Source organism: Esox lucius, chromosome 3 (genome assembly GCF_011004845.1).
Source record: "Esox lucius isolate fEsoLuc1 chromosome 3, fEsoLuc1.pri, whole genome shotgun sequence".
NCBI classification, from domain to species: domain Eukaryota; kingdom Metazoa; phylum Chordata; class Actinopteri; order Esociformes; family Esocidae; genus Esox; species Esox lucius.
This window is the reverse complement of record NC_047571.1, coordinates 14,480,245-14,539,298: the sequence shown is the minus strand read 5'-3', so window position 1 is coordinate 14,539,298 and position 59,054 is coordinate 14,480,245. Positions and strand designations below refer to the sequence as shown.

Sequence of the window (59,054 nt, the reverse complement as noted above, 5' to 3'; positions counted from 1 at the left end):
GCCTTTTGTGTACATGGAGAAAGTTCAGTTCATGATAAATGGGGGCATTTATAATTTTGTTCAGTGTATAATGATTGTTCAATTTTATAACATATAATTGTTTAGAGAAAGTTATATAAAGGTTGAAAAAGGTAACCCAAAGGATTCATTGGTACCCCAAAGTATTCTTATAAACAAAATCAAACAAAACTGAATCTGCATTAAATGTGCCCTGAGTCAAATCCTGCCTCTAAAAAATAACTTGACTTGTCTCCTCCTCACCTTCCCTTATCAAACAAGACCGGTATACAGTAGTACTAGCATGTCCAGGGTGGTTTAGGGTGGAAAGCATAGTATTGCGAGTGTCTCAAGCGAGTATAAGGAGATTACAAGTCAATGCAAACTGATATACGGACCAGTAAGAACGTTGAAATGGGGAATATGTCAGTCACTGATTCATTTAGTAGAATAAAATTATTGAAACATGAGCAGTAAAAACATTAACAGCAGATGTCTACTAGTCATTTCTACTTGTTTTAACGCTAGTAGTACAGTAAATGTCTTACATATTGCCCCTTTAACATGTAATATTACCTCTCAGGCTTTAGGAATGGTAGTGTGGCCTTCCATGGCTTCCTGTTTCACTGGGGTATAAAAATTGAGTAAAATACCTATTGTCTTCAATCTTCATGGGGAAAGGCAAATAATTCATAAGAGACAAATGGTCCTTCACCTTTAAGAAAATCTGGAAATGTTGACCTTCATAATCAGATACCTGAAGATACCACTAAAGACTATTAGGGCAGTAGATGCAAAACCAGTTAGACAGAATACTTCCTGGCAGAAGAAGCAAAGTACATCTTGCCACAGTTACAGATTTACTTGTCAAAACCAAAAGTCTATTTGGATGTGTTGCCCGAAAAAAACTGAAAAAACTTAATTGAGTGTTATTGTCAGAAATATGGCCCCACATCAACAGCGAGTTTGGTTTCAAAAGAAGGATGCATATTCAGAAAATAATCTCATACCACCTGTAAAATATGGTAGTAAATCTATTTTGGGTGGCTGTTTTTGCAGTCTGTGTCCTCCTCTTTCCTGTCCTTATTTCAGGTTCGGAGTTTTCTTTTCCACTGATGCTTCTATCTGCCTTTCCCTCTGCAATTTTAAAAAGACCGATAATCAATGAATAGTCTTTTGAGAAGTACATAGGCCAACAATGCTATGGAGAAGAATGCTCTGAGCCAATCACATTCGCTCAGGCACGATGTCATGGTTCATGATAAAACCTCCCACCTTCTCTGCATTGTCTGTAGTGGCAGTAAGACGATATTGCTTAGTATGGTGGAACAACATGTCAAGGCACTCAGATCCTAACACACGCACAAATGTGACTCCACTATCATAGACATGCAGTTTATTTCCATTAACTAATGTTCGGTTGAATCTTCAGTGTTGTGCAGTCAAAGTTTTTCTGTGTGATATAACATTGTATAATTGGGGACAGGACGGTCCACGCAGGTCAAGTGACTATGAATCTGAAACATCTCCTCGAGCTACAGTATTAGGAGCAAAAACAGCTCTAGTCTCTTGATCCCACCAGTGAACCTGCTATAATGCCCCCCGATCCGACCCCTCAAAATGCCATGCAGTAAACCTACGTGAACTGCAGTCTGAAGTCGTCCTCAATAACCACTGCAGAATTGCTTTTAATCAACGTCTGAAATGAGGGTGACTGGAAGCATCCCCCCATGCTGATTAAATGTAATTGTTTAATTGCCAAGTGCTGGGAACTCATCCTAAGAGAATTCCAATGGAATTATTTAAGCTCCAGTCAGGAAATGCTCCAGTCAGGAAAGTGTCCCGGTAAAGCAGAGGGAGTGAACGAAAACGGAAAGAAGGATGAACTGCATACGGAAACATCAAAGATTTGCATCTATTTGTTTCTATGGTGTTTTCCACTGTGGACCTGTCGGGGTGTTCTCAGTTGGCTTCGGCCTTCATGTATTGCAAATAATCAACAACAATGACTTTGGGACAACGTTTATATATACTGAAATGTATATGTATATGTATACACTTCCTGAGAGTAAAGCACATGCAAGAATTCATGTTTTTTTCTGTCAGGAGTGAAGATGTTGTTCATAGAACATAAACAGAGTATTTCAGCATGAGGTCATTGTTTCTGCAGTCTAGATTAGATTAAAAGCACATCTGAGTGGTTGTCTCCAGAGAAGTTCTCTTCAAGGGATTTATATAGACCCTCCTTCTTCCTGCTTCGCCCCTCCAATAATGGGTTCTATAAAATTAAGGGGCACAGGTGCACTCCATTTGGGGTCCCAACTTTCAGACATTACTCAGGGTCATAGACGTAAAAAAACATGCACACACTCACGCACACACACAAACGTGTTCTCACACACAAACTTCTGCTGTAGGTAACATTCCAATGTGGTGATCAAGTTCATTTCTGGCAACTACTTTGAAATGGATAACTTGGGAATTACAAATAGGGCCAAAAGTAAAAACGCATTGGCAGAAGCCCCATTATATTGAAAACTTTCAGTCCCGCTATGTTTCCTAACATCACTGGCATAGTGCAGAACTGATATCCCTTAATGAAACCTGTTCAGTATTTAGAAACAGGCAGGACAAGCTGAGGTTTGGTATTTTGCTGATGTGTGCAGTAACCCATCTTTCCCCAAGGGAGACGGTCTGACTTCTACCAACGCTGTTGCATCCCTCCGGCCACGAAGCATTCGTTGAAATAGTATTCACTATCCTTCAATTGCTTCGAGCATTTGCTTAAACCCACCTGAAGTGTCATATAAGCAGGGTTTGGGGCGTTTGAACTAGTCCATCGGTTCCTCTGTTCTAATCAATCGAAATGTTACACAGCGAAAACATTTGAAGACGTCAAATTGTACCTGAACCCAGGTATGTTGTCTGTCCCCAGCATGTGGAGGAGGGAGATTGTCTGGGCAGTCGGCAGCTGTGGCCTTCTTCCCAGCCCCCCGGGCGGCACCTGATCACGCCTGGCCGGCAGGCCCAGATGTGCACACAGACAGTGGCAATACTTGAGCAATGTAGGTCCCCTCTGGGACCCCAGGCACCTGCACAGACCAAAGGTCCTTCTCACTATCCAGCATAACATTGTAATTACATAGCGAATAATTCCCTCACACTGAGAACCAGACAATGTCTTATCAGCTGGATTTGCTGGTGTGGCCAGTAGTACCATCTAACGCCGAAGTGCTCTCATAGCTTTTACAACATTTTGCTCATTTTTTATTTAGAGGTTTTGGACTGAAAAGTCCAATGTTTGGTCAATGTTGTTGAGTAATGTGTCTCTTTGAGGTGAGGTAAAGTAGCATCATCTCAGAGGGTTGTCCTTTCTGAGAGACCAATGTTGGCGATACCCCAATTAAAATAATGATATACAACTACACTACCACACTATTTATGCACTGGATATGCGACAACGCTTGTTTAAATGACTAAAGTCATGTTAATGGTAAGAAAGATTAAACAGCTTATTTCCTATCAGTCAATCGAGTCCTTGATGCAGTATCTTAGGATGCACAGAGGGTGTTCTGATAAAACACGCTAAGAAGCTAAGAAGATTAACAGTGACATCTAGTGGTGAATTTATACCTGTTTACCAACTTCATCGCACCAAATAAACAAATACAGGACTTGGAGTGACCACCTGTTATTCATACTATACAATGTCTTTCAATGCAATGCACCAGGATCCTACTCACTTGTCAGTTAGTGATAGTAAAACAGCCTGTCAACGTTTGATGAGCAAATAATGCCAACAGTGTTTGTTCCTCACAGGCCAGTAGTGGGTGGATCCTAACAGCAGAGGGAGATAGAGGCTTGTATTTCAGAGGCAAAATAAACATTAAACGTTTCCTTCTGCATTTCTCTTCTGAGTAAGACCAAAAGTAGGGCTGAGACAGCATGAACAATCTTACTTCCAGAGTAGTTTAAAAAGGTGCCCCAGCAAAAGCATTCAAGATAAAACTTTAATGTAGATATGATCTTTATTTATACACCAAAAACTGGTCTTATGAGAGTAATGACAATCATTAATTCACATGGGTAACAAACAAAACTCAGACCTCACAGAAAACAAATACACACCTGCTCATAATATATGTATAAATACATGTTCATAAACAACAGTCAACATAATATATTAATACATGTTCATAAACAACAGTCAACATTTTCATTATATCCACTATTTTCATAACTATCTGATTCGTCTATGTAAAGTGCTTCTCACAATGCATTTTTCCTTCGAAGATTCACCCCAATCCTGTGGCCACTGGCTATCACATGCATGACAATCTGATTTTGCTCCATCTGATATTAACTTCCCTTGAGTATCCATTCTCTCGTTCAATGGTCCATCGGTCACGTGTGGTCAACGTCTGCTATTGGCCGTGCTGAAGGTCAGTTTCGGGCCACCAGGGGTGACCTCTGCCTGGGACACAGGATCCGGCCGAACGCTCGGCGGAAGCTGGTGTGACAGAGCGGGTAGAGGAAAGGGTTAATGGCCGAGTTGAGCCAAAGCAGCCAGAAGGTGATTTCGTACCAGTGGTGCTGGACACAGAGACCCCGACAAGCCGCTCTGATGATCATGAGCAGGGTGTAGGGCGCCCAACACACAGCGAACACACAGACGATGACCGCCAGCGACTTGGCTACCTTCTTGTCTCTGGAGAGGCGGCTGCGCTGGGTTCCCCCGGTGGAGGACGTGTCCTGACGCTCCATGTGGGGAGGAGAAGTCTGGGAGTGGAAGGAGCCTATCCCAGAGCCCCTTTTCTTGACAGACACTTCACTAGCCAGCTTCTTAACCACCACTGAGTTTCGGGAGAAGAGCGCGGTGAGGCGGATGACAATCCTCCTCGTCAGTGGATAGGGAAGTCGGGCAGGCGCGTGGGACCGTTCCTGGGCCTCCTTTTGGTTCCGGAGCCACCTCCTACGGATGTTGAGGTAGATGCTGAGGTTGAAGAAGGTTACGGAGATGAAGGGGGAGAAGAACTCAAACATGGAAGCGCCGAGGAGGAAGTACCAGGTGTAGTAGAACTCGGCGTAGCACTCGTCCTCCGGGACGTGGCTCTTCCCCTCAACCAGCTCCCAGAAGATGATGGCAGGGCCATAGAGGACAAAGGCTAGAACCCAGACAGCTATCATCTTCATTATGGCTCCGTGGGTCATGCTCTGTCTGGCACGGTAGCTCACCTGGTGGGTGGAAACCACGGAAACAAGAGGCAAAGATGATGAACGTGATTGGTGCTTTGGGTCTTTTGATGTGCATGAATCATTGGGTCAATTGCAACCAACAGGCAGAAGTTAACAGCCAGCTGCTACTTAGCACTGACGTTTTTAATATTAACAGGTGATTTTGTGCACCTACGTACTAAAACAAACTTGCTTGTATTAATTTAACAACATTAAACAAGGGGTGTTTTAATTTTGCAGATGAAAACAGTCGCAAAGCAATTTTTACAAACATCCAAAATGTCAACATAATTATAATATAATAATGTCATTGAACATCATTTTGCATTTAACAAACAATGAAACAATAACATAAAGTAAATGATATTAATATATATATATATATATATATATATATATATATATATATATATATATATATATATATATATATAAATATATTCATATATACCAATCCTGATTGGTTAAAGATCTAGACAGTTCAGAGATGGGGTTTTTTAAAGCTCTGTGCACCCAAGAAATGACCACACAGTATTAAGACATGTTTTAGTTGATGGAGTATATTAATTAGAAATTCAGAGTAAACATAATAACAGCAGATTTAAAGACATTTAGAGTAAATTGAAGAAATTCATAATATCAGTACAGAATGACTGTGCAGTAGTTAAATATTTATAGTATAATTTATCAACGATGACACCCACCAGAGGGCAAAGCAGTCCTGAAAAACGGTGTCAGTAACCAGGACTAAAAGTGAATACCAACATCAGCTTTAGGGAGCAGTAATACTGTGGCTAATAGGAGATGTAAATGAGATTAGCTGGGTGGTAAGCTGAGCACATAGTCATGGTTTAACAAGAGATAGCCTTCTGTTGAGACGGTTGTTTTCAATTGATCCATTTTGTCTGCTTAGTTAATCTACCTCAGGAGGATATTAAAAGTTCAAAAAAGGGATTTAAGTTTACTGTAATTGGTAGCTGGTGGCTTTACTCTGAATCACAGACTCCCTTGGCCTATTAGTTGTGTACCTTTGCTAAAGCATTAATTTGAACAAAGGGTTCCCAGCCTAGTTGTCAATATTTCGTGAGGTCACACATAGTGACTTAAATTAACGGCCCATTGTTTCAGGATTTCTATGAAATACGACATTTAAAGGAGATTTCCCTAATTTAGCCCCACCTCATGGACGATAATGGAACAATATACAATTGTCCTCTGACTCAAATATGATTTACTTTCCCTTTTGCCAATGCCTTTTTTCAAAAGTGAGGTTTTCACTTAGCAGTTACATTAAAAGAAACACCCAACAAGTGAGTGCAAATCCACTGTATGATATGGGTGTTGCGATATACTGGTATTGACGATAACCGTGATATTAAAAAAATTCAATGGTGATATCATGTTAATAATACACATGAAAATCTTGTATTAACTAGGCGGAAATTATGTATTTCTCCAAAATCTCCTCTCTGTTTTTCTATAGCTTATTCATGTCACCAATGGACAATCGATGCCTGTGCTTAAAGTACCGGTCTGGATCTACACACTGGCGTTTGAATTAATGCAAAGACGCACCGTTTCAATAGCCTCTTCACTAGGCAAACATTATTTGTATTTTTCCAAAAACTCCTCTGGGTACCTTGTCGATCTTTTATTCATCTGTTCATTTGGTTGCCTTTTCACTATCCATTAAGTGTAATTGGTCTTTTTAAACACATTTATTTTTTGAATTTGTGCAGTTATGTTTACAGATTCTCTCTCTACCACCCTACGCTCATATTCTGAGTGTAAGTAATTTGCCAAAAAAGACACAAAACACAGTAAACAAAGTTGAAGATGAATTTGACTGATAAATATTATTTTCTTCACATTTTCTACAGGTTTTGCAATGATATCATTACTGTGAATCCTTTTGGTCATGATAATCGTGTAGTGAAAAGCTGATATTGTGACAGCCCTAGTGTGTAACTATTAATTAGCTATTAATTTACAACAGGGTAGGCTGTCTCTTTGGCTATCTCTTTGGATTTTACCCACAGGGATAACACTGCTTTCATTGTAGAGTTTATCCTAACCATGACTGACCAAGAAAAACTTGGAACTCAACTTTACACAAATCAGACATAATCAGATTGTACATCTGTTCAATATCTGGTCAAAGAAGTTCTTATCTTCACCATGCAGTCTTAAAAGCAATCTCATTTCATGACATTATTTAATTTGCACCTTCCATCTTAATGTCAATATTTCCTTTTACCTTTGGCAGCTTCAAAACACATGACTGAATCCTTCTATTCAGGTTAGGAAAGAAATGCTTTTCGGCATAATGCCGTGCTGCCGTCTCTCTGCTGATTGATGTGTCAATACTGGAGGGAACCAGCACAGACTGGAGAAAGAATGAAGCATCTAAATAAAATAGAGGATTTCTATGATCAAAGCATAATGTTGTGTGGATTTAAGGAGAGCCTCAGCCTCTCTAGTGTCATCTGCATTCATGCCTCTGATGTTAAGTGTTGTGCTGGTAAAACAAAACCGTACATTGTGCACAGAATCTCTCTCTCTCTTGTGAACTGTGCCTTGTGTACTCAGCCTCATAAAAAGTTTCACGGTAAGACACTATTGAAGACACTATCAGACACATGGCAGTGGTGCCATCACTGGTGGTGCAAATGATTTAAATTGGCACATTGAAAGCCTATTCCTGAAAAGCCGGAATGAATAGATTGTGTTTTGTTATCAGAGTTAATTAAATTATATACAGATGAAGTACATAGAAAGATATATTAGATAGAAAGATAGACAGATATGCTCTCTGAGACAATGCATTTCTAGAAGTATGTTTTAATAAAAAATATGTGTTATTTGTGTGCTGTAACTGATAGGGTTAAACACCTCTCATATTATCTTTGTATCTTTTGTTTTGGGCAATGCCCAGCTAAGCTTGTGAGGGTTTGAACTGGTGTGTGGGCTTGAGAAAATAAGATCTGAACTTGAAAAGTGAAGAAAATGTCTGCCTACTACACTGGGCAGCGAAAGCTATGTAATTAGTGTTGGCATCAGGACTAGGGTAGTGGGGGAAGGTCATGAATGATTAACCTGTCCAGATGGGCACTTTCAGAAAGCTAGCAAAGTGGCACAACCCTGGCTGATGACCCAGTAGAGTCACCTAAAAAGGGACAGATGGCGTAGTGGACCAGTAGTAGGACCTGATAGGTGGAGGTACTCTTGAACCTTTCCCAAGTAATTCAGCCCTTACGGTACATTCCCAGACACTCCTGCCCAAATGCACAGTTCTGGCGGAAACAATGTTTGGCCTTCACTTGCTAATAAGAACTTGGCTTTCACTAGCCAATAAGAATGTTTTGAGAAACTCCTGGACCGCTCAGTCTACCTACCTAACATCTCCCACGACATCTTCTTCCCAAATGTCTTGTGCACCCAGACACCAGTTACTAAGTCGTAATATTGTCTTAGGACGTGAGAGTGTACAGTGCAGCTGAGCTGACTCGACTACTACACTGACTCCAGACACAGCAAGCCACTGACTACTTCATTAAAACGTGTTAACTCTGATGAAATAATGTGACTGCAATAGCTGTCTAGCGAGCTGATTGAAGGAACAGTGCATGTTATGTTGTCGGATACCTGCTGGTTTGCTTTCCTTTTGTATTATAATGTGGTCGACTCAGGCTATACTGGTTGTAATAAGTGTTTCTTTATACATATTATGTGTGAAATAGTGTTCAGTGTGGAGCCATTCCTGGCTGTATTTTGATTTATTTACAAATTCTTTACTCAGTAAAATCAGTCCTGTAGAATGATGTCGTCAATCACACTAAAGGGAAAACTTCGATTGGTTGCTGTGCCAGACTTGTGTTTGCAATAGCCTGGGTAGATGTTTAATTTATGTAAAGTCAGTTTCTCCACCTCCCTCAGTTTTTCCTCTGCACTGTATGCTGCCAAGCAAAATTAAAGCAATAGAAACAAAAACGAGAGTAAAGAATTTATAATTGTACTTTGGACTATGACCTCAGTACCACCTCCTACCTACATTTCAACATCCTAATTTAAGGCCATGAGGTTCCTACTCACCGGTCTGGTGACAGAGAGGAAGCGGTCATAACTAATGAGAACAATGTTGAAGACAGAAGCAGTGCAGAGCAGGTAGTCCATAACCAGCCAGAGTTTACATAATCCTCGGCCAAGCATCCATTTCCCAGTCAGGATGTATGGGATGTATACTGGGATGCAAAACGCTCCTGAGAAAATCAAGTAGAGAGGGTTAGGGAAGATGACACTAATGCAGTAAGGCCTTATAACATTTTTTGTTTTGTTCTGACTTCCTGCCTGGGATTTGTCTGCTGTCCATTACAATGTTTTGAAGGCTCTATTGCCTGGCTACCTAGACTCCTTGCTACAGCCAAACGCTACACCACGCCCACAGGGTTTCTTTTCTGGAAAATATGACATCCTTGACCCTTCACAAAATGCAAACACATTCTGTCTCGACTGATTGGTCCCAACAAACAATGTGTTAGCACATTTAAGAAAAGGGTACCTTTGAAAATGTGTAATTTGCTTTGATGCGAATTGGCTACAGTATGTGTTTTGCACAACACCCCTCAGAACAATTTTTACGAAGGCATGCTTCAGATTTAAATATTTAGCGAACTACAGAGCTGAACATCCAAAATCAATTTCTGAGCTAAAATCCTGAAACACAATATATCCACAAATAAATCCTCATATTCTGCTTTTTAAATAATTCCCCAGTGACGTTAAAAATCGGGTTCATTTTCCCATCTGCAAGAAAGTTAAAAAGTTTCTAGATGTTAAAAATATGCTTTTCCAGCATAATGAAAATATCGATATTCCAAAGAAATTGTGATTTTTCTTGGTGTTAAAGATATGTATTTTGTGGAAGATGGAAAGGTGTATTTTACTATAACCTGACCTGCAAAACTGTCCTTCATCTCGAATCTCAGACATATTAGCCATGTACTGTATATTAAAATGTATATTATTCATGTTGACTTTTACTTTGACAGTATCAGTCAACGTGAAGGTTTAACTTTTTGATGAAAGGTTAACATTTATGGCATTGTGTTACTGTGCACGAGTCTACTGTAGGTTGTTGCATATACAGATATGATTAAATGCTGCTAGAACAGCTTTTTACTTTGGGGGCAAATCAAGGCCAAATCTGAATGAAACAGTTAAGTCTATGTTTGGGCCGAATAAAATATGTTTTGGAAAGGACTGAAACAAATACAAACGTCAATGTGTGAGCTAAATAAAATACTGGTGATTTTGAAATTCAGACAGACACACAAAATGTCAAGGTATTTTAACGTCCATAGACGTCAACAACGGACAATGCACACTGTCTCCCTGTTTCACACAAAGACACACGGAGACATACACATCAACACAATAAAAGCTCACATTCCAGTTTTAAAAAATAAAATAAATGCGCATGTCACATCATTAACATGCAATTATAATTAAGCGTACTTTAATTTAATGATCAAAACTTTTTTCTCACCAACAAGAAAATCCGATATTGCCAAATTCAAGAAGTAATAGTTGCTTTTCCTCCTTAGGCTCTTGTCCACCTTAAATGCAAAAATGACCAAAGCGTTTCCTAGAACTATCACTACCACCAAAGTTATCATAATCAAAAGAAGCATGGCGGTGACTGGCAACGTGAATCCTGAGTCGCTCCACATTTTCGTTGAGTTGTTGATGTAATTCCAGCTGTGGTTGGCATCGAGTTGATATGCGCCCATTGACTCAATTAGAAACTCCCCAGTAAATCCTTTCCTTAAATCATTATTCCAAGGAGTTCGATTAGTCAGTCAAAACTTGGAGCTTTATTTCGAACGGTCGTTACTCAAAACAATGCAACAGGTGCCATCCATGCGAATCTGCATCCAAGCTATTCAACTTGAGTCTATTTATCTATTGGTGCAGCCTATCGAAGTTATTGGATTTTACACACTCAGACCTAAAGATTCTGTGTAAATCCTATACGATTTTGCGCACCAATACACATCCCGCGGATGCCCTATACGTACGTTTTCGACAGCATGATTATCCTTAGGTCAGCGCCACCTTAAGTCTCGCGTAGCCAAGCGAAAACATCTCTACAGCGTACTGTTGTATTCCAAGATTGCATGGTCTGGGTCGAGAGCATTGCTTTGAGGTTTGTTCTGTGCGGTATCCTCAATGCAAGGGTTGAAACCTCCGCGAAAGTTTCCATGGAATTATTGCAATACACCTCCACAAGCCCATCAATTCATTCTCAGTGAATAGGCTACAGACCACAGATAGTAAATGGCTCTGATTGTGTGAACACAGGATTTGGGGGATTAAATTATGTCTTGACCTTTCAAGTTGCCCAAGATTTATTAGCCCAGTTGGGTCAGAATATTTGGTAATTTGCATTCAGATTGCGTCCTGTGAAGAGTTCACTCCACCAGTCTCAAACCAGTACCACAGCTGTGGTATTGGAGAGAAGCAATAGCCTTGAAGAGGTGAGTGAAGGAGGAGCAGATGGGGAATTGCTATTCTCACATAGATGGAAAATACACTACAGAGTGGCATGTTGAATGGATACCGGTCTCTGATCTTGTATATAGCCAATCAAGCCATACTGGGACCAAACACATACACAAGGTTTTATGACAGATGACATCTGAATGTAGACCTATCCCAACCCCTGGAACCTCTCGGGTCATGGATGTTGGAAGACATTGTGAGAGGATAATGTATGCCATTTTGCTGATTACATTTCCCACTTTGTAACTGCAGTCTATGATAATAGAGTATTATTTAAGGAAATAATTAAAGACAAAACCATCTCTCATGGTGTGGGATTCCTGTATTAAGATACTGTCAGACTGTCACTCTATATTACTATAGTGGTTAAACATTTAATATAAAGATAGAGTATATCATTTCTTTTATATTTTCATCTTTTTTATTCCACCTATACCTTCATTTAATCAGATAAGCAAGATATCAAGATACGCCAAAAGCAGCTGGACATACAGTATAATGCATTCAGAAAGTATTCAGACCTTTTCAATTCTTCTATTTTGTAATAAAGCATTATTCAAAATTAGATTACTGCCTCTCAAAATTGAGTTTAGGTGCATCCTGTTTCCGTTGATCATCCTTGAGATGTTTTTACAACTTGACGGAGTCCATCTGGGGCAAATTCAATTCATTTCAAATGATTAGGAAAGGCACACACCTGTCAATATAAGGTCTCACAGTGGGTGTCAGAGCATGAGGTTGAAGAAATTGTCAGTAAGCATTAGAGACAGGATTGTTTCAATACACAAATCTGGGGAAGGATACCAAACGATTTCTGTAGCAATGAAGATCCCGAAGAAAATAGTAGCTTCCATCAGTCTCAAACAGAAGAAGCTTGGAACCACCAACCCTATTCCTAGAGCTGGCCACCTGGCCAAACTGAAAACCTAGGGGAGGGCCTTAGTCAGGGAAGTGACCAAGAACCCGATGGTCACTGACAGATCTACAGAATTCCTGGGTGTAGATGGAAGAACCTTCCAGGACAACAATTTCTGCAGCACAATCAGCCCTTTATGGAAGTCTCCACTCAGTAAATGGTGCATGGCCATCGCTTGGGGTTCTCCATAAGTCCCCCTAAAGACTCTCAAATCTTGAGAAACAAAATTCTCTTGTCTGGTGAAATCAAGATTGACATTATGGCCTGAATGCCAAGCAATCTGCAGAGAAGAATGGGAGGAATTCCCAAAATACAGGAAGTCTATTTTAAAAGATGTCTGTAACTTAGTGCTCACCACTTGAGTTAATACATAGAGTACAGTACATTCAGATCAATAAGGAAAATGTGCTCACCACATCAGATAAAAGATAATGTGCTTAGGTTCTCATCAAATGAGGTAAAACAGACAGTACAGTACATACAGATCAATAAGGAAAATGTGCTCACCACATCAGATAAAAGATAATGTGCTTAGGTTCTCATCAAATTAGGTAAAACATACATTCCAGTATATACAGGTAACATGCTTAGGTTCTCATCAAATGAGGTAAAACAGACAGCACAGTATATACAGATAATGTGCTTAGGTTCTCATCAGATTAGGTAAAACATACAGTACAGTATATACAGATAATGTGCTTAGGTTCTCATCAGATGAGGTAAAACATACAGTACAGTATATACAGATAATGTGCTTAGGTTCTCATCAGATTAGGTAAAACATACAGTACAGTATATACAGATAATGTGCTTAGGTTCTCATCAGATGAGGTAAAACATACAGTACAGTATATACAGATAATGTGCTTAGGTTCTCATCAGATGAGGTAAAACATACAGCAAAGTATATACAGTTGCATTAGGTAAATAGGTGCTCACCATATCCGGTAATACATAGTACTGTACATGAATAAGTTGATGGATATGGTGCTTAGCAGGTGATCCGATTGCAGTTCAGATCCTTTATTTTTGAAAGATTATGGAGCGATGAAAGTTTGTTGCAATTCGTTCCAATCATTGGCAGCAAAGTATTGATTGCTTTGTCAACAATGATTTCTTTCATGGAAACAAAGGAAGTATGTTGAAATAATACAGAAAACCTGATAAAAATCAACCATTATGATTTGTCATGAAGCCGCAATCACCCGTGATCAATGCAGTTATACTTTATTCATGGTAAGAGACTAAGATTTACTTAAGTCACCCGGGACTGGCATTTGTATTGTATTTATAGAGGTCAAATATTTTTTCCCTTTTTTCTTTCCTTTTCTTCGGCCATGAACAAAACCCACCCCTCTAATCAAAACCTCCTCCATGTCCGTTCTCTCCCTGATTTCCCATCCTCCCTCCCAACTGAAAGTGAAAACCTCTCCACCCCATCCATCATTCACCGGTACAATGTCAGCAGTTTACCCAATCCATCTCAACTCCAAACCTAAACTGTCCACAGATCAGCCCATCTTTCCCAATGTTTTATCATTTTACTGTTCCTCTTGCAATACCCTCTTCTATTCTATGACAGTATATCTGGAGGGTCTTGAACCTTCCTATCTGTACATCTGCTGATACTGACCTGAAAATATAGCATTTTTTCCCGAGAGCACAGGATGTTTCCTCATCCGTCGCAATGGTCCCCTACGTCTCCTAACGGTACAGGTCCAACATCGCAGGATATTGCAGATATTACCGGATTGGATTCTGGAAATCAGCCACAGACAGACAGTAGAAGAGATGATCCAGACATGATTTGGTTGTGTCAATGTGCCTGCACAGTCTGTTCTTTTCTATTTCCCAAATGCCATTGAATTTCTTGCAGTTGATGTATCAATCGTTATTTTTTTAGATCCGATCATAGAGCCAATGTCATTGTACTGGTACGTTGGTGATCTGTTCCCAACTGGTATAGCTTCCAAATGTTTGGATTTTAAATGAAATTGGTATTGTTTATGGTTTCTACTATTTTGCCATGTCTCTTTCTTGCAGCAGCAGACCGACTGATTCAATCCACACTTTGAACTGCCTCGGTCACTATACTTTTGTTACATGGGTTATTTTCCAGACACACATTTAATTGCCTGTTTGACATTATTTTTACCATTAACAATTTAATTCATAATTAAATTTAATTCAACAATTTTTGTATCTGTACATTTGAGTTTTATCTATGTTATTGACTGTAGTATCTGTTCTGCCCCTTTGTTACTCATTTTAATATGTTTAATTTAGACAGAAGGATACTTCAAACTGGTATCCGTTTTAAATCCACTGCAAATGCTTGTCATCTTTTTTTTTTAACATTGGATGTTCCTCTTTGATCAATAATATATTACATTAAGTGTATCCACAATCCTTTTCTCTTTTTTTCCAGGCAAACCACTGTGAAATGTGGTAAAAGTCACTGAACTATCAAATGTACAAAGGTAATTTCTGTTTTTATATATTTTAGAGGTCTTGTGTCATCTGGGTGCAATTTGCAGTAATTCTTTTTCAAATAAATGAGGATATTTATTAGGAGCCCAGTCAAAATGAAAACTTAAAGACCAACTAGCCAAAATAATTTTAATGCCTGCTTTTATTATGCACATGCAATTCGACAGTTGTGAGTGTTACCATAGCAATAGAAAGTATTAGAACCACCTTACTATTTTTTAATATAATAACATGAGTGTGGCAACACTGGAGAATAATGCCAACCTTTTAATGTGTTGTAATTATCATCAACCCTATGTTTTGGCTTGCCATCTTTTTTTATCGTTGAAGCTCGTATGTCTGGGCCTCAAAACGCAATGGGCCAAAAAATGATAATCTCCCTCTTATCCACATATACAGCTCCAGAAAAAAATAAGAGACCACTGCACCAAAAAAGCTGAAAAGGAACATTTTGAGTGAGGAACAGAAGCATTCAATTTGCAGTGGTCTCTTAATTTTAACCCTTCTGTTCCTCACTCAAAACCTTCCTTTTTTGGAAAGCTCTATAGTAAAGTATGTTAACTATTCTCCCTCACTGGTGGTGGACAGTAGTGCCTCTTTCTCATGAAATATGTAATTTCCACAAATCAGTTAATAGTGGCTTCTTATTTCAGACCTCTTAGAATAGATCATTTTCAGCTATGTGAAATACTAAGAACTGTAGAGGAAGAGGATGTTTTCAAATAAGATAAGAAGGTTAGTTTGGGGCCAGTGTACAGATGCCAGATCATGTCAGAAAATAACAAATAGTTTCTAATAGTTTCTAGGAAGAGAAATCAGAGCAAGACAAGGCACGTGTGCACACATAATAATGTGGGAACGTCAGATTCATATTCACTACGCGTCTTTACACAAAATTCTATCATCTGGAATGAACTACTGAATATTAGGGAGACATAACCAGCTGTATTGTGTCCCAACATTCTATCACCCTACAGAATAGGACTCCCCCAGACCATAAGTAGAATGTTAAGCCCTTTCTATGGCACTGAGGAAGAGGCAGAGGGAGAGACACGTTCTGCTTTCTTAAATAATTGCTCAACAACCCCATCCTTGGCACTGTCGTGGAAGCTACTGGCTGGTCAGATCACTGAGATGGAAAAGATTCTACAATGGATACCATTGGGGATTTTAACCACACAAGCCTCACAAGGTCTTCCCAGATGCAAGCAAATGGTGAAATGTCCGATGAGACCTGGTTATGGACCAATTTACAGCGCTAGTAAAGGGGCATAGCACACTGCCATATACACAGACTTGGGGAATACAGCCAGAATTCATGTAATTTCTGCATTCAGGCAGACATATAACAGTGAAATCTGTCAAACATACAGTGTAGAAATGAACTGAGGAGGCCATTGAGGAGCTGATAGGCTGCCTTGACAACACAGACTGGCTCATATTCAAGGACGACAATGCCGAGATACACGGCTTGACTGACAGGGTCACATTCTACATCAATGAATGTGAGGAAATGTGCACCCCATCAAAACCCTTTGTAACATAGCAACGACAAGCCATGGTTCAGTAGTGAGTTGAAGGACTTTGCTACAGTTTCCATCTCTGACACAGAGGGGGAGCGGGTACATATTCATCTGTAGGGAGGCCAAGGGAAAAAAGTAAGTTCAGAAATGAGATAAACTAAACAGAGGTTTCAAGTTGAGCACGACTGGTTGTCTGTCCATGACAGGAATCGGACAGTCTCTCTATTAGCGGTGGACGTGTGCTACCAAATAAACTAAATCCGTTCAACCACCGTCACGGACCCCTCCCTCCACAGAGCCAACAGGTCTGTGCACAAAGCTACCTACATCCTCCAACACCTGCACAACCCAAAAGACATATTCAAGGACGACTGTAAACTTCAGGTTTTCATTCAAAATCTCTAAGTGATCCCTGTATCACTGACTTGCCTGATCAAGAAATTTAACTGTCAAATTTCAAGTCTGCAGACCACTGGTCGCTCTTCTCACAGTACCATTGAGAAGTCAACAATGGCTTGGTGCAGTTAAAACAATTGACATAAGAGTGATGAATAAAGTAATCAAATATTTGCAACCCACCTTCCTCTTGTTCGTTCGACTGAATCATTTAGATTTCTAGGGACCATCATCTCCCACAACAACAAGAGGTAGGACAACATCACCCAGAAGGCACACAAGAAGATGTATTACTCCAGTCACATTGAATCCTGGCTTTACACAACCATCAACAGTCAAACCTTACCTTCTCCATCACCATAAGGTTTGGATCTGCATCAATGCCTTGTACAATCTCAAGAAAAGGTCACTGACTGCCACCTGCTCTCCATCAAGCTCCTACATGTCTCCAGGGTGAAGAAGTGTTCAGAACAGATCATTGCTGATGGCACCCACCCCTGATCACCCACTGTTCATTTGGAGGGGAGATGGGAAGTGTAGGTCAATCAGGACTAAAAAGTTACAATTACCATACCCATGGCATGGGGGAGCTTGGGTTGTGTTTAAAAAAAATAATAGCAGACAACCCTAACCAATATTGCATCAAAACATCTCAGAACAGGGAACAGAATGAGATCAAATCTTGACCTCATTGATCTACAAGTTGTAAAGGCAGAGTACAATACATACTGTACCCAGTTTCCAACGTGGAATTCCGGACTACCATTAAAAACATGGTTTGCTAAGTTTCCGGTTCTTAAAATGACTGATGTCATAGGTTGGAGATTTCCAAGTTCCTACTCCAGAGGTGTTTTGAACGCAGCATCAGGCCTTTGTAGTTAAGACTGACAGTGTGCATCTGGCACTTAGAGGCACGGACCAGCTTCTGTACTGACGACCACAGACATGCTCCACATTGCCCTAACAGTTGAGGAGGTCCAACCTGAACACAGGTGCACCAGCAGAGAAAAAAAGAGGTTTTATCTGTGCAATTATAACATCTGTTCCAGCATGGGTGGCGCCTTTGAAGCCTTTTCTGTTTTCACCGTTGGCTGTGTAGAGTGAATATTACAATGGTGTGTGGGCTTCCAAGGCCTGATCGTTCGTCAACATATTCAACTGACAAAATGTCCATCATGTCAGAAATAACTACAATTCAGAAGTAAATGTGGACTTCGGCTGGCTTTCCTTAACAGAGTGATCAAAAAAATCATATTGCAAAAAGGGTGCAAAAAATTACATCCTCCAGAGAAAATGTAAATGCCAGCTGACTTGTCATAGGTGAGCGTTAAAAGACTGAGGCAAAAATAACAATGCGACCAGATGGTGGACAGCAGGTGATGTCAGGGAGAATCTGTGTCCAGCAACCCGACCAGGAGGACTTTGGACAGGGACAGATTGGAGTTGTCATGTCAGTTAGTCTTGAGGTGTGGTCCTAGAGCTTAGGTCCTCCTGGAGTGAGAGAAGAGCCAAACGTATAGGGTGAGATCTATTTTGAATAATCAGCATTTTGTTTCACAGCTATCTGTTAGCAGTCCATCCAGTGCTGGAATATTTAACAAGACAAATATATGTATTTTTTTTCTTAAGCCAGGTATTAGACAAAATGACATTAATCAAAAACCCAGAATGCTTATTCATTACACTACTGTGCCACTATGCTTTTTTTGTAATCTAATTCATCACGTTTTGCTGGAGGGTACATTCACAGGTCTGAGGTTTCCGACAGTATCAGCCCGACAGGCATATTGTTATCGTAAAATATATGAAAAACCTGTGTATACCCTACATGATCCATTTTGAACAAATACACATAAAAAATGATGACTGGTTGGAGTTGTGATAACTTGACCAACAGGAACTAAGGAAGTGGAAAGTCCCACAGGCTTCACTACATGAAAACGGTGGAGACCTTTAGTGACAAATGTCCATGTTATTTTGTCCCTTCTAGCCATCTCTATGGGTGAACTGGTGGTTATAATGGAGGCAGAGGGTGGAGATGCAAAATAATGTACAGCAGTTAGGAGATGCTCCAATCACAGGAAGGGAAACAAAGAGGGTGGTTGCAAAAGTTCATACAATTAAGCAGAGGAAATATCCAACTGACAGCAATCAAGGGCAATAAGTGATGAATTAAGGTAAATTATGGTAAAAGCATTAATAAAAGCATAGAACAATAAACACAGTTAAATCGGAGAGCTAAAGTTTACCTTATAGCTGAGGCAACACACTGTTGATGACGACTGTGGCATTGAATTGCCTTCAGTTCATCAGTTTATGTTTACTGATTGGAAAGCATTGACTTCCTTTGAACCATCCCGCCTCATGAGAAAAACCTATATAATTATAATTACATCAAATTATACACAAGGTAAACAACATAGAGAGTGCGTCGTTGCCATCCCCCCCGACCCGCCAGCCCGCTGTCACCTCATGACCACCTGGTGAGAGCACAGTGTTGACATTTCCCTGCAGGCACGTTAGAGCTCATTTAGATGGCAAAGGGCACGCCACGTCGTGACTACACTTTGAGCAGTGGTTAAATGTTTTATTTTGTAATGGCCTGAATGCCAGCAACGCCCGCTGACTGATCCCAAAGCCTTCAACAAGGTTACTTTAACATATTCCACGGAAAGAGAAACAAGTAATATAATATTAATGAAGTAAGAATGTTAGTGAGATAATTTGGTTAGTGGAATACATTGTCTCTTTCAAACATGTTAAAATAAAAGGCTAGTTATCCACAACGTTATACAACACAAAACAGGATTTTAAGGTACACTATCATCAAAATGAAGCTAGAATAAATGATAATAACACAATATAATAATAACAATAACATTACAACTTTAAATGTCTCTGTAAAACTGTTATGTGAAGAGTCAGAACAGGAACACATCAAATGCACACTATTTTTCCTCTTTTGGGCCATGAGTCATGAATAAAACATTCTGTCAGGTTGACATGTGAGGAGGAATGGAAAGACATTGGTGAGGGAGTAACATGCAGGAGAGAGTCATGGAGGAACCACAGCAGGAGTCTCTGGTGGGAAGAGGAGTCGGATGTCTTGACCAGGGCCGGTGGTGGAGTAAGAGCTGGGACCAGGAGTAGCGGAAAAGAGGAAAGCAAGGGAGAATAAAGGTGGGAGGCCAGGGAATTGACATTTACGCTGGCGATCTGAACATTTGAATATTTTAATTCCCAATTTGGCCTTAAAGGATTGTGGGCTCTTATGGCTTCATCTGGCACAGCTACCCCAAGGAGACCCACTCCTCTCTATGTTTCTTTCCTGACTATCTAGGGTGTTTTGGTCAACCATTTTAGCTTGGCAGTAAAATAAATTGTTGTTTTTTTCTAGAAGGTTATACTGTAGCTACTTGAGAAGTACCACTGCACAAGAGCACCTAAGAAGACAGACAAACCATCATGTGGTCTTTCCCAGTTGTACAAGCCTATAGAACGTTTACACTCTCCAGTTGTTTTCTTCATGTAAATTCTTCAATTTCATGCAATTAGGTTTTGTTTTCTCAATTTATCTACAGCCCACATTTTAAGGAGATTTCTTTCATTTACATGAAATTGTATATTAAAAAGGTTCCACACTAAAATGTATTAATTGCACAATTATTACATTTATCATTACCATTTGTATTGTTTTCCAGATGACCGTCATATTTAAGACCTGACGATACGATATACTGTATTTAGCACACCAATGAGTCAATAAACAAGATGATGTGAAGGTACAGTTTCCCTTATGTGTTCATGTTGTCAGGAGATAGGGAGCCATGTAGAAAGATGATTCCCTGTTCAATAGTTCATTGAAAATATTGCCCATGACTTTGGCTTTGAAATAGTTGTCCTTGGAACTTGTCCAGTTATCCTCAAAAATAATTAAGCTGAGTTTTTATTTTTAGCAATAATACTGTGGTCAAAGGTTTTGTTTTGGTAAAACGAAGAGTGGGTCTCCAGAAATGTAAATACTCTCAAATTAAAAGACAGAGAGGACCATCTATGGTATAAACATTTTATATATTTTGCAGAAATGTATTTAAAAATATCGATAGAAAAGAGCATTTTGATGGGGAATGACAGTAGATTTAAGTTTATTAACCATTTATAAGTTATATTCTTCAATCAATGAGTTGTTGTGTACACCGGTGGCGTCGTTAGCCCTGGCCGTCCTGGGCTATAACCTCGGATCTTTTATGAATAGCCCCGGTTCCTCCTGCCTCGATGACATCACGCTGATTGGACAGCGATAAAATCATTTCGTGAACAATAAGGATGCACCATTAGTTTGAGGTACGCGCAGTTCCAGCATTGCTCAATTGGTATCAACGAACCTAATGTCAGACCAGGAACTCATATACACTCCTTAATTGTCCAGTGTTGGTGATAATACGCCCTTGGAAGACATCTGTTCTTGTTACCGATCAGACTGGAACCTCGTGTAATTATCTGGGGCAAAAGCACGTCAGTGAACAGGACCAAATAACTAGTTCAGATGACTCTATCGCCCTGCTGTTTGTCCGTATACGCTCCACCTTGCACGATTTACGCCATTATCATTATTTTCTACGTCCATACTTGAACATCGGATGTATGGATCCCGACTATTCCTTAATAAAATGTGCTTTAAATATATGTACATATCATACAGCATTTACTTCATATAGCATTTACTCTTGATTCCTATTGGTCCCTGTTGCCTATGGTCTCTGTTGAGGATTCTATCTGCAGGTTCCTTTAGAAGCGGTGGCCACTCTCTGCCTCCATTATCTTGTCATTTCAGGAGGATTATGTTCCGGAGCACACACAGTCGGACTGGCGCTAAAGAACTGTGACAGCTTACAATAATTGCAAAGCTAATTAGTGGGAACGAGCTCATCATCACCCTCCCTGACCAGGCCTGTACTGAGGAATATGGCTATATTAGAGAATGCATGCTGGGAAGTGGGTGTTTTGTTGTTGGTACCTTTCCATTATCTTTTCTTCAACCCTTTCTTTCTCTGAAACAAGTTCAAAGCCATCATCATGACCTATTAATGAATCTTTAGGTTTGTTTGAATGGAATAATTCTAATGGGGGAAAAAACCTGAGAATAGAAATCCAATAAAAGAAAAATAATTAATTTAAAGGACTGCATAAGGAGATGAGTCTGTGTAAGCAAATCCATAGGCCCGCTGTTCAATAGCACTTTAGCTCTTTATTCTATCTCTTTCAATTCCACTCTTTATGTCGTTCTCTCTCTCTCCCCACCCTCCCTCTCAGACTACACACATCTCTACCTCATTTCCTGCGTGACCTATGGTCACACCCTCAGTGCCAGCCTTAATGGTCTACCCAGCTCTGCAGTGTGCATGGCTTTCAAAGCCCTAGGAGCATACAGTAGTTTTGGCCTCCTGCAGCAGGCACAGAGATGACCCTCATTAGTCCCAATAGCTGTAGAAGGAGACTTCCGCAAGTCACAGCATCACTGTTAACAAGAGCACTCTTTGTGGAGTGGCCTGCCTGGTCTCTTTTGGCTCCACCCAAAAAACAGGGACATCCTAATGACATTCACTGACATTGCAAATAGGCCCCCTTAAGGGTTTCCCCTAGACTTCCCACTGACTCACAGAAAACGTTTTAGGGGCAATTAAAACGGGACGTAACCGTGGGACCATAAGAGCTCATTCTCTACAGGTCCCAGTTTGATCCCTGTTCATCTTTAATAAGCAATGTCCATTAGAAAGTAAGCAATGTCCCCTGGAGTATGTTATGAAACGTTGTCATTTGGTTCAGATGTTGGACAACCGTTGGCCACAAGCGGGTGTTCAACAATGATGGAGGGGAGGTGACATGATGGTCCCATTGCAACATTCTGGGAGGGACCATTGTGCAGATGGCTACTGAATGAAGCCCATGTCATCAGGCATTGTGCCTGTAGTGTAGAGTATTTCAAAGTGTGTCATGTAGTATGTACGTTTTAAACAAACTGGTAAAAGCTCTGTTTGCATGTGTATCCCGACTGCTGAATGAGCTGTGATTGAATCGATGGTTCACCAATCTGGCCTTTAATCCACTTCACAACAGTAAGGGGTGGTGTGTAATGAAACTAAGGTGTGGAGAATTCAAAACACAGGAGGGCCGTCTGACTATTTTCTTGCTTTGTGCAGGTTTTATTTGAATGTATTTATTTTTATTGGGCACAGAGGAGTATAATGCATTTTCTTCCCTTTGAACTTGTTTTAGTGAAATGGTTGGCCTGCTTTTAGCTGCATCCTGGGTTTCATTGTATAAAGGGCCACTGAGATCCTCCCAAACATTGAGTTGGCAGTCTTGTCTATGGAGTTGTTGTTTTTATTTGGAAGTATTGCTTGATGTGGTCCAGAAGACCGCTGAGGTGAGCTATCATTGTTTCCTTCATGGTATTGAAATTCAGTTAATTGTGCCTAAAAAAGTCCTCAAAGTTGAGAAATATTTGGACAATTAGTTGGCCTCCAAGGTTCTGAAAGGTGATGAGAAAGTTGAGACCTAGACTCTATCTAAACTAGCCACACATTGCTCATCTTGGGTTTCGGAAAACACAAACATGCTTGTTATATTGAGTCAGAACAGTTTAAGTGATAGCCAATACATGTGGGTAAATATAGGCCACAAATGATTGTCTTATTAATTGATAGACAATGGATAAAACTTTTATAGACTCTTATTAAAAAAAAAGATTTCACATTCCTTTTAAGCCTACTCTTTGTTACCAAATGTTAGCCACATCCACAACTAAATCAAAGGGTAATGACTTGATCTATGGTTAATGTTTCTCTTAAGCATGCATATATTCTTTACTCGGTTCACAAGCTTGTGTTTTTGTTTTAGTGTGGGGCTAAAAATATAGGTAAATATGAAGCACTAATGTTGTACACGTTATAACAGCCACAAAGGTCTAGATCAGTGGGGGCTGTTGACATTTCACTGACAAAAGAAAGATGCACGCTGGGTAGATGTCCTAATAGCCAAATTGACACTGCATCGCCACACATTTAATGTAGGGTTCATTACAACACTTCCATCTAGTGTATAATAGAAGAACTGCACATTAATAAATTTTATTGCCAAAATGAATTTATTCTCAGTGATTCAGAAATCAGATTTAAACATATTTCCAAGCAGATAATTTTTTTTTTGACGCTGAGATTTTAAGCGCTTTAAATTTGTCACGTGCGTCCACGAGTTCCACGTTCTAGTCTAGTTCTTGTCAGCTGACTTCCATATCCAATTTCAGCATTTTCGCTCAGTGTCAGAACACGACTTTCTTTGTGGACGTTGTTTTCCGCGAAACGAATGTGAGTTATCTAGAATGAAACAGTAGGGTATTTTATATTACAAACTCCTCCAAAAAAAACCTTTCTTAACTTTTCTGTACTCTTTCAAACACCAAATGTGGTCATTGAATGAATTTTAATATCAAGATAAGTGACATGGGTAAATACCGAATCAGAATGTTTCGTACCACTCGCCTTAAGCAACTGTGTTTAATCTAACAATAATACTGGTAAACGTCCTGACAGTGTTACTGCTACAGTAGGCCTAAAAGCAGCACATTATTTTAGATATTGTGTTATTTAGGAAGCAGTATTTTTGCAGCTGACTGCAGTCTTGTAAGGGAGTATGTATGATAGGATAGTCAGCACATATTCTGACATTGTTTAATCAGTGTCAGTCTGACCAGTGACATCAATTATTGAGCCATTCATTGATGTTTTATGCAGTGAGTATCAGGGATGGACTTGTCAGACCCTGAGGAGCAGTTACTTCACTATGCCAAGACAGGAAGCCTGTCTCTCATCCACTGTCTTCTGCAGCTAAGAATTGAACAAGGCCTTAGGATCAACGTAAATTGCAAAGGTAACCTTTACCTGAAGTGGGGTCAAGTCAAGCATCAGGAATATTACAAATACATTTAGCATAAAAGCCAAAGCATTAAAACAAAACTGCTCATTTAAACAAGAAAGCATACAATTAAACATCACATTTATGAGGGCTAAAAGACTTGTAGTAATGCAAAAAATGTTGTAATTTTATTTGTAATGTAGTCATTTTATATATTGATTAATGCCAGCACATTCGGATAATCAGACTGTCAGATTCTTTCTTTTTTGGACAGAATCCTGAGTAAAAAGGTTTTATTTTACAATAATAATTGTGTACCCTGCAGTGTTATGGCAAAACATGTAACCAGAATATCACTTTTGACTGCAGTTTAAAAAGTACAAAGTGCATAATGTTTTGGTATGGGTCTGATGTTATTTCTACCAGGTAAGACCAAGGCCAGTGCAGGCTGGACACCTATACATCTGGCCAGCTACTTTGGACACAAAGATGTTGTGGAGGAGTTACTTAAGGTACGTGTACATACTTGATCTTTACACAACAAAGACAAAGCAAGGCATTGTGCAAGACACTCAACATGGGAGGTTTTATCCGGAAAATATGGTTCAAGGCTAGAGGACAACTGTAACTGTTTCCTTATTCTAGCAATTGTTTTCATCTGTGTGAACTGGGAGATTCCACAGCACAGAAGTTCAACATATTTCTTTTTTTCCTTTACCTATAAATATTTCCTAACCGAAAACAAACAGAAATCCAAATATCAAACAGAATGAAATTAAAATAGCATAGAATTGATCAGAAATACAGTGTAGACATGGTTAATGTTAATGTTATAAATGACTATTGAGCTGGAAACGTTGGAAAGATTTTTTATGGAATATCTACATAGGCGTACAGAGGCACATTATCAGCAACCATCTGTGTTCCAATGGCACGTTGTGTTTGCTAATCCAAGTTCATCATTTTTAAAGTCTTATTGATTGTTAGAAAACCCTTTTGCACTTATGTTAGCACTGCTGAAAACCCCAAACTTTTGAACGGTAGTGTATTTCGATCTCAACTCCGTTCTAATCAAATGTGAAATTTATAACCAGTACAGTTCTTGATCTTCTTGAGGTACTTATGTGTTTTGTATTTGCATTTAGGCTGGTGCTAATGTCAATTTGCAAGATAACATGGGGGACACGCCTCTACACAAAGCTGCCTCCACTGGAAGAAAGGTTGGCATTTAATTACAACATTATGTAAAATGTATGGAGTGGTATGCAAAACTTCTTAATGGCAAAACATCTTAATGGTGAATTTCTATGGAATGTCAAAGATCCCTGATGAATTAGATATATCAATTAGGTCTTGCCTTCTTCGTCTCAGATCTTATTTCTCTTCCAGGAAGTGGTTCTATTACTGTTGCGATACAATGCAAGCCCCACCATCATCAACGGGACAGCCCAGATTCCTAAAGCGGTCACAGAGGATGATGAGGTCATCACTATGTTGGAGGGTGGGTTCTGGATGATCACAAAGGAATGATTGGTTGTCTGTCTTTGTCCCTGCGATAGGTTGTGTTCCGCAGCTCAAACATGTTTTGAAATGGAATGGTACTTCCTGATTTTAAATTTAGAAAACAACTTCACACATTTCAACCCTAGTTGTTAGATTGGAGAGATGTATAGACATTTGAATGCATCATTGCTCAATGATTGATTAGACGTTCTGAGTGTTTTTATTTTATTTATAGACACTGATGTTCTGGCACACTCAATGCCATCAACCAAAAATGCCATAATATCCAAACGGAATAAAACAAAGGCTAAACTCCAAATAGAATAGTTGAACAAGGCAGAAAATAGCCTCTCTCCCAAAATGTTTTTTTGTTTGTCAGAAACATGATGGCTTGGTTATGTGAGGCAGGTTGATTCTGGTGTTTCCTTAACCCCTTCTACATTAGGTTAGATTGAGAGTTACCTATTAAAACCTATTAGATTTTTTCTACTGTTTGGTGCTGTATGCCATTCTAAACATGGCCCTAGATTATTTAACCCACTTTTAAAAATTATATTTGTGTAGCTGCTGAAAGAAGAGAGGAGAGGAGACAGGAGGAGAAGCTTCTGGAAGCTGCCAGAGAGGGAGATGTCTTCAGCCTGTCTCATCTGGTTAGAATGAGGTCACCCCTGACCCTCCACAGAATTTGTCCATGTGGTGCTTTATTCTCAAGAGACTGATTTAGACCTGGAACTTAAAGGTCAAATGATAGGGCACTATTCCAGGTCGCCAGGCCCTGAGAACCCATTGCCTCAGAGTGCAGTACTTGTGACCAGATATCTGTGGGACAAATGTTGGTCAAAAGTAGTGCATTGTATTGAATGGGGTGCCATTTGAGGCAAATCCTCCAATCCTCAGAGTTGAGGTGAATATAAGTCTGACTTGAAAACTTAAGCATTGTACACAATAGATTTGTGTGTTACCATAGCTTGGTTACTGACTTTGTAATTGAAGACAAATTAATCTTTCCTTAAACCAAGTTTCTGCCACACTAACAAGTTGAGTTTTTTATATTATTTATCTGCCCATGTATGTACTTATATGAAGAGTTAGCTTACATGTCATATGTGTTAAGTGAATGGATAGACACCCTGTGCCTAATTTATTAACTTCAGACGTGTTACCTTTCCAAGCTCAGCAAGAAGAATCCCCCTGACATCCATTGTAGGGACCTGCAAGGAAACACGCCGTTACACTGTGCGGCCTACAGGGGGCAGAAGCAGTGTGTTGCAAAGCTGCTAAAGTGTGGAGCCAGCGTAAGCATCAAGAACAAGTGTGGTATGTCCTGATGCTGTATGTCCATTATTATGATATCTGGGTCAGTGTAAAATACTTTTAGTAGAATTTTGAGTGTATTTCCACAAGTTTTATGTACTAAGAATGTCAGTCATTGATTTTAATTATAAATCAAATTATTTCTCCAAATAGAAATGGCTTTTCAAAATATCAGATACATATAGTTTAATCTTAGCAAAAATCTGCACAATATTTTGTATTTATTAGTACCAGTGACCAAGAAGGTCAAAGTGTCATCATTTAAGGATACATTTAAAAACTTTGCTGTATGTGTTTCTTCCTGCTGCTGTATCCTTTCATATGATTATGTCCCAATGGATTAAGGTCAAAATGGCTCTTCAGTGTCTGTTACAGAATAGCTTTAGTACTGTAGGACATTAAATCAAGGCGACTCCACATGCAATTAAGGTACTGGTCTGCATTTCTGTGAGGCTTTTTTCTTACTTTGTAAGATTTTACATTTGTTATTGCCATCAGTTATTGTGAATGACAATGGCACTACTTCACTCAATAGCTCCACAAAATGACTATAATAAGACTCCAATATATACAGTAATATAACAGTAATATAATCCAATGTTGGTGAATTAAATGCAGAGGGATTTGCTCCATTTGGACCCTTGTAAATCAGCTGGGCTCGATTATCTGGACTCCTTTTTTCTGAGGCTCTCTATCTCTATTATGTCAACTCCTATCACTTGCCTGTTAAACCTTCCATTACAAACAGCTGTAATCCCTCAGGATTAGAAGGCTGCTTGCGTCATTCTTCTTCTCAAAGGGAGCAACAAGCTAGACCCTGAATATAATTGGCCTATCTCAATCCTGCTTTGTCTTTCTAAAGTTTTTTAATTCCTGGTCAACAAATGGTTAACTCCCCATTTTGAGTTTTTTGCGGTCCGGTCAGGTTTCAGATCTGTCTGTTTGTGTATTTCAGGATCTCTAAAGGTCCTAAATGACATCATGTCTGCTTTAGACAAAAAGTGGTATTGTGTTTTTATTGATTATAAAGCCTTTGAGTCTGTCAACGATTCATAGTGTTGCTCAGGAGACTTAATGCCAGACTGCCATCTGCATGTCATCAGTACCCCCTTTAACATTCATCATTGTGACACTGCTTTACTGGCCCTGGCTACATACACAACACCTGACTCACTGGTACAGACATATTTACAAGTCCCTTCAGCTTCTCTTACTGCTTAACATCTGCTACTCCACTAGTAAGCTGCACTCCGGTAGATATCTCACGTGGTCTCATATTAAAGCCTGCACTCCCTTAGGACATTATTGAGTTCAGTTCTCCACCAGCATGACTGGAACATATTTCCAAAGACCCTTACGTTAAATACCTTCATCAGACCTTATTTCTTCAAAAATAAATGAATATATAATAACAATCTGTTCACTATGCCCCCTGGTCAACCCTATTCACTATGCCCCCTGGTCAACCCTATTCACTATGCCCCCTGGTCAACCCTATTCACTATGCCCCTGGTCAACCCTATTCACTATGCCCCCTGGTCAACCCTATTCACTATGCCCCTGGTCAACCCTATTCACTATGCCCCTGGTCAACCCTATTCACTATGCCCCTGGTCAACCCTATTCACTATCCCCCCTGGTCAACCCTATTCACTATGCCCCCTGGTCAACCCTATTCACTATGCCCCCTGGTCAACCCTATTCACTATGCCCCCTGGTAAACCCTATTCACTATGCCCCCTGGTCAACCCTATTCACTATGCCCCCTGGTCAACCCTATTCACTATGCCCCCTGGTCAACCCTATTCACTATGCCCCCTGGTCAACCCTATTCACTATGCCCCCTGGTCAACCCTATTCACTATGTGACCTAGTTGATAGTTCATGCCAGGTACCATTTGGGACCAGATATGTGGTATATTTACTGGTTCCCTCTGTCCGCTAACTGGTTAATTATTAATAAATATGTGTTCTATTGCAGATCAGACAGTGTTGGACCTGGCCTGCAATAAGGACATTTTGCAGATTTTAAGGGTCTGTAATGAAAAGGTGACACTGTTGACAGCAGGCCTAATGCTGTATATTTGACATACAGTAAGGTAGTCATAAAACATCAAGGATTTTCTTCCCTTCAGGATACAACTAATGGAGTACAGAAGTTTGAGGGCGTCCTATGGAAGGTATTCTTAATATTTACTCAACAATCATCCTATATTCTGAAATACAGAGTACAGTCTGGTATGTACTGATTGTAATGCTTTTATACAGTCCCTACTGTTGAATCACTCTGGGATAGACAAACTAGTAATGAAGTCTTCTGCCCTGTCCCACTCAGAGTTCCAGTTTCCTGGGCTGGCGTTCCCATTGGGTGGTCATTCAAGATGGAACCCTGTCCTGGTACCCTACACAGTGAGTCCTCACAACAGCATCGCCCTGGAAAGCTCTAGAGAGAACTGGGAAACGCCTGTCATGTCCGTCTGTGTTTGTTTTCCTGTTTGTTTGTGTTTTTGTTTCCAGAGCTGATGCGGTGGCAGATGTCCATAAGCAAGGCTCTAAGGCTCTGATAAACGCTCACTGCAGGGTATGTGTGGGTACTGTGTGCTCCGTGGTTCACCAGACAGACCTTCCTTGGTGATTTATATCCAGCATGTGCCTCCCCAGGTTAAATCGTGGGACAAGTGTTTCTTCAGCCTCCAGTGCTTTGACCACAGTCTACATCACTTCAAGGTGTCATCCAAGACGGAGCCAGAGGCTATGAGAAAAGTGAGATTCTCCAAGTATAGATTGTTCCTAGCATAGGACCACGTACTTCACTGTGTACTTGGTAGATTACAACACATTGGGCCTAGTTCTTTAGTGTGGTTTATTCATGCGTATGTTTTCATCCATCCACAGAAATGGCTGGTTGCCCTGGGGGAGCATGCGGCCTATAGCAGCTGTCAGTCTACCCAGGAACAGACCGTTAATGATGAGGAGGATGATGAATATAGATCACTGGCCAACCTCACGGACTCACTTCAGGTCAGCTAAGTATTTTCCACTAACATCACCCCATGACAAATGCACACACTTCAACGCTGTTTTGCGGCTGGTGTTTACTTACACAATGTTTAGTGTCTTTCTCCGCCCCTTGCAGGTCGCTGAAGCATGCCAAAGGAAATTGGATACTGAAGTGTCCATTTTTCTATCAATGATAAAGAACGAGGACAACAGTAAGAGATTCACCATTCATTTACCTATAAGTGCTTATTACTCCTCCACAGCTTCTGCCAGCCTTTCTACTTCTGTTTTCTTCCTTTTAGTACTGACTGCTTCTTTGTAGTAAGATTTTCTAATACTGGGTTGTGTGGTTGTCCCTCATAGCACGTTAAGATGAATGCACTTTACAGTAAATCCATCTGAATAAGAGCATCTGCCAAATAACTCAAATGTAAATGTAAAATTCTGTTGAAGTATTTCGGTTGAAGTATCTTTCACAGTTAAAGGAGATATTCATAGTTTTAGTAGTAACAGGACTTCACAACTATAGATAGGGTTAGCCGCTAAGTAAATAACAGCTAGATTGCTTGGCATACTGTGCATTATACTGTGTATGGTTTTATGGCATATCTTGTCCATGGAATAACTATAACCAAGTGTACAACCACATTTTGGACAAAGAGATGTGTAGATGTAGCTTACAATACATTTAGCCTTTAGCCTCTTACAGTTTAGCCTGTGCAGCTAATTTGATTCGTAACAGTTTTAAGTAGCTTGGCAATCTAGGTAATGTTATACAACTTGTGGTTTGGATTTCCAATTTTATAGCCTGTACTGCTCATGGAATAAGCATAACAGAGTTAGGAGGTTTACTTACTCAAACGTTCTTTAGGCTAGTCTTCCCTGAAGGCAGAAATTAATGTGATTGGATCAGTCTATGGAGAGGGCAGTTCATAAGTTCCAACTCTGAAACCATAATTTCAATTTCTTTCTCAAACTGTAAGGGTAAAGGTGTGTGGTCATGGTATGGTTTTGATTGAACATATACAAACCTTGCTTAAATGTCTACTTTTAGCATTCAGCGTAATTTTAATGCAAGTTACACCCTTCCAATTAAATCAGTCAATCTCATTTATTTCTGCCTTGAGTGCAGATCTGCCTCCAAAGCATGTTTGAGTAAGTGAAACTCCGGAATGCGCTTTTCAAGTCTACAACAGCTTCTGTGCACCACTAATGTTTGAGAGCTCTGTCTACTGTATACAGTGTGTATTAGTGTTTTCTCTACTGCTTTATCACAATTTCTTTGGGATTGTTAATGCATTATTTATTTTTGCACAGTACTGCAATAACTTAAATTAACTTAACCTTGCGTAACAGTTGGCTGATGTGATTGTCCTAACCGCATGAGTTGACTGTTGACTGTATTTCTGGATGTCCCTCTGTGTTTGTAGCGGTGCCTGCTTCTCTCCTGTTGAAGGCCAGGGAGACCGGTGACCTCTCCAGGGAAACCTGCAGTGCTCTGGGACGCTGTCTCGCTCTGTTCTCCAAACAACAGGAGGTACATGACAACACAACACTACATAAGAGCGTTGATCTGGGTTCCGTCCCCACAATGACCGTGATCTATTCTTTCGAAAAAAAAGAATATATCGGGAATAACTGATACTAGATCAGCAACGAATGCTTTGACTTTTCTGCTATTTGAAACCCCTTTTAGGTCACATTAATTTATTACTCAAAGGACTGGTTCATGTATACCTCACAAACAAGACTAAATTCATTGATGGAGTGCAAGTATCCCATTCACTCTGTTGATGCTTACACAACTGCTTATGTGCTGTTTTCCCATTGGCTGATTCAGTCATGGTGAATGGGTTATAGAAATCACTAACCCATCCCCCTGTTGTGATTGGCTAGTCGTCGTGTGAAGTTGACTGTGACGGAGGTATGTAGTGAATTGGGAGGGGCTGATGAGCGTGTGTGTGTGTGTGTCTGGTGTGTGTGTGTACACACCTGTCCTACCCGCCGTATGTTGCCCTTGGGACTCCAGTACAAGAGGTTGGTAATCACTGGCAAGCTTGCAGGAAGGACACAGCCAAGCAAGATCTGCATTTTATGCTGAGCTCTGCACTCCGCTCACAGATCCGTGCACAGATACACACACACACACACACACACACACACACACACTCCTTCAGACACACACACACACTCCTCAAGGCACACGAGCACAGTCAGTTACGGTTTTGCTCAAGAGGAAACGCTGCACGTTTCGAGACGGAACTGAAGCGTGTGCATATTAACGCTCTCGCAGACACATTTGTTCCCACTGAAACTCACACGGGGAGGAACAGGCAGAGCATCCCGGACCGGAGGCTGGAGGACGGGACAACAGTTCCCTGCATACAGGTATCAGCTTTTTCTTTCTTTGTGATCTTGTAAACTAATGGCAATATATGCGTTAGGCTTGTTCTGCTACAGGTTTTCATACTTGGATGTCGTTCGGGCGTACAGGGATTTAGCGCATTTAGAACTTTTGTCTGTAAATCTGACTTCAGCTCTTTGAATTGCAGCGCTCTCTGTCATCCTGTCTGATCGTTAGGATGAATTAGGATCTAGTAGCTATAGTGAAGGATTTCGCAATACAGTCCGTACGGTTAATTTGGACAACATCTGGTGCTACAGGACATACTGAAAAGGAAGGCTGTGTAAAAAGTGAAAGCCTTCTGCAATAGACAAGGCACCTGATGTATAAATGTAGTACTATAAATCATTGACATAATGACTGTCAAACAGTATCTTTCAGCAGCTTCGCTGTAAGAAACATGTCTGGAAATACTTTTTATTTTCTTACCACCTTTTTTTGAGGTGAAAGAACCACTTAGAATGGCGTTTAACCAAACCCACAGTGGAGACATTGCCTTTTACTTGTTGGCCCTGGGCTTGTTCTGTCAACAACATCTCGGCTGTGACCAGAGCTTCCTGAAAGATTGTTTCCACAGTGAGAGAGGCAGGGAGTGTCATAAACAGTCTCACTGGTCTGACAGCAGTGGGGATAGGTTCCTCGGACAACCGATCACATGGTAAGACAGAGATGTCTGAACAAACACTGCAATGTGTCTGTCAGCTCCCTGTCTGCGCTGGAAGTGTTTGATTAGGCTAATGGGATTAAACGTCCTTAAAACTGTAGGGGATCCAGGAGGGAGACATGGAGAGTATTAGCCCTAATCTGTCCATCCCTTTTCCTGCCAGAGACAGCTGTCACTTCTACTGCTAGCTAGGGTTTGTTCTGAATATGTGTATGTGACAAAGGAAAAGTTATACATATTTTCAGTTTTATTGCATAAGTATTCAACCCCATAGACAATAATGTTTGATAGAGCCACCCTCTTCTTCAATAACAGCTTTAACTCTTCTGGGTTAAATCTGTAAAATTTTTGGATTGGAGTGATTTTGTCCCACTATTCTTGAGAAATTTGCACCTGGTTGTTCAGGTTGGTTGGACAGTGCATGTGGACTAGTTTCCCAATGGAATTTAGGTCAGGATTTAGACTGGGTCGCTGTAGGACTGGGTTGCATTCTCAAAGGTGAATTTCCTCCCGAGCTTCCATTTGTATTTTTTTTATTACAGACCCCCCCACCCCCCCGGGAAGAATGGAACCTCACAGCTGACATCTGACCGTGATAACCACGTAGAAAAACACTATCAAATAAAAATACCAAAAGCACAGGTCCCCCGCCGACCCCCAATAGCTACGCCGGTGGCTTGGTTGCTGTCTTCAGGCTATCAGATGATAAGTTTTGACTATCAGGTTTCATCTTGCCACCTTCAAATAAAGGCCAGTTCTGTCAAAAACACTTGGCTACTTAAAAGTGGTGGTTGGTCTCTTTGTTGCTCTCACAAGTTTCCTTCTTTGAGAACTGTATGTTGAGGGACAACCTTTGTTGTCTTAATGTGATGCCCATAGTCCTTTGTCCATAGGCTTTTGAGGTACAGAGGATCATTTCTGAAACAGGGTGACAGTGGTGAGAAGTGTCGGTGATGACCTTTCCTGCTTCCTTGTCCTGGAGTTTTGTAGGAGGGCAGGTGGCAGTTTTTGACACTTTCTGCAGGCTGTATAATGGGTCGGAGTTTGGGACAGATGTGACTCACGAGGGAAGTGTTTAGCTGATGTCCCAGTCAGGCCTACAGCTGATGTTTCCTCCCTGACCCAGATCATTCATTAATTAGATCCAGATTTGGCCTGTTAGCTAGTCAAGTCAATCTCTTAGGCAGAACAGAGACCGTGTGATTGGCATGTGAAGTGTAGCTGTCTTGTTTGTCCTTGTTTTGCTGGTTTGTTTTCTCAGAGACTTCACATCACCATAGTGATTGTAATGTATGTAGGCCAAGCAGCTCAGAAACCTCTCTCTGCCTCTCCCTCCCTTGCTCTTTCAGACACATGCGCGCACACAAACACACACACACACACACAATCTTCTTTGCACCTGCATCATGTGTGTCTTAGATCCATTACTTATCACTTCCTTCTGCTTCAGAAATGTCAACACGAAACACAGGCTTGTGTCATGTTAATCATCATCATCATTTTCTTCCGCTTATCCGGGGCCGGGTCGCGGGGGCAGCAGTCTAAGCAGAGATGCCCAGACTTCCCTTTCCCTAGACAATTCCTCCAGCTCTTCATGTTAATCATACCAGGAGAAATTAAAACAACCACTGTCGCTTGGAGTTTTTTTTCAGTGGTCTTCTGTGAGATGTCTCGAATCATTCATATATAGTATGTCCGCAAGACGGAATGTCAGCTGCCTCCTGTTCCACAGGGAACGGGCTCACACACTCAACAATCTGCTCCCGGCTGAAAGAGGCAGAAGTCCAGAAGATGAACCCTGAACACTTTCTTTCGGGTTCCTCTCCTAGTCTGACTTTCAACCCAGAAACTGTGATAGCAGCAGGTAGGACAAGGCTATATTCATTGAGGTCAACTGTGCTGAATGTTTGAGAGCGGAGTGTAATAAATAGAGAAAACATGATGGGAACGTTTTGTAGTGTTGCCTTCTCCTGAACAGACCCCAGGACCACGTTAACTTGACACTGCTTAATTATGTAGCTGTATTTAATCACATGTACAACTGGGAAAGGAGTGGAGAGTTATGTTTCATGTTTACAGACAACACTGTTCAGTAGCACAATTGTGGATGTGGGCAGTTTGCTACTGAATGTCCCTTCTAGCATGAAAACAACGTTAATGCTTGCAGCAGGGTCCTGGGCAAGGAGATGTGATTCTCCCAGGCTTTCAACACACAGTACAGAACTACCACAGAGCCTCAGCCTCAGCCGAGCTTAAAATAGCAGTGTATGTGCTGAGGCGAGAAGATGAAGGGATGGGGAGATGAGAGGAGAGAGGGAGGGAGGGAGGGAGAGAGAGAAGGCACCGGGGCACGTTACACAACAAAGTGTTCCCGGATGGTTCTCCAGAGCCAAACTTTCAGAAGGGCCTGAGAGCTTTGGCTCGTGCTCAAGGACCTGCTGCAACATGAACTTGATTGCCAGACCCGTAGGACAACCTCGTTCTGAGTGGACTGGTGTGTGGTGTGGTGAAAGATGCGTTTCACCAGCAGCTGATGTCCTAAATTAGATTAGTTTACTGGACAGTACTTCTGGAAATGCAGAGGTTCTAGAAAACTGGACTAACAGACCAGTAAAAGACAACCAGTGTGGGTCAGGAGAGAGGCTCGTTCCTCATCTTTTTATTTATTTATGATGATCTATCAAAGCAAATCCCACTCCTCTGACTCCTCCATAGACTGTGGGACTGACCCTAAGAGCTGAGAACATATGGTAATGTGCTCTTCCTGCCACTGTACCAGCTCTCCCTAACCTCCATTGAACTCTCTACAGGATGTCAACTTAGCTGATGTGAATGTGTTGACAGGCCTACTCCACTGTAACATGTATGAGGCAAGAGACTATATAAAATGTTTCTGACACTAAGTGCCAGACAGCTCAGCCCTGTGCCAAATGCATCTATTTATAGAATGTTAATAGGCATTTCACCAAGGAAATTGACATTCCCTCATTCAGAAAGTGAGGAAGATAAGGTGGTGTAAACTCAGAGGGTTTCAACCCGTCTTAAGTCAGTCTGACACATTTTACGCACATGTGCAGTGACTGTCGTTCCAGGTATATGCCCCACCGCCTGTTTGATGTGTTGTTTCATTAAATCCAAGTTGAGAAATATTCCAGGTCGTTTTAGTAGCTTCACCTTTCGGCTCCCCATCTGCCAACCGGAGAGCGTATTGATCAGAGAGGAGAGCTGTTTTTGAAGTATCTCGGCACAACCTGCATCAGCATATTTATTCACAGGAGTCATCCTTAGCTCTCTGGCCTCAGACACAGCAGTGGAACAGGCTGAGGTAATTCACAGTGGGTGAGACCCATAGAGGAAAGGTTTAGTGTATAGGTATGGTAATGTTGCACTTGGTTCTGATTTATTGTGAGATGGTGGAGTTTTTTTTTTTCTCAGTAGCCCATTGGGCCTCAGCGCCTGGTATTGCTGACACTGAACAAGGCAACTACAGTACTCTCAAGGCATCCCTCTGCAATTTAACTGCTGTTGTTTGTCTTCCTCTGTTTTGAAGGATTCCGTCTTTGGAGTTGTTGTTGCTTGTGTCTGATTTTGAAGCAGTTATTCTTTCGGTGTCAAAGTATGTTTATTGAGGGATATACTTACATTTTCTTTCCAAATTAGTTCCTAGGTGTTACTCCTAAAGAACAAATAACAGGTATATCTTTTCTACCCCTTTCAGATGACTAAGACCTAGTGGTTAAGCCTGATGCTACTTTATTAATTGTCTGCTTGCCATTTTGACTTGATGAGTACAGGCTCAAACATAAGTAAACCGTTACTACTATGAGTTCTACAGTGATGCCAGGTGGATGTAAGACAGCCACAAAAGGTTGTAGTGAGGTGAACGGGCTAGGTGCTCATGCATGTATTCATTCAGGACGTGGGTAGTGTGATATGAAAGAGTCCTTAATAATAGAGAATTGACAAAGCAGTTTTTTTGCTCCCAGAACTTTAATTGAGGACAGAGAGTCTTCTTCGCTATCTCAGATTTACAGCGCGATTTATGGGCTCCAGTTTCTGACTGAGTCTGTCGGCTCAGATTGACTGTCTTCTTTCCCCAAGGTGACTTTGGCATCTTTTCACTCTTCAGAGACTTGGCTCACATGGTTTTTTTTTTTGTCAGTCACTGAGCTTTCATTACTCTGCATTTAATAGATTTCTTCTCTTAGCAGATCAGTAGAGAATCTGAACTAAGTATTTAATCCGTTATTTATTCATCACCGTACTCATTTTCTATGTAAAACTCTTCAAAAGAGAAACTGTGTTTATATAGCTGAAAGTAGGTTGACTTTCATTGCAGCTGTCCCTTGAGTGTTAGAGGCCCTGGTATCTGACGTAGGCGGTTGCTTGGTTAGAGTGTTGTTTTGTCAGGACTGTTTATTACTGAGGTAAGTGGAGCATGCACAACAGCAACGTCAGACAATGAATGGAATAGATATCCAGTCTGTGGCCCAGCAGCTGAGCTCAGGTTGCCCAGTAGAGACACTTGATCCTGGGTCACAGTGCTCTCGGAGACTATGGTGTTAGATTCCAAGTGGAGGAAATTTTATCTGAAGGGCCTGAGATTGAACAGTGACCAGCCGGGCCATCTGTAGGAGCTGGTACTACAGGACTTTACAGTGAGAGATCAATACCACGCCACACATCATTCACTCAGTCTGTATCCAATAGATACAAATGTAAAATTGTGCATTGCGTGCAACAGTGTTTTTAATGCCATGTTTTACTATGTGTGTGTGTGTGTGTGTGTGTCATCCCAGGTGTGGAGCCTGAAGTTGGAGCAAGAAGTGGAGAAGAACAAGCTACTATCAGAGGCTGTCCAGGCATTAACTACAAAGCACCAGGACCTAGACCAAAAGTCTGTCTTTATTGGCCGGAGGTCCCCTACACTAAGCATAATAACACAGGAGGACTTCTATGATGCGCTGTCAGGTCCGTCAAACCCAACTCTGAACACAGTATAAAAAAAAAAGTGCTACACCTGTTCTAAATCTGTAAATATGGTCTGGCTGATCTAAAGTTGTGGCCAAAGTTATTGACACCATTGCAAATTAGTAAAATAATGCACCATGTATCCTAAAACATTTAGAAATTCCAAAATCTTTTGGTATTCCATTTGTATTCCTTTGGTTTCCAGGTGAAAATAAATACATCTGAATAATTTTCTGTTTGCTTATTCCACAAAGAAATCTGAACATTTCTAAGGTAGTTACAAATAATTTTACTTCAAGCAAGTGATTCTCCTTCACTTTGGAATTGACCTCACGTGGTGAGCAAGTTTGAATAGAGAAAAGGACTCGTTCTCCTGTTTTGTTTTGCTGTGTGTATCAGAATGAGCATGGAGAAAAGAAAGAAATCCAAAGAATAATCAGAGGTCAGATACAAGATTGAAACCAAGCATGGACAATCTGAACGCTACCTGTCCATCTCTAGAGACCATCTGTGTGTTTAAAGAAAACACAAAGAAGCCTTCAAAGAAAAGTACACCAGTCAAACATGGAGGTTCAGTTTGTTTTATGTTTTATGTTTTGCGGTTGCTTTGCTGCCTCTGGGACTGGCTGGCTTGAATGTCTGAAAGGCGTCTCTAAACCTTGGCTTCATGGAGTTCAATGTCAAACCCAGTGTTAGAAAGTAGATTCTCCTTCGAAGTTTATGGGTTTTCAAGCAGGACAATGACCCCAAACACACATCAAAACTCCCAGGAATGGTTCCAGACCAAATGCTGGCGAAAGTGACCAGCAATGAGTCCAGATCACAATCCTATTGCATACCGTTGAGATATCTGAAAATAACATTCAGGAGGCACCCTTCAAATCTGGGAGAGTCAGAGCAGTACATGAAGTGCTTGATTGCAGTTATTTTGGCCAAAGGCTGTGGGACCATATATTGCGTCTACAGTAGGAAGTCAACTTAGTCAATACTATTTCTGTACATTTTCTTATTTAAACGGTATGCAAGGTTCTGAATAAAAAAAACTTATAGTTTTTTTACTTATAGAGACAACAATTGTGTGTACAAGTCTGTCAATACTTTGAGCCACAACTATAGAATATTGACCTAAGTTGAGTCTGATTTCTTAATTGAGCTATAGGTCCTTCATACTGTTGCCCAAGAAAATATTTCCACTGTGTTGTTGTTGGTTGATTTGATTGAGTTTTTCTTTTAAGTACCGTTCACCAATGGCCAGCCTGCCATGGGTATTTAAGACAACTTCACAAAACCAAAAATGTGAAATGAACCAATGCATTTAGCACATCTATGCATAGTAACAGCAATCACAGCTCAGTCAAAATGTCACCTTGTCATATTACATAACACAAACAGTACACTTGGATCTCTTTCTCCTTCAGGGTTTGAAAATATATTGTTCAATGTCTTTCTGTGTTGAAGAATAGGTTGTTGTGTACAGTCCCCATGTTTATTTTTATCAGCAGCGTAGACCGCTCTAGGCTCCAGCAGTACACCAGCAGACAGTAGCCTTTAGGGCACCGTTGGATTTCACTCTTTTCCTTTGTCCTTAATACTTTAATTGGTTAGCATTATTCTTCGGCAGACGCTGAGCATGAATAGTGAGCCTGGATAATTGTGCAGTGTGACCTTCTGCTGACTGCCATAGTAATGGGTAGCTGACCTGTCCGCATGCATGCACACACACTCGCACGCACACACACTTACACACACCTACACACACTTACACACACTTTCATCATCCTTAATCATAGAATAGCAGGAAATCTCTATTGTATATGGGTTTCTCATGACCGTATGCTCATTACATAGAGACCAATTTGTGTGTGTGTGTGTGTGGAACATGATTCACTACTAAAGCACCCACAGCTCGGTCCGTTGCCCCAGAAGGCCCCCAGGGCACCACAGCCGCCCTCCTGTCTAATGACCAATCCGGCGCTGAGCTACACGGCTGGTTACCCAACCATCAGCTGCTGCACTGGCTAATTGTCTCCATGTTTGGCTCGAACAATGTCCCTTAGAAGTAATGTCACAGAGATGTACTGTAATAACAACCTCAAAATGGCCACTACTGATGAAGACCAAGGCTAATGAGCCAGCTAGCCAGAGCTTCTTTAGGCTGAAATCTTCTTTCGCGTTACTGGCAGAGAAATTCCAGCTCACCTTTTGCTGGTTCAGTCAAATCTCTTTAATGGAAATAATATGGCCCGTGGAAATATTGTTTTTGGATGTAGGTATTATTCAATGATTGCCCTTAATCATACCAATGCTGCAGAAGCTAGTAGCACTGAGGAGTAATTTGCTCCAGTACTCTAATGGTGGTCTGGTACAGTACAGTGTAGTGGTCTGCTCTAATGGTGGTCTGGTACAGTGTAGTGGTCTACTCTAATGCTCTAATGGTGGTCTGGTACAGTACAGTGTAGTGGTCTGCTCTAATAGTGGTCTGGTACAGTACAGTGTAGTGGTCTACTCTAATGCTCTAATGGTGGTCTGGTACAGTACAGTGTAGTGGTCTACTCTAATGCTCTAATGGTGGTCTGGTACAGTACAGTGTAGTGGTCTACTCTAATGCTCTAATGGTGGTCTGGTACAGTACAGTGTAGTGGTCTACTCTAATGCTCTAATGGTGGTCTGGTACAGTACAGTGTAGTGGTCTGCTCTAATGGTGGTCTGGTACAGTACAGTGTAGTGGTCTGTATATGGAGCCATGTGTGTGGCGGTGGCGACAGCATCGGTGGGGGTGGTATTTTTAAGCTATTATAGGAGTGTGCTGCTGTACTGTTTGTCTGTGTGTTTTAGAGTGAGGTCTGCTGGTAGGCTGATGATTATATAATTCAGCCATTCATTCACATCTATACACTGACCATAGCTTGCTTGCTCTCTACTGTTCTCTCTGTATCTCTCTGTCTCTCTTTCTAAATGTTCCCATGTCTGATTATGCCAACTACATCGTATAGTTATAATTCTTTATGACATCTCAACAAAATGCCATTGTATTGCTTCATTAATTGACTTAGAACAACTTATTGTTGCGTAATTGCAGCTCATGAACATTATACAGTGGGGCAAAAAAGTATTTAGTCAGCCACCAAAAGTTCTCCCACTTCAAAAGATGAGAGGCCTGTCATTTTCAATCATAGGTACACTTCAACTATGAGAGACAAAATGAGAAAAGAAAATCCAGAAAATCACATTGTAGGATTTTTTTATGAATTCATTGGTAAATTCCTCGGTAAAATAAGTATTTGGTCACCTACAAACAAGAAAGATTTCTGGCTCTCACAGACCTGTAACAACTTCTTTAAGAGTCTCCTCTGTCCTCCACTCGTTACCTGTATTAATGGCACCTGTTTGAACTTGTTATCAGTATAAAAGACACCTGTCCACAAACTCAAACAGTCACACTCCAAACTCCACTATGGCCAAGACCTAAGAGCTGTCAAAGGACACCAGAAACAAAATTGTAGACCTGCACCAGGCTGGGAAGACTGAATCTGCAATAGGTAAGCAGCTTGGTTTGAAGAAATCAATTGTGGGAGCAATTATAAGAAAATGGAAGTAATACAAGACCACTGATAATCTCCCCCGATCCGGGGCTCCAGGCAAGATCTCACCCCGTGGCGTCAAAATGATCACAAGAACTGTGAGCAAAAATCCCAGAACCACATGGGGGGACCTAGTGAATGACCTGCAGAAAGCTGGGACCAAAGTAACAAAGGCTACCATTTGTAACACACTATGCCGCCAGGGACTCAAATCCTGCAGTGCCAGACGTGTCCCCCTGTTTAAGCCAGTACATGTCCAGGCCCGTCTGAGGTTTGCTAGAGAGCATTTGGATGGTCCAGAAGAGGATTGGAAGAATGTCATATGGTCAGATGAAACCAAAATATAACTTTTTGGTAAAAACTCAACTTGTCGTGTTTGGAGGTGAAAGAATGCTGAGTTGCACCCAAAGAACACCATAGCTACTGTGAAGCATGGGGGTGGAAACATCATGCTTTGGGGGTGTTTTTCTACAAAGGGACCAGGACGACTGATCCGTGTAAAGGAAAGAATGAATGGGGCCATGTATCGTGAGATTTTGAGTGAAAACCTCCTTCCATCAGCAAGGGCATTGAAGATGAAACGTTGCTGGGTCTTTCTGCATGAAAATGATCCCAAACACACCGCCCGAGCAAAGAAGGAGTGGCTTCGTAAGAAGCATTTCATGGTCCTGGAGTGGCCTAACCAGTCACCAGATCACTCAACCCCATAGAAAATCTTTGGAGGGAGTTGAAAGTCTGTGTTGCCCAGCGACAGCCCCAAAACATCACTGCTCTAGAGGAGATCTGCCTGGAGGAATGGGCCAAAATACCAGCAACAGTGTGTGAATACTTACAGAAAACGTTGGACGTCTGTCATTGCAAACGAAGGGTATATAACAAAGTATTGAGGTGAACTTTTGTTATTGACCAAATACTTATTTTCCACCATAATGTACCAATAAATTCATAAAAAATCCTACAATTGGATTTTCTTTTCTCATTTTGTCTCTCATAGTTGAAGTGTACCTATGATGAAAATTACAGGCCTCTCTCTTCTTTTTAAGTGGGAGAACTTGCACAATTGGTGGCTGACTAAATACTTTTCTGCCCCACTGTATAATGCTTGACCGCAGCCCTTCGTATTGATATGTTCTGTTTCCCCTCCCCTCTGTGCCAGACTACCTGTGTTGTCCCAGGTAGGGTGCTTTCTACAGTAGGTTTGGGAAAGACACAGGGCAGAGAGGAAGTTGAGCATCTGATGGAACTCTATCCCTCAGGCGGAGTTACGGCTGGCTGCAGGGAGGTACAGAAGGAGCAGGAGGTTGAGTCATTTACTACCGGGTAGTGGGGAGCAAAGGGAGCCCGCAGAAAGACACTGGTGTGGTTTGCTGAGTTCAAAGGTGACATGTCCCATTCCCTATATCTGTCCCCGGTCACCCTTCAACCTCTACAGACTCAGAGGATGACCGCTCTGTCTCTCTGAGTGGCTTTGTATCCGTGTCTGGACACTCGTCTGAGGGGGAGGAAGAAGACGTAAACGAGGACGAGACGAAAGCGCCCCCTCCTTTGAGCTGCAGTCTCCGTCACCCCACCACCCCCGAGGGGCCCATACCTGCCAGTGGAATGTCTGGGCCTGGTAACCATGGCGATGAGAAGGCCTACTGCAACGGAGTCAAGAAGCACAGGTGGGATCACTGGTTAATACTGAATGTAGGTAATGCTTGTTTTCCACTTGGTGACCATATTTGACGTTTTGCTGCCATTTTTGCTATGTGCAAAATTAAGGCATTTTTCAATGTAGGAATAATACATTCTAATGTATTCCATTGTTTTATATTGATATAATGACGTTGTTACTGCTGATGTTCATAATGTAATTCTAATGCCTATAATAGGAACACTCAGTGAAATGTCTTTGGTGACATTTGTCTTGTTCAGAGTAGACTACTGTGGCCACCTCCTGCTCAATAGCATAAATGGCACATGTATGTAACGTGATAGCCCTGTCCGCCAAACCCCATGGACAGGTCTCTCTGGTTGTTCCAGCCACAGTTATTCACATTCAGCTGTCTATTGGTTTTATTGGGGCTAGGTCCATTGGCTCAGAGCGGAAGGCTTTCTGAAGTTGGGCCAATCTCCTTGATTTCAGTGGATGAGGATGGTGGTGTGCACTCTCTTTAATAGAATGAATAATGTATTGCCAGGTTAGAGGAAGACAGACTGAATGGAAAGCGGTGAGTGCGCGGGTGTGTGCGTGCGTGTGTGTGTGTGTGTGTGTGTGAGAGTCTGTGTGTTTTCAAAGATTGATGAGAAGGGCTTGATTATACACGGCTGTCATTCGGAGACGCCTGTCAGTTTTCGTGTCTCTGGCTGTGTGTAGAACTATTATGTGATGCAATGTGGTAGCCCTAGGGTCCCTGGTCAAAGGTAGTGCACTAAATTGAGAATAGGCAGCCATTTGGGACACATCTATTCTCGTTCCAGGATTCTGGACTCAAACCAAACCCAATATAAGCTAATGTCTATCAACAGTCCTCCTAACTCATGGGCCCAGTACTAGTCATACAGCCTCTTACAGACAGACATGCTTTCATAACAGAAATGGGATTCTTTCATTTTCTTCCTCAGTATGTTGAAGAGAACTCCTTTTGATTTGTAATCCCTTGTGATTTTCTATGGCCTCCCAGCATACGATAAATCCTTGTTTATGTAAAAGAGTTAATTTTGTGCTTGCTGTTACTGAAGGGGATATGTAATATTATGGTTGTGGGAGGTGATAGAAGATGTATGTGGGTGTGGTTAGTTACAGGAGGAGTCAGTTAATTCAGCTGAACATTTGACGGTGTCTTGTGGAGCCAAATGCTCCCCTGGCCTGCTCATTCCAGTGTGGATAAATAAGAGAGACGCTAGTAGGTACTACTCATTCCTATCTCTCAGTTTCTCCATATATAATTTTCTTTGTTTAGTTGGTGTCAATGTTAGCTGTGTTTAGCAGCTTCAGAGCTCATTTCTGAGCAAGCAAACTGTCTGTCTTAGTCCGGCACTCCTGGTTCACGGCTAAGGACTAGCCGCAACAGACACACAGGAAAACAGAGAGACAATGAACAGAGAGACAAAGGGACAAACACAGTCTCCCATTCATAGGTACCGCATGAGGTTGACCTCAGCAGCTAGTTAGCTCATTAGCAAAAGCTAATTTGCTCTATGGTGTCAGGTAACACTGTATCCTAGCTGTAAGGCAATGCAAGGTAACTCTGTTTCCTAACCTGTAGAGTACCACAAGGTCTGTCTGTTTCCTAATGGTTAAGATAACTATGATTCTTAATGGTAAAACAACACAAGGTAACCATTTCTTAGTGGTAAAGTAACACAAAGTTACTCTGTTTCCTTATGGTACATTTCCCTACTGGGCCCCCATGGGAATCAAACTCACACCCTTGTTGTCCATCCATCATCTTCCGCTTATCCGGGGCCGGGTCGCGGGGGCAGCAGTCTAAGCAGGGATACCCAGACTTCCCTCTCCCCAGACACTTCCTCCAGCTCTTCCGGGGGGACACCGAGGCGTTCCCAGGCCAGCCGGGAGACATAGTCCCTCCAGCGTGTCCTAGGTCTTCCCCGGGGTCTCCTCCACCCTTGTTGTGACAAGTGTAATGCTCTACCGGATGACCTGGCCAATCAAATAAAACATGGGACATGCATTTAAATGCAAATCTCACATAAGAACAACCAGTCTCCTTTTAAGTAATGCGATAGCCTAAAGTCCTGTCAAGCTGTACAAGGAAGAGATATAGCCGGATGACAAATCAAAGGAAAAACCTGAGTAAATGATGGAGGAACATAATGAATGCAGATGCTTTCATACAGGTGTACTGATACAATTAAACAATTAACATCCTATCATGCTCTGTGGAATATATACAAATGCTGTGCAGGCCCAGTTGACCTTGATTTGGGATCAAGATTGCAGGAGGAAAGGATATAAGTGGCTTTGAAAGATGGTTTATTATTGAGAGATAAGCAGAGAGATATTATAGAACAGTCCATCTGGAACTACACGCAGAGAGATAATGTAGTAAGGTTGCAGTGCATAAACCCTTCATGACAAAGGTTTTTCCTTTAATGTGTCACCTGTCTGTATGTTCTTTGTCTATATGCTGACTAACGGTCAAGGTGGTACTTATTATAAGAGACTGGATTAATCTCCTCATTAATTACTCTGTCACCGCAGTCATTCTATATTTTAACTTGAGTGCACTCTTCTAAGGTTGTATCTTAGCCTGGTCCCAGATCTGTTGTTGCAGTTTAGCTTGACAATGACTAGAAAAAACAGATTTAAGACCATAGTGCTTTTCGGAATCCACTGCCTGGAGTGCTCAATTTATATTACAACTTTTTTGTTTGTCTGTTTCTTTACCACAGAACATCTTTACCAGCGCCCATGTTCTCCAGGAATGATGTCAGCATCTGGAGTATCCTGAAGAAATGCATCGGCATGGTAAGAGTTATTTATTTGGGAAAAGTGCGGTACTATGATGGAACCTTAAAGAAAGAATGGAATGTAAGGGAATTTCTTTGGAGCCTCCTGAGGGCCACAGCGTTCTAAGACACTATATTCCTGTGCAGCTGCTCCATTGTTCATAACCTGGTTGTGGCATACTGAACACACCCTGAAGTCTTACAAAGTGCCCTGCAAATCGTCTCTGGACTGTCCGGTTTGAGTTTGAAAGATGGTCGGACATGGCTGCCTTGCCTTGTCGCGCTCTAGCTGCTCCTTGCATCCATCAGCCAGAGAAGCGCCCTCCTCCAAATGTGTTAGTTTTAGCATACTTCCTTGTTGAGTGAGATTTGTAGTAAGAAGCTGAACAGCTTGGCAGGATATGCTTTGAAGGACACATGGAGAGAGAACATTGGGGAGCAGGGGAAAAGCCTTTGTCTCTGCCAAGAATTCAGCAACAAACATGCAGTATTTATTTCTTTATACTTTCTACAATCTGTCTCTTTAACAAGGCGATGTGCTGTGTTGGTTGGAAATACTGCTGATCTAAAAACGTGTGTTCTCGGGCCGACTAACTGGCTAATGAGTTTCTGTAGCTCTGCAGAGAGTTACCTTGTTAGGATTTATTTATTGAAGTACAAGTCTATGATGATCCTAATACCCTCCATCCACGTCCAGGATTACTTTTAATTGGATGACATAACGTTTCGACTTCCTGCTAATTAAAAAGGGGTAATGATTCCCACCTAACCCTGCTCGGAGTCCCAAATGACACTCTAGTGTCCCCTGTTTAGTGCAATACTTGTAACAGGGCCCCTTGAACAGAGCCATATGGAGTCAATACCTTGACGAGTCCCTATGGGCGGTGGTCGACAGGAGCTCACAGCCTTACAAAAAGGGTCCCATTTGGGATACGTCCCTAGTGTGAGGGCAGATGTCATCTATGGAGATACTGCCTTAACTGGGTTTGTGTAGAGCAGTTAGATCCATGGCTTTGTTTAAGCCCAGGGTTCCTACTGAAAGCTGGGCCTTTTAATGTCACACCAGGGACCCGTAGCTGTTGGTACCAGACTGGGCTCTAGGTTTTCTGATACAATTTTAAACATCTGTCACTGAAAGACCATTTGTTGAGGTTTTAATTACCTCCAGTGTATTCCCATTGCACTGTAATTGTCTGTATGGCCTGTCTGTGCTTGTTTCTCTATTGCACTCATTTATTTCCCACGTATAAGTTCCTGTCATTGTCTGATGTATGGGTCTGTAAGGGTCGCATTGAATTTGCTCGTGTTTTTTTTCTTCTCTCTCAGGAGCTGTCTAAGATCGCCATGCCAGTGATTTTCAATGAGCCCTTAAGTTTCCTTCAGCGGCTGACAGAGTACATGGAGCACACATACCTCATCCACCAGGCAAACGCCACCCCAGACTCTGTGGAGAGAATGAAGGTAGCTCCAGTTATATTTCAGAAGCAGCAATGCTCGTGCAGACCTATCCCACTGCTAGTTCTGAGCACCGCATATTTCTGCTGTCCTCTACGGCTGCTGTACGTCACAGACATGCCTTCATCTGTCCTGTTATAGTGTGTGGCGGCGTTTGCCGTGTCTGCCGTCGCGTCACAGTGGGAGAGGACTGGGAAACCCTTTAACCCTCTCCTGGGAGAAACCTATGAGCTCATCAGGTTGGACATACAGTGGCTCTCGAATGTATTTGCTCCACTTGGACTTCCACATTTCATTGTGTTGCAACATGACATCTCAATGGATTTAATCAGGGGCTTTTGCCACTGATCAACATGAAATAATGTCAAAGTAAAAAAATTAATTCGACAAATTGTTCTTAATTAATTTTGAATACAAAACAGAAAATAATTGATTGCAGTATTCACTCCGTTTAGTCAGTATTTGGAGGCACTTTTAACAGGAATTCCATCCATTATCCTATTTGGATAAATCTGTATGTGCTTGGCACATCTGTACACAACATTTTTAGCACATTTGTGTACAAAATTGCTGAATTTCTGTCAAGCTGTACGGGGACCTTGGGTGAACAGCAATTTTCAATTCTTTCCACATTCTCAATTGGATTGAGGTCCTATATATCAAACCATGATGCTGCCACTCCCATGCTTTATGGTAGGGAATGTGTTTTCAGGATTATGCTTGTGCCAAACATAGGGCTTATTATTGAGGGCGAAATGCTCTATTCAGAATACACTTGGTCTCAGAGTCTCCGACATACCTGTTCTGACATATTCTAGCAGAGATAAAAGTGTAGTGAAGCACCCTAGCTATACAGCTCTGGAAAGAATTAAGAGACCACTGCACCTTATTTTTTTTTTTGCTTTCCAAAAAAGTTGAAAAGGAAAATTTTGATTGAGGAACATAAGCTTTCAATTTGCAGTGGTCTCTTAATTTTAACCCTTCTGTTCCTAACTCAAAAGCTTCCTTTTCAACTTTTGGAAAGGAATGAAAAAGGTGCAGTGGTCTCTTAATGTATTCCGGAGCTGTGCTTGCATGTGCACAGTGTCTCCCAGCACAGCCGTGAAAGACTGTAGCTCCTTTAGAGTTGCTATGTTTGGAATTGTGCAAACCAACTGTGGGATCTCCCAGAGACATTTAACCTGAAATCATCTGAAATACCTTAACTGCACACGGGTCGACTCTACTCAACTAATTATGTGACATCTAAAGACTAATAAGTTGCACCACCGCTCATTCAGGTGTGTCATAGCAAAAAGGGTGAATACTTATGCAATCAGATTTTATTTTATATCTGTAGTTATTTTAGAACAATTTGCAGATTTTACTTTTCACTTATACATCGTGGACTTTTGTGTTGATCAGTGGCCAAAATTCGAATCAAATCCATTTTGTTGATTTCATGTTGTAACAAAATAACATGTGGAAGAGTACAAGGGGTGTGAATACTTTTGAAAGCCTCTTTATTGCCGTGGCTGACAGGTGTGTTTGTGTTGTCATGTTTGCTCTGAGGAGGGGGGGTACCACTAGTGTGTCACTGAATTTTCATCTGAAAAAGTCACGTTGGCTAAATGTACTATAAACCCTTTCCTGGTGACCCCTTCAGAGAGGATCTGGGCTTCAGATGGATATCAGAGCAGGTGAGCCACCACCCCCCTGTCAGCGCTTTCCACGCCGAGGGCTTGCAGGAGGACTTCCTGTTCCATGGCTCCATCTACCCCAAACTCAAGTTCTGGGGCAAAAGCGTGGAGGCGGAGCCTAAAGGGGTCATCACCCTGGAGCTGCCCAAGTGAGTGTGGAGCTGAAATATAGTGCTAAAGAAATTTAAAATCTCCCTGAGCCGATATAAACTTCCAGTCTTATATATTTCCTAATATTTGCAATCCATTAAATTTAAACCATTTTAAAAGACTTTGGTAGTAGTTGGTATCTGTGGTTGTGGTTTTCTACTTCAGTTCTCACCCTGTCTTTCTGCAGATACAGCGAAGCATACACCTGGACAAACCCCACCTGCTGTGTCCACAACATCATCGTGGGCCAGCTGTGGATTGAGCAGTACGGCACTGTGGAGGTGGTCAACCACAAGTATGGGAGACTCCCCCACTGTTACTGTGCGTGTGGATCTACATTCGTTTTCAGTTCATTGACCAGTGTAACACAACTGGTACATACAGTATGTCTTCACAGAGGAGAGAGTGACTGAGTAACATGTTGGTTGTTTGAAAGCATTGTCTGTCTGTGGGGAATTGTCAAAAGGCCTGTGTAAACAGCAAGCTCGTTTTTCTGTGACAGGACCGGAGAGAGATGCAGTCTAACATTTAAACCATGTGGCCTCTTTGGCAAAGAACTACACAAAGTGGAGGGCTATATTCTAGATAAAAGGTACCATGTTTTTATCCCCACAGTTTTTTACTGTGTCAACATGTTTTTTGGCTTATTTATACTGTATATGTGTTGAATATGTTAGCTGTCTGAGAAGCTACTTTTGACTGTCTTTGTGTGTGTGCGTGCAGCAAAAAGAAGCTCTGTGCCATATACGGTAAATGGACGGAGTGTTTATACACTGTGGATGCAGCCACATTTGACGCTCACAAGAAAGCTGACAAGAAGAACTCAGAGGAGAAGAAAAGTAACAAGCAGGTACTGTATGTATGAATAGTTCCGCCTTCCGGTTATGTAACTACAACCCGGTTTCCAAATAAGTTGGGATGCTGTGAAAAATGGAAATAAAAACAGAACAAAAATGCATTTAAACCCTATATTCAATAGAAAATACTACAAAGACAACATATTAAAAGTTTTATTGCTCCTTGAAAAATATATGCCCACTTTGAATTTGATGCCAGCAACATATTTCTAAAAAGCTGGGACAGGGTCCCCAAAAGGCAGAAAAAGTTGTGTAATACAAAAATAGAACATGGTGGAACATCTCACAACTAATTAGGTTAATTGGCAACAGGTCAGTAACATGATTGGGTATAAAAAGAGCATCCCAGAGAGGATGAGTCTTTGAGAAGTAATGATGGAGAGGGGTTCACCACTCTGTGAAAGACTGCATGGGTAAATAGTGCAACAATTTAAGAATAATTTTTCTGAATGTAAAATTGCAAAGGGTTTGGGGATCTCATAATCTACAGTGGATATTATTAAAAGATTCATCTTCAGAAATCTCTGTACACATGGGACAAGGCCGAAAACCAATATTGGAAAGCCGTGATCTTCGAGCCCTCAGGTGGCACTGCATTAAAAACAGATACGTTTCTGTAGTGGAAATCACTGCATGGGCTCAGGAACACTTCCAAAAACCATTGTCTGTGAACACAAGCAAAAACTCTACCATGCAAGAAACCATGAATAAACAGCATTCAGAAACCTCTGAGCCTGAGCTCATTTTAGACGGACAGAGGTGAAGTGGAAAACTGTCCTGTGGTCTGACTAATCAACATTTGAAATTATTTTCACATCCTCCGGGCTAAAGAGGAGAGGACCCTTCCGGGTTGTTGTCAGCGAACAGTACAAAAGCCAGCATCCATGATGGTATGGGGGTGCATTAGTGCACACAGCATTGGTGACTCGTGCTTCTGTGAAGGCACCATAAATGCTGAACAATATATACAAGTTTTAGAGCAACATATGCTGCCATCCAGATGACAACGTCTTTTCCGGCTTATTTCAGTAAGAAAATGCCAAGCCACATTCTGCACGTATTACAACCGCATCGCTCTGTAGTAAGATTCTGGGTGCTAAACTGGCCTGCCTGCAGTCCAGACCTGTCACCCATTTGAAAACATTTGGTGCATTATGAAATAAAAAATAGGACAAAGGACCACAAACTGTTGAGCAGCTGAAATTTTATATCAAGAAAGAATGGGAAAACATGTCACTTTCAGAACTACAGCAATTGGTCACCTCAGTTCCCAAACACTTACAGAATATTGTAAAAAAAAAAAAAAGGTTATGCACCACAGTGGTAAACATGCCTGTCCCATCTTTTTTGAAACGTGTTGCGGGCATTGAATTCAAAATGGGTATATATAATTTGATATGTTGTCTTTATTCAATATAGTGATTCAATGATTTGCACATCATTGCATTCTGTTTTATTTTAAATTGTACGCAGCATCCCAACTTTTTTGGAAACAGGGTTGTAGAACATCCTTTCAATTATGTACTTTGCGTAATAATTTATCTGCTGAGTAAAACCAGCTAGTTACTACACTGTATGTAATCCCAGGCCCATTCAGTGCTATTCATAGGATCTGATGGTAATGTAGTGACTATTCATTAAAGTTCAGAGAGTCTGATGATAATGTAGTGACTGTTCAGTAATGTTTGTTGTGTTTGATGATAATGTAGTAATCATTCAATTTGTTAATTTGAGCTTATGGTAGTGAATTTACAGTTCAGTGGTATTTATTACATGTGATGATAATGTAGTTACATATGGAACTAAGTAAGCCACTTATTGTAGTATTTGTTATGGAGCAAAAGCAAGGGGAAATTTCTGATCAGCTTCCTTGGTTTCCAAAATGTTCCCTAACTGACCTTAACCTTGGCCATAACCATATTTAAGCAAATAAGAAATAAAGTATCAGATTGCAGTCATTCCACTTTGTCATACCACCCAAGCAATAACCGTAGTGGAAAAAATGACCATGAACCAAATTTTTACCTGGAAGAGTGATTTGTTTGAAACTTCTTTGAACACTATGCATTATAAGTAGGTCATTATTTCATGACCATTGAATACATTTATGTTTCAAATGAAATTAAACTGATATTATAATGCGTTTATCTGATACATTTTGCACTTAACACATACTTACTCCCCAAAAATATGAAGCCTGAATTTGAATTTGCACCATGCTCACGAATGACTGGTATTTAAACAACTGTTAAAATCAGTTTTGAGACCATTGATATGAGCCAATAAGAAGCTATTGCAGATCATGCCTGTCTGTCCCTCTAGCCCAGTGTGGATGAGGAACCAGAGGAGATGCCCCTGCCGGACGGAGACACGGTCCAGGTCATCCCAGGAAGTGAGCTCATCTGGAGGATAGCCCCCCGACCAGACAACTCGGCTAAGGTGAGAGGATATAGGCATGGACAGCGGACAGAGGGGGGGCAGGGAAGGGCCACCCAACAAGACAACTGCAGGGAACATGGGGGTGACGTTACTGTTTTGGAGGGATTACTAAAACAGACAGACGTTTGGGATTTACCTATGGTATAGACTTCTTTTTGAGATGGAACTGGTTGTCCATCATTGGTTTGTTGTCACTTCTCTCTCGGTAGTTCTACGCCTTCTCTACATTTGCTATGCAGCTGAATGAGCTGGAGGAGGGCATGAAAGGGGTCCTGCCCATCACAGACTGTCGACTCAGACCAGACATCAAAGCCATGGAGAATGGAGACATTGGTATGGTGATTTATGAGGCATTTTATTGTGAATAATCAAAGCCCCTTGTGTCCTCTTCTGATGTCCAGCAATTCAACCAGTAGTGAATGTGCCTCAATATTCTTGAAATGTTACAATATTTCTGTTTTTCAGATTTGGCAAGTGCAGAGAAGAAGAGAGTAGAGGAAAAACAAAGACTAGCCCGGAAAAATCGGTCCAAATCGACTGAAGAATGGAAAACTAGGTGAGCGATAGGGTCCTCGCTCTTCCTCCTGGAACGCCCTTCTGCTTCTGCAGTGAAATACTCACATTGAATGAATGCTAACACTATTGCTTGGCCTTTGCTAATCCTACATTTGTGTCATCCTGTGCTTTGTGTGGTACGCTCTTCCCTTGTGTTTTCATGGAGAAGGAACCCAGCCCTTGGCCCCAGGTTTGGCTCTACCCGTCTGCTGTGGCTTGTGGTCGTTGTTCTTGTGGTTTAGTGTTTAAGTGCTGAAGTATACTGGCTATCTGTGGACAACTGTAGAACTGTAGCTGACCTTGCATTTGCTCCACCCCAGCAGTACATTTTAACCCTTAAGCATATTTTACACACACTGATCATCTAATGGGGTCATTTAGACCACAGGGAAAAAAGAAACAATCATAGTAAAGTATCCTTTAAAATGTAATTGTTTTCTGAAAAATAAATGACAAAGAAATATTTATTTTAGCCAAATTATAGTTAACTTCGATATTTTGTAATGTGAGAATATTACAAAGTAAAGACAGCTTAACTACAGTCGGGATAACAAGTATTTGATACACTGCCGATTTTGCAGGTTTTCCTACTTACCAAGCATGTAGAGGTCTGTAATTTTTATCATATGTGCTCTTCAACTGTGAGAGACGGAATCTAAAACAAAAATCCATAAAATCACATTGTATGATTTCTTTATTAATGAATTTGCATTTTATTGCATGACACAAGTATTTGATCACCTACCAACCAGTAAGAATTCCGGCTCTCACAGGAAAACCTGCAAAATCGGCAGTGTATCAAATTCTTGTTCTCCCCACTGTATGTGTTTTACATGGCCCATACACTACTTTTAGAAAAAGGAACAATTTAATCTAAAATATTGGATTTCTCTAAATATAAACAACTATATAAATACAGTGGATATAAAAAGTCTACACACCCCTTCAATTGAAAAACAAACTGAAATCTTTGAGGGGGAAAAATGAAAAATAAAAAACTCACAATAACCTGGTTGCTTAAGTGTGCACACCCTTAAACATACTTTGTTGAAGCACCTTTGGATTTTATTACAGCACTCAGTCTTTTTGGGTAGGAGTCTATTAGCATGGCACATCTTGACGTAGCAATATTTGCCCACTCTTCTTTGCAAAAGTGCTCCAAATCTGTCAGATTGCGAGGACATCTCCTTTGTACAGCCCTCTTCAGATCACCCCACAGATGTTCAATTGGATTCAGGTCTGGGCTCTGGCTGGGCCATTCCAAAATGTTAATCTTCATCTGGTGAAGCCATGCTTTTGTGGATTTGGATGTGTGCTTTGGGTCGTTGTAGTGCTGAAAGGTGAATTTCCTCATCATCTCAAGCTTTCTAACGAACGCCTGAAGGTTTTGTGTGAAATTTGCCAAATTTGTCAATTTTGGAGGGACGTCCAGTTCTTGATAATGTCTCTGTTGTGCCATATTTTCTCCACTTGATGATGACTGTCTTCACTGTGTTCCATGGTATATACAGTGGGGCAAAAAAGTATTTAGTCAGCCACCAATAGTGCAAGTTCTCCCACTTAAAAAGATGAGAGCCCTGTAATTGTCATCATAGGTACACTTCAACTATGAGAGACAAAATGAGAAAAGAAAATCCAGAAAATCCCATTGTAGGATTTTTTATGAATTTATTGGTAAATTCCTCTACAAAATAAGTATTTGGTCACCTACAGACAAGCAAGATTTCTGGCTCTCACAGACCTGTAACCTCTTCTGCATTTCATGGTCCTGGAGTGGCCTTACCAGTCACCAGATTTCAACCCCATAGAAAATCTTTGGAGGGAGTTGAAAGTCTGTGTTGCCCAGCGACAGCCCCAAAACATCACTGCTCTAGAGATCTGCCTGGAGGAATGGGCCAAAATACCAGCAACAGTGTGTGAAAACCTTGTGAAAACGTTTTACCTCTGTCATTGCCAACAAAGGGTATATAACAAAGTATTGAGGTGAACTTTTATGTTATTGACCAAATACTTATTTTCCACCATAATTTACCAATAAATTCATTAAAAATCCTACAATGTGATTTTCTGGAATTTCTTTTCTAATTTTGTCTCTCATAGTTCAAGTGTACCTATGATGAAAATTACAGGCCTCTCTTCTTTTTAAGTGGGAGAACTTGCACAATTGGTGGCTTTGGAAATTATTTTGTATCCTTCTCCTGACTGATATCTTTTAACAATGAGATCCCTATGATGCTTTGGAAGCTCTCTGGGGACCATGGCTTTAGCTCTGAGATGCAACTTAGAAAATGTCCGGAAAACTGAATTTTATTTGAGTCACTTTAAATGATGTGTGTAATGACTTAATTCTGAACACAGCCACATCCCCAGTTATAAGGTTTTTATTTTTTCCCCCTCGAAGATTTCAGTTTGTTTTTCAATTCAATTGTTCACATTATAGGTCACATTAAAAGTGGAAAAAGTTCTGATATGATTTATTTTCGTCTCATTCTTTTATATCACAAAAACCTGGCAATTTCACAGGGCTGTGTAGACTTTTTATATCTTCTGTAAGTAAGGGGAGGGCTATTAAACCCCAGTCCTGTGGGGCTGAAACACTGAATTGTTTTAGTTTGGTAGTTAACTGCATTAACCTGGTGTTTCAGGTCTGAATCAGACACTAAATAAGAGAGAATAAAAAACAAAAGTGTTCCAGCTCATCCAAGACCGGAGTTAAATAACTTTAGTGGTAAAGATAACTTGCAATTTTTATGTCTTCAGAGATTAGATTCATATAAACACTAATTTAAATAATATATGTATTATGTAAAAGTCTAGGCAAAGGTGTTTTTGGCCAGGAAACACTAAGCAATGACTTTGACATTTAAAATGTGAAAAAGTTAATATGCCATGTTTGGGTTTTGATTAAAAAAAAAAAACATTTGCATTTGAAATCAAAGTTGGTAGCTTGAGGGTTAAAATGCTGACTGCAGTTCCCCTGTCTCTAACCTGCATGCTTTAGTCTTCATCATTGAAGTCCCAAGTTACAGTGAGGGGAATCTCATTTTCAATGGAATCTTGGTTTGGTAAAACTCTATTACCAGGTCTCAAATGTGCTGGATATGATGACATCTGTATAGGTTTGCAATAATCACAGTCCAATTGTACATTCATGACAATGCCTGGACACTTATATCTGGGCTAGTATATCTGACTCCCGGTTTGTCTTTTTGCTTCCTTACAGGTGGTTCCACCAGGGCCCCAACCCCCACAACAAAGCTCAGGACTGGCTCTACTCCAGTGGCTACTGGGACCGGAACTATACCCTGCTGCCTGATATATACTAAAATACATGACACACATGTACCCTCAACTCAACTCTCTCTCCACTTTTCTTTTTTTCCCAGTCTGAAAGCTCTGGCCGTGTTACTCTGACATTGTCATAGGATTCCTTGAGGGAGTGAAGGTTAGTCCTGGTCCGCTCGTGCAGTCAGGAAAAATGTGTTATGGTGTAGAGACATTCAGCGTTGTCACCGTAGACAGCGTGAAGTGAGAGTTAAGGCATTATCAAGACCAAAGCCTACTCTGGTCCTATGGATGGTAAGGCTGTAAACTGACTGACAGCCTAGGCAACAACCATCCGGTAGTCCCCAATTATTACGTCTTGTTGTAGCCTGTTTCTCAGTCAAAGCAGACTGGTGAAGCCCTAATCAGCCTGTAATGCTATGGTCATGGACCACTGAACCTGCCTGTCATTTTAATGGGTGTGTTTTGAATTGAGTGGATTTAATTTGTATCTCTAGTATCTATCTCCAAAACACTTATTGTTACAATTGTCAATGTGAATGCGGTGCGCTTGGTGCTGTTACTTATGAATGTGTGCAGCTAAAGTATTGTTCTGATACAGTATCAGCTTAAAACAATATTTATCTTTTAGAGTGTTCAATAGACTCGTTCTAACTTCCTGTAGTCCTTGCAATAGGCTAACAAATGTAGCTGTTAGTGTCACACACTGATCACAGCTGCTTGAAATAAACAACAACTATGACTGGGGACATATTAAATGTATAATTTATTGGATAGAGCTCTTATAATCTTCTGAGCTGTTATACAATGTAGTACCTGATAAATTTACAATACTGTGCTATATATGGACATTAATAGCTGTTCTGTACTGTATGTAGAATGCTGGTTCTTGCTATAGCACTTGAGTTTGACCTCTGCTGTATATGAAGTTCTACATCTGTGTGGAAAGTTTCTTCACAATTAAAACATTCAGGATGTTCTAAGAAGTGCATAGATCTGTTTGAACTCTTTACACACTGAATGCACTTACATTACATGCACCACTTTGACTATGCAAGCATCAGCTGCATTAAACCCATACAGTATCCCGTGTTCCAAACAGCACCCTTTTCACTATATCAAGCACTACTTTTGAACAGCATTCTATGGGCCCTGGTCAAAGTAGGTTACAACAGTGCATAGGAAATTTGGTGGAATTTGGCACACAGGCATTTTGCAGCTCACTCATTCACTACATAATATTCCTCTCCTTGACTGAGATAACTTCTTTAAAGCAAATTGGTAGGATTGTTCAGTAGACTGGCCCTTGTGCTTAGTGTGAATGCATGGTTTCCTCTTGTGCCTACTCTCTACTCTGTAGCATATTACAGCGAAAAGAACATTTATATTGTTACTAAATAAAAGCTTAATGGTGTCTGAAAGGGTTTGTGCCCTGCTTCTTGAAATAAAAGCTGTGTACTGAAATCCGTGCATAATACTAACATGGGAACCTCAGGCCTGGTGGTGCTCATGTAATGACCCTTTTTGCTTCAAAGCACATGCAAACCAGGTTCACTTCTCACATGTTTTTTTGTGTTTAATAGATGACTGGCGTGTACCAGTTAAATGGGGCACTAGTTTGGCAACATGGTGCTTCCCTGTTGGTCCGTGTCCTCTGCGGGTGTGGGGGTGTCGATGCATACGACAGAAAGGGGGTAAACGCTGTAGCCC

At 41.0% G+C, this 59,054-nt stretch overlaps 2 protein-coding genes across 5 annotated transcripts; one reads left to right on the top strand and one right to left on the bottom strand.

Annotated features, from left to right (window-relative positions):
- Positions 1-4,071: 4,071 nt before the first annotated feature.
- Positions 4,072-11,164, bottom strand: LOC105018911 (histamine H3 receptor). Of its 2 annotated transcripts, XM_020043616.3 has the most exons (4): positions 10,778-11,164; positions 9,325-9,491; positions 5,063-5,232; positions 4,072-4,969 (listed from the first exon to the last, which is right to left on the bottom strand). In XM_020043616.3, exons 1-4 carry the CDS (start codon positions 11,019-11,021, stop codon positions 4,441-4,443), a joined length of 1,110 nt encoding a protein of 369 aa, XP_019899175.2. In that variant the 5' UTR covers positions 11,022-11,164; the 3' UTR covers positions 4,072-4,440. The 2 variants fall into 2 exon arrangements, with proteins under 2 accessions (XP_019899175.2, XP_019899173.2); XM_020043614.3 differs by having other exon boundaries at positions 4,072-5,232.
- Positions 11,165-24,407: 13,243 nt separating this feature from the next.
- On the top strand, positions 24,408-58,765 carry LOC105018919 (oxysterol-binding protein-related protein 1). 3 transcript variants are annotated; one of them, XM_034291366.1, is made up of 29 exons: positions 24,408-24,485; positions 24,912-25,047; positions 25,459-25,544; positions 26,178-26,252; positions 26,422-26,533; positions 27,100-27,185; positions 27,708-27,852; positions 29,831-29,898; positions 29,985-30,029; positions 30,185-30,258; positions 30,367-30,430; positions 30,511-30,612; positions 30,745-30,870; positions 30,986-31,061; positions 32,280-32,386; positions 38,717-38,888; positions 43,902-44,133; positions 46,868-46,943; positions 48,251-48,385; positions 48,521-48,618; positions 50,025-50,207; positions 50,396-50,503; positions 50,711-50,800; positions 50,932-51,058; positions 53,388-53,504; positions 53,714-53,837; positions 53,970-54,060; positions 54,229-54,249; positions 57,283-58,765. In XM_034291366.1, exons 2-29 carry the CDS (start codon positions 24,924-24,926, stop codon positions 57,383-57,385), a joined length of 2,967 nt encoding a protein of 988 aa, XP_034147257.1. In that variant the 5' UTR covers positions 24,408-24,485; positions 24,912-24,923; the 3' UTR covers positions 57,386-58,765. The 3 variants fall into 3 exon arrangements, with proteins under 3 accessions (XP_034147257.1, XP_019901052.1, XP_034147258.1); XM_020045493.2 differs by having other exon boundaries at positions 27,100-27,196; positions 27,713-27,852; XM_034291367.1 differs by lacking the exon at positions 54,229-54,249 and having other exon boundaries at positions 27,100-27,196; positions 27,713-27,852.
- Positions 58,766-59,054: the final 289 nt, after the last annotated feature.

Coding starts and splice junctions, on each gene's coding strand:
- LOC105018911 (XM_020043614.3), bottom strand. CDS start 11,021: ATGGGCGCATATCAACTCGATGCCAACCACAGCTGGAATTACATCAAC. Junction 9,492..10,777: donor AATATCGGATTTTCTTGTTG/GTGAGAAAAAAG, acceptor TGATTTTCTCAG/GAGCGTTTTGCATCCCAGTA. Junction 5,233..9,324: donor TCCTCTCTGTCACCAGACCG/GTGAGTAGGAAC, acceptor TCCACCCACCAG/GTGAGCTACCGTGCCAGACA.
- LOC105018919 (XM_020045493.2), top strand. CDS start 24,924: ATGGACTTGTCAGACCCTGAGGAGCAGTTACTTCACTATGCCAAGACA. Junction 26,534..27,099: donor GGTCATCACTATGTTGGAGG/GTGGGTTCTGGA, acceptor ATATTTGTGTAG/CTGCTGAAAGAAGAGAGGAG. Junction 30,431..30,510: donor TGATAAACGCTCACTGCAGG/GTATGTGTGGGT, acceptor GTGCCTCCCCAG/GTTAAATCGTGGGACAAGTG.